This window comes from Pollachius pollachius (assembly GCF_949987615.1).
Source record: "Pollachius pollachius genome assembly, chromosome: 6".
Classification (NCBI taxonomy): Eukaryota; Metazoa; Chordata; class Actinopteri; order Gadiformes; family Gadidae; genus Pollachius; species Pollachius pollachius.
The window spans coordinates 1150123-1215122 of NC_136939.1; the positions used below are offsets into that span (position 1 = coordinate 1150123).

A 65000-nucleotide genomic window follows, 5' to 3' on the forward strand; every position below is an offset into this window, starting at 1 on the left:
GGTCCTAGGTCCTAGGTCCCTAGGAGAGCTGCACTGGAGAAGGTCTCATAGTTAAGAGGACCTAAGGAACAGGGAGCAGAATGTGGTGAAGCAGGTCTCATGGTGAGGAGGAGCAGACTGTGGGGTATCAGGTCTCATGGACCCGTGGGACCGGACCCAGAATGTGAGACAGGAGGAGTAGGTTTTGAAGTGAATGTACAAAGCAGACGTAGCGAGCAGGCTCAGAGTCATGTCGACTGCCCAGAGGTCATCTGTGTTCTGGATGATAAACCAAACCGGTCGGGAGAGAGAGACCCAGAAAGGGGCGACGTCCTGGGAGGCAAGCGCTGGAGCGTTCAGCCAGACCCTCCTCCGCTGGCCCGAGGGTCTGCGCTTCACGTTCTGCCCATCACAGTGAGCTGAGGCCATAATGAAATCCGGATTTCCGGCGCAATCCATCCTTCTGTGTCCTACAGCATCCTCTCTCTCCCTCCCTCCCTCCCTCCCTCGCTCGCCCTCCCTCTCCCTCTCAGTGCCCTACATGTGAGTGTGTGTGTGTGTGTGTGTTGCACCCATTCGTGCATGTGTGAAGGTGACCAGTACAATGTTCAGCACAGAATAATGGGTTTATTTTACTTATTTTGGGAGTGTGTGTGGGGGGGGTATATATGAGTGTATGTGTCTGTGTGTGTGTGTGTGTGTGTGTGTGGGGGGGGGGGGGGGGGGGGGTGTCAGTCTTACTGTATAAAAACCTGTACGGTTCAAAAAACAAAACAAAAGCGGATACAGCAGAATTATTAAAAAGAGAGATGGATGGATTCAATAAAAGCCAAAAGAGGGAATAAAAGCGTATCGCCACGAGAGCAATAATTTCCTTGCGCTGTGCAATAACAGAAGCCATGTTGTTTGAGCGGGAACTCAGAGGGCTATGTGCGTGTGCGTGTGTGTGTGTGTGTGTGTGTGTGTGTGTGTGTGTGTGTGTGTGTGTGTGTGTGCGTGCGTGCGTGCGTGCGTGCGTGCGTGCGTGCGTGCGTGCGTGCGTGTGTGTGTGTGTGTGTTATCGTCGAGCGGGTAGGGGGATGGACGCGGAGGTCTGGCGTGCGTTTTAGAACCTCAGGAGCCGACGTGTGTTATCAAACCCGGGTCCCGGCCACCGCCGCCGCTGAATAAAACGCACATCAGCGCCGTGCAGGAGGAGGGACGCGGGTTGGAATCCGATCGGGTCCGGGCGGCGCAGGGGTGATAATGGCAGGGCCGTTGGACGTTTTAAAAGGCAACGCTCGAGAGACCAACTGCTTTCCGGCGGCGTTATTCCACGCGGCGCTAGAGGAGAACGCTGTTCTGACGCCGTGATTTAGGAACTCTGTCTCGGGCTACCTTGGGACAATCTGACTTGAAGTGTGACGTGTAGTTCTTCAGTGCATTTGTCACGACGCCATTCAGTGCAACAACAAGATAAACATCCCACTATGATTCAGTGAAACAGCAACAGTATAAATACATCCTATTCATTCTGTGTTTGTGTTTTCATTTTTTTTTGCTTAGCTCCCACCTGCCTCATCATCAATTATGTATTCAAAATGTTTAGCCACACACACACACACACACGCGCACACACACACACACACACACACACACACACACACACACGCACGCACACACGCACGTACTTTTCATCTTAAGGCTTTTATTTATTTCATGAGTGCATCTCTAGCTCCGCCTGCTGGCCGTCCGGATAATACTTTCTTGGCGGCTGCTTGTGCGATGACGTCTGGTTTCGTTTGTTACGTACTTCGACCGATTCATAGATAACAGACACCTTGAGATCACGACCCCAGCTGACACAATGCTACTGAATGCTTTTACTAGAAAACTTCAAGTCAAATTGGTTTGTTTTACGTGTGTGTTCGGTGCTCTTGTCTCATTATTAAATATATATAATATATAATATATCATACATATATACATAAACGTTATTCTCATAGGTTGTACTTGATGGCACATCGTCTGTGTGGATCCCCTTCCTCTGGAAACCCTCCTGAGTACTATTGAATGTTTGGTTCATGTATTTTTATTTGGCTGTAGAAGTTACCAGCGAATTCAAAACCGTTTTATTTTTTTGTTTTCTGTGATCAAACAAAGTGGCCATGAATCCAAAGTCATATTATCGATCGATCTGGTCTTCTGAATTGTGTTCGGCAATACTCTTCTAATGGCAATAACAACCGCATCCATAATGAATATTTTGGAGCGTCATATACATAGCAAAAAAATGATACTATTGTTTTGTATTCATTTTTTTTAAGTACATATCAGGAAAACTGTGAAGCCGCCTCCGTCCCAACATGTGGAACATCAGGGAGGAGAGACTGAAGCCATATCCTCATCATGTTAGAACGACCAGCATGAAGCTCATGCTCTGAGTCAGTCCCTGGTCAGGAACGGCCTCCCCCCCCCCCAAACTCGAGTTCCACCTGTCAGTGTCGCTGTGTGTCCGTCAGTACAATCAACTTATCTGAACTGTTTCCCATTTCAGCCAAACGTGTCGACGATAACCAACTGTACTGTTTGAACCGTGTTTCTCTTCCGTTCTACTTTGTTGTTTTTCTATCTTTTTTTACGGCTGTTTCTTTGTGCGGAGGCAGAGTAGGCGACAGTATAAAACACCTCTACCTCGGATCCTTCGCTAGACGCTCTCGCATTCACAAGTCGACCGCAACACGGCAGATGCCGCTCTTCCAAATTCACCCGCACTCAGATTCAAGTTCTGTACGGCATCACTGATGAGCGGTAGCTTGTCGCTAGCTACTTCCTGGCTTCTTCCTAGCTACTTCCTGGCTACTTCCTAGCTACTTCCTGGCTACTTCCTAGCTACTTCCTGGCTACTTCCTAGCTACTTCCTGGCTACTTCCTGGCTACTTCCTTCTGATAAAAAAAAAGTCTTCCAACCCATTCAGAAGCCCTATGTCCCCTCCTCCTCCTCTCTCTGGGGAATTCTGGTTAATCTCAGACCTTTCTTCTCGTCTTCCAAAACCAGACTATACGAAAAAACAAAAAGCCATGCCCCACAAAATGGCCCCGATCGCATTCACTCGTTCATCAATTTGTTCACCCTGCGCCCCGTCCGTCCGTCCGTCCGTCCCCCCCCCCCTCCCCCCAAACGGCCCGCCCCACCCTCCAGCGGGGCCTTGACCTCCTGGGTAACAGGGCCAGACTCCTGACCCCAAACAGAGCCACCGGCATAACAGGTCAAAGGTCAAACATGACCTTCACTGACCACCAGCAACAACGGGAGGATCAAACAACGGGAACGTTCCTCTGGAGGAAACTTTCCACCGAAGGGAAACTTTCCGATGAAGGGAACTATCCAACAAAGGACGGACTCACTAGACCAGCACACAGACTCAGCGGTCTAAAGTTAATAAAAAATACGAAACAAAAGAGAAACATCCCATGTTGACATGGGACACCTTTTTGCGAAGCATGCATACTTCACTGTTGGTGACACCGGTGAGTGTCTGTGTATTAGAGGCACACCCTCACTGACTCATCCCAGCCGTGTGCATTTTTACAGTGACTCTCTTCATCTACTCAAGGAATATAACTTATAACGGAGTATTACTCAATAAAAATGACATATATTTGTATGATTGTAAACATGGTCTCTGTGTGTTTTTCCTTTTTAGAATTGAAGATCTGTGTGTGTGTGTGTGCGTGTGTGTGTGTGTGTGTGTGTGTGTGCGTGCGTGTGTGTGCGTGTGTTTGTATGCCTGCGTGTGTGTGTGTGTGATTTCTCACACCATAAACACAGTGAATGGATGAGGGAAGGGTAATCATGAGAGAGGCTCTATCTGATAGCGACAGTCTGCAGAGAGATAATCTGGAGAGATTAACACAGGACACATCATTATAATATCAATATTATATATAGAAATATCAACAGATATCTTAAGCTCTGTGTCATCGCAGGACGTTTAAGCAGTTTCTAGGAACACGTGAACATTTTGAATCATTCATTCACATATTAAAGTTGATTGTATTTGTCATACAAGATTTTTGTCTTTAGGAACACTACGTAATAATTCAGTCGATGCATCAATCAAACACTTAAAACCCAATAAGTCCGAACTGAACTTACCAACTTAGTTCAGTTCGGACGACATCCGTGTACTGAATACAACATGTTGAATAAACACGTAATCAAACGTACAGATGTCACATGATAAGATACCTCCTAACTGAAAATGAAACCACCATGTTTGCCTCTTTACGGTCTGTCGGTCAGTGCGCCCTGCGGTCCACACGGTGGCGGCAGTGAGTTCTGCTTTCCGCTGTTCAATAAAAAGGTTTATTTGCCCTTGAGCTTATTATGCCTGAATTACAAACGGACCAGATAAACACCTGCATTAGAGTGAGTCACGGCTACAGTATCGACCCGGGGGAGATCTACTCCAATTCGTAGATCTATATAGAACTTGCAGTATTTTGCAGAGCATGCAGTGCAAAATAGGGCCAGTTCTGTATCGATCGGTCTTACACACTGAACGTGTATAAATATGACAGTTAAATTATCATAATTTAATCCACTTTGAATTAAGCAGCAAGGATCACAGATAATACATAATAAGTAAATCACATACAAAGTAGGCCTACATATATTAGGCCTATTGCTGGATTAAGTTGAATGTAGGCATATTCAAATCGTGAGCAGCGGGGAAACGTGTTTTTAATTTATGAACCTACATGTTTCACGAGCTTAACCGTATGAGGGTGAGGCCCGTTTAGATCAAAAGTCAACAATAAACAGCATCGTTTCAAATGAATCGGACCCACAGCCAGGAGAGCAGATGAAGGAGAGTCTGGTTGGTCTTCCGTAATCTGAGCCAAACAGGTACACATCGCAAAGCGTCTGAGGAGAAACCAAACTCATCCTAGAGTTTCGCGAAATTACAGTTTCTTGGGAGATGAGTCACCGAACAACTGCCCACGTTACCCGGGAGCGTAGTCCGCTCCGGACAGCCGGCGTCACACGTTACCCAGGAATGTCGTCTATTGCGCAATTGTACCCAAAACCCGTGAAAGCCATAGAAAAGTTTATCTACAATCCTAACGTTTTTTCCCCCATTGATCGCGGTTTGTAAGGATTGAAAATGTGCCTTGCAGGCTTCTGTAGGCCAGCAGTGTGTGTGGCGGTTGGTTGTAAACCTGTCGGACCGGTGGAGACCGCTGCCCTCATTATGTGGGAACCTGCAGAGAGACAGACCAGCACACGCTAACTCAGCTGCACCAACGTTTCAAACAGTATCTGTCATCACAGATGAGGCGTGATCTTTAAATACATGCAGAAGCGGACACCCCGTTACAATGTTGTATTATTGTTTTTGAAGCTAAGATCGCTACTACTGATACAAAATCAACTCCTACTTCCGCCGCTATTTGGCTACTGCTCCTACCAGTAATACCACTACAAATAATACAACTACTACTACTGCTGCCTTTTCTAGGACTACAGGTGGAAATTAGCCTCTGGGCTACAATGTGGCACATTCATGTGTAGGCTACAGCTGTACAAGTTTATTAGTGTGCATTGTTCTGAAATAAATAAATAAAATACCACTAATAATGATACTATTATAATACAACTACTACTACTGTTGCTCCTACTAGTAATACCTCTACTAATAATACTATTATAATACAACTACTAGTGCTGCTCCTAATAGTAATACCACTAGTAATACTACTATTATTAAATCAAAAAATAGTCCTACTACTACTACTACAACAACAAAAATAAAAACAGCTATGATGACTTAATCTACTAGTACTTCTGAAACAACCAGTACTACCTGTACTACTACCTATTGTTGACGTTTTGATGGGGATGAGTGATGGGATAGATAGTATTACATCATGTCATCTCCACCCCCTTCCCCCCGACAAAACCCCTCCCACCTCCTCTCGCCGCACCCCCGAGTGCCCACAGGTGTGCCGGCAGGTAAACACACGTGACTCTCATTCAAATAAAGCCTGAGTCACAGGTCCATTCCACTGACAGGAAGGGCGCAGGAAGAGACTTACTGGACAATGTTAGAGTGGGGATTTACATAGGGAACTGTGTGTGCGTGTGTGTGTGTGTGTGTGTGTGTGTGTGTGTGTTTTGCTCGTCTTAACAAACAACACAATACAAATAAAAATCAATCAACAAAAGTTTGAATCGTACTCAGTGGAACACAAGGTTTCATTCTGTGCACAGGCAGACATATTTGCCTGTGCAAAGAAGAATATGAATATGTACTACATATATTTTGTTCATGTATCACATTCATCTCCTCGCCCTCATTTCAAACGGATTACCAGTAACGAAATAATAGATAGATATCCTTAGACACATCTGATGAACATGATGAACATCAAGATAAAGTGAAGTTATCAGGCCAATCAGGTGGAGTTTAAACAATAATTATATTCATTATTAAGGCCACACACACCACCTTACAACGACCAAAACTGATATTGCTGACGCTTGGATGAGTTGTGTGATCAGTTCAGATCAGAAATCACACCTTACAAATTAACTTAGCAAACAATGGAGGGTTTTCAAAGGTTGTTCATTGACTTCTCATTTACAGTAGGTTCAGAATTAACTGTTTTCCTGTTAGTCACCAATCAGTTCATCAAGTAAATTATTGAGGTGGTTCACGTGTTTTAATGTTGTTATTTACACAGAATCTTCCTCGATGTTCAAATGAGCCTAAGGAGTGGGAACTTTTTTTCTGATGCCCAAAATAGTCTAACTGTCCTGTCCTAACCTGCACGCACACACACACACACACACACACACACACACACACACACACACACACACACACACACACACAATGAGCAGATGAGGCGTGATCTTTGAGCCTAAGGAGTGGGAACTTTTTTTCTGATGCCCAAAATAGTCTAACTGTCCTGTCCTAACCTGCACGCACACACACACACACACACACACACACACACACACACACACACACACACACACACACACACACGAAGTGTGTTATGGGCGTGTACCTGTGGGTGACTGAGGGTAACGTCGTGAAACCGTCGATCACGAGGAGACGACGCAGATGAGTCGATACTACGTGCGCGTCCCCGCCCCTTCTGCAACAGAAACTGCCTAAAAAAGCTCGTTCACGCTAATCCCTCCTCATTCAAGGTGCGGTCGGACAACAGGTGCGCCTCATATAGAGATCTCTCAATTTAGGAGCGAATAGTCCACATCTCTCCAACAACTTCACAAGTTACCAGATCAGCGAATTTGACCAAAAGGACAGAGAAACACACACCGATCGCTTTAGGAACGCCGCGTAATCCACTCACCTTCAGATTTCTTGCGCAGACTCTTCGGCAGGTGGATTCTCTCCGTCGCATCTCTTTCCGACTCCTTCCTGAAGGCTCGCCATGGCCAACTCGGGCCTGCAGATCCTGGGCTTCGCCCTTTCGCTCCTCGGTCTGATCGGACTAATCATCGGCACCATCCTGCCCCAGTGGAAGATGTCCGCGTACGTCGGGGACAACATCATCACGGCCATCTCCATGTACTCCGGACTCTGGATGTCGTGCGCCTTCCAGAGCACAGGCCAGATCCAGTGCAAGGTGTACGACTCCATCCTGCAGCTCGACAGTAAGTGTCCAACATGACTTTTACGCGTTTCTTTTACGTTCATTTCGCCATTGGTGCCCAAACCCCGGAGAGGCCCGTGGGTCTGTGGCCTACTGGTGGCCCTCCCCCTCCTAGTTGTCCGACTCCCAACAAGTGTTTAAACCAGCCTTATCTCTCCAAGTTGCTCCGTTTATGGGCTACTTTCGGCGAACTTTGACCTACACATTGCGCAAGACGACCACTCCTTTCTGAAAATGTATTCAATAATTACAGTCGTCATGTAGAGCAGGCTGTGTTTAGCTACCCTCGATGGGCCTCCAGCTCCAATTCCCAGTGAAGCGTTTATTTAATGATCCTTTTGTTTGATTTATCCAAACATTTGATAAGATATCTGGGCCAAAATAGGCCTTATCAACACTGCAAACATGAAAACAAGCCAGCTTTGATAGCTGTGTGATTACAGAAGTGATCCAATGAGTTGGTAAGCAAAGCCCGGTAAGCATTCCTCCACCCCTACCTGCTGCTGCAGGGAAGCTCAGGTGGATTTGCATCAAAGCCTCCTACAAAAACAGTGGAGTTGTTGTGCACGTGAGTGGTTCTTCATGTTGTGGTGGCCTGGTTACATGGATTACCAAACTGCTTACATGAACTTTTAATTGAGTCAGAACTTAGTGTTTAGAAGCAGCAGTGTTTCCGCTCAGACTTCCACCTGCAGAGAGATGGACTCTTAAGGAGTGCCTTCCTCTCAGGTGAAATGCGACACCTGGTTAGACCGGTTCAGGCTGACATCACACAGCCTCCCTCCCCCGAGTTTCATTCTCCTCCCGCCCTCCCTATGAAACTGGTTTCTGTGGCTGGTGTGTAGAGGGTGTTGCCTGGAGACTCTAGGAACCACTGTTCTCCCTGGCAGTCACTCGCCCCTGCTGGGAGTGTTCCTCTCTCTCTCTCTCTGTAGAAGGTGCCAGCGGTACTCAATCAATAACTGAGCTACTGTATTGTACAGCCTCACATTCCTGCCTCATTCTCTCTCAAGGCCGGCACTATTCGCCCCTCTTGAAGGGTATGTGGTGTTTTTTACATTTGAAAACGCCAACAGTATTTGTTTTTACCAAAATACAGGAGGCTGGCCAGTGTTGTCTCGGTGACCGCCCTAAAGGCACTGGGTTCAATTCCCAGTGTATAAACCCTAACCTTAACCTGTTCCTTAATGATCTGTATCTAAAATTAGTCACTGTGAGATCTGATAAATGATCTTAAAGACTGGAGCCGGACTAAAAGCCCTGAAAAGTGTCTGGGTTGGCCCGCAGTCGGACTCTGTGCCGGCCGTGTTTACTGTGTCGACGGCGATATATTGTTTCATTTTCTTATGGCAAATGTAAGGTCTGCCTGCTAAAGGCCGTAACTGACTGTGCCGTGTCTTCAGGCTCTCTGCAGGCCGTATGCTAAAGGCCCTAGCTAACTGACTGTGCTGTGTCTTCAGGCTCTCTGCAGGCCACCCGGGCGCTCATGATCGTTGGCATAATTGTGACGGTGGCCGGTCTGGGCGTGGCCACCATGGGCATGAAGTGCACCAACTGCGGAGGAGACGACAAGACCAAGAAGTCTCGCATCGCCATGGCCGGCGGCGTCATCCTGCTCATAGGGGGTGAGTGGGAGGGGTCTGGGGGCTCGTTTTAACCTCGGGTTGTAGTTGGTTCTAGTTTTATTGAAGTCTAGTTTTGATGGAGGTCATAGCACCATTGGTTCTAGTTTTTTTTTTATTATTTTTTTTATGGGGTTTGTCCTTTATATTGTCATACTCTTTTGTTTTATTTATTTTTTGATTGTAGTTTGTGTTTTGTTATGGCCAGGTTTGAGGGGAGTGTAGTTGTTCATGGGGTTTGTAGTTACAGTGATTTGTATTTTTAGACCATAGTTGCCGATGATAGTGCTAATCCACTGTTTAGTCGTCTCATCGTGATTGTAACGTTCTTGCGTGTTGTTCCTCAGCTCTGGCGGCCATCGTCGCCTGCTCCTGGTACGCCCACAACATCATCCGCGAGTTCTACAACCCCTTCACCCCCGTCAACACCAAGTAGGTCCCACGCCGCCTGACGGAGAGTCGGCACCCAACACGCTTCACTGGGGGAGGGGATGTACTGGATATATGTAGCGGAATCCAACTCCAACCATGGCGCTTTGAATGCCCTTGCTCTCCTGTAAAATGCTTTGTCTCTCTATTGGGGATATAAATACACTCATTGTAAGTCGCTTTAGTTAAAAGCATCTGCTAAATTACCTAAATGTAACTGGCATGACGAGGCTGTTGGCCAGGGTTCCTCCTGGTTCTCTATTGTTGTTTATCTTCAACCAGCCCTGACGTTCCTCTGCGTTCTCCGTCTCCAGGTATGAGTTCGGGTCAGCCATCTTCATCGCCTGGGCGGGATCCTTCCTGGACGTGATCGGTGGCGGTATGCTGGCTGCTTCCTGCCCCCGGGGCAAGTCGAAGCCCAGTTACCCCATCTCCCACCGCCCTCCCAGCAGCAGCAAGGAGTACGTCTGATCGAATCCCTGGCACCGACCAGCTAAAGAAGAGTTTGAACCGACACATGAAGCACACTGTTTTTCTGTGTTCTTATGCTTAGCGTACCGCCCAGCCGCCATTTTTAATGTTTAGTTATTTTATACAATTTTAGCAGGAGCCTTGTATGTTATGTTTTGCCTTTTTAAAAGTGTTTCACTATGTTTTTAAACTGCATCTTGTATTTTATTTTGAAAAGCCAAGACGCCGTTTTGGATCCAGTAGGTTAGGCGTGCCTCTGAGTGGGAGGGAGGGAGCTGGCGTGGGGTCTGATCCCTCTGTAAAGGGCATTGCGCTGCCGCCTGATCAAATCTCTGTAGGGAACACAGGAAGTCCCACCCCCTTTGACAGGAGACACTCAAACTAGGTTACGCAGTCGGGACAACTTGCATGTTATGTGGTATGTTTACATTTCTCACATGTCGCATGCTAGACATTTCTGTTTGGTTCCCTTCCTCAGGAACCCCTCACCCTTCAGTTCTCTGTGCCTCACCCCGGCCGCCTTAAAACCATATTTATACAGATTAATTCTTGTGTATAACTTTGACCCTTCTATATGAGATAATTTGCCAACGGTGTCTGATTAGAAGAAAAGAAAAAAAACAAACTCCCTGTGCCTTCCACGCCCTTTAGAGCTCATTAGCATCACGTACCAAACCTTTGTGTTAGTTTCCAACGTTTTGATCTCCAGATACGCCCAAAACCCTCCCGTCATAGTGAATTGGACTTTGTATGTTTTGTCACGTTTTCTTTTTTGTGTTATACTTTTGGTTCCCTGTACATAAAATCCAATAAACAAACAACCTTTACGACTTGTCATGCTTGGAAGTGCTTTGTTGACCGAGTTCCTCCCTTAAGGGGACTTTGACCTGTCTCTCAGAAACCATTTGTGAGGTAAGCCATTATTTTCCACTTTCTAGCAGACCATTTAGAGTTTGGTTAATACGCTCCTGAGAGGATGAGTCGGCAAATTAGCAAAATATCTGTTAACGTAACAAGATAGTTGGAATCGATAGCTGGAGTGAGAAAGTTAAAATGTTGGAGCAGATTTGAACGGACTTCAAAACCCTTTATAAACCTTGGATTATGTATTATACATGCAACTGAATGGCCTACCGAAAGCATGTTCCATTGTGAGCTCATTTTATTACGTTTAGTAATGCCAGAAAACATTTCCCCAGCAGTCGCTAACGATTCCTCTGCATTGTGTTGCCTCATGAAACTTTTCTTTTCTTAGATAATTTTCTTGTCTGCCATCAGTCTTTGTTTGTTTTATGTGGTGTGTGATTAAATATGCCAATGTGAAAAAAAACCGGAATCCGTTCCGGTTGGTGGGCGTCGATCGCGTTGCTGACAGATCATCGAGCTGTTGGCAGATTAACGAAGGCTTCGTTCATGGGGTTGTGTCGCCATCTGGTGGTCAGTTCAGGGAACAAATGGTCTCGTTCGGCCAGGTATGTTGCTCGACATGTGAGAATTACCAGCAAAAACTTTTCTGTTAAGTTTTGTATTTTGGGGGGCATATTTAGCTATATTAATGTATTATTTATACATGTTCAGAATAAATATTTCAAGAGAAGCATGACATCACATGATCGCCAAGGAAATTCGGTTAACGTAGAAATGAAAGGTAAACCTCCTAAATCGATTGTGACTGACAAACAACAATCTTATTTGAGGCTTCATAACCGGAGTATTGCTGGACTTCCTCGTGAAGGGAAATTAGCTCGTATTTAAATATCTTTCATACATGGCGCAAAAAATACAAATAGTCAAGTAAAGAAAATAAAAAATGCCCCAAAAACCACACGCACACACACGCACACACACACACACACGCACACACACACATACATATTATATATTTATCATTAAAAGCATGTGTTCCTCATCCTCTCTAATTCCCCTCCTCTCTATTCTATATGATAAGACAGATATCTACATTCTATATTATTAAATATGTTTTATCTATATCTTCATTGTCAATCTCATCATTTATCCTCCGTCCCCTAAAGCTCTTCTGGGAACTCACCGAATAAATATTTCATTCATCTGCGGCCCGCACGTGCACGCACACACACAAACACACCCACACACACCAAACGCACTCACTCCCCCCCCCCCCCCGCACACACACACACATAGTTTCCCTCTGATTGGGGATGGATAGATCGCCTATCATTAGAATCGATTTTACAACTTGTATGTTTTACAAATTTACGCCAACGGAAATCCCGACCGCAATATCTCGTCGTCAGCCCTAATCCAATCAGCGGCCCCGGGCTATTTATCACTCTGAACCGGGCCCGTAGTCTACCGGCTGCTTTTATTATTTAAAAACAATTCTGATCTATTCAATAACTAGGATGATGAATTAGATGCGTCCACAACGTGATGGGCTTTAAGTGGTCCTTTCGGACGCAGCGGGACCATGACCGCCGGGGGTCTTCTCCTGTTTTTAATAAACCCTCTAACGGGGCTTTTATGAACGAGACGGACAGAGAGACACGATTCCTGCTCCGGTATGAAGACAGACGCATCATTTGTCAGATTTATTCATTCGGCTGCAAAGCGGAAGGCAGAGTAGTTATTGTTGTCAAATCAGTTTCTTGTTAAAAGCTCCTTTATTCCTACATCTCCTACATCGTATAATAATATTATATTATATATATATTATATATATTATGTATAATAATATTATCATATTATTATAATATCATTCTAATATTATTATATTATTTGTGTTAGATGTGTTAGGTTACGGTCCTCAGATCACGTTTAAGTCATTCGTCTATGTTTTATTTGATTTGATTTATTTCTGGATCAAGACGCTAAAACAGGGTTTTAGGTTGACATACAAAAGTAAAATACTTATTTCCAGAATGGTGGTTTGACATTTGAAGCTTGTAATGAGAAAAAACAACAAATTAACAATCCGTGATTAGGCTCCATTTCTTATTCAAGGTGATTTAGTTTAAACAAACAAGTAAACACATACATTTAATTAAGATGCAATAATAAATTATTCAAATCAACAAAGAAGAAATATGGATTTACAAAAAAGGTAGATGACTGCAATTAAATCAATTGTTTCTTTGCTGAATAACTTGAATCGTATCCTCAAAAATACAACATATTCCTCAACGACAAATAACAGCCATTAATAAACGGCCTCATAGAGCAAACTTAATAACGTACTGTTCACGAGCCACAGATCCTAATGCTATAGTAATGATACACCCCCAAACAGAAGGAAATCCCCTATAAGGGGGGGGGGGGGGGGGGAGAGGAGGAGGAGGCGGAGGAGGAGGAGGAGGAGGAGGAGGGGAAGGAGGAGAATTTGGGGATGTGTGCTGCTCCATGCGATTATTGCAGCGTAGCAAAATGTCTTATTCCAATGAAAATTAGAATAATAAACACATCAGTAGGCCAATAGGGATATTAAGTATAACAGATATTTCTGTCTATTTATTAATCTCTAATCTATATCTATCTCTCTGTTTCTCTATCAACGCATACCTACATATCTATCTATCTATCTATCTATCTGTCTATCTGTCTATCTGTCTATCTGTCTGTCTGTCTGTCTGTCTGTCTGTCTGTCTGTCTGTCTGTCTGTCTGTCTGTCTGTCTGTCCCATATTTTTCTGACAGAGTTTAAATGAACCCAAAACTCATAAGAACCTGGTTGGAAATCCATCTATCATGCTTATGAGAGAGAGAGAGAGGAAGAGAGAAGCAGTGTGTGTGTGTGTGTGTGTGTGTGTGTGTGTTTACTTTTAATTGCTACATTGGATGGGTTTTCCATAATATGACCACCTATAATCACCTCCAAAAACAGAAACACATTATACCTTATTGTTAATCAATGATCCAATGCCTAATATGACTACATGTGTATGGATCCAGATTTAATTTTAGCTGTGTGTGTGTGTTTGTGGGGGGAGGGGGGGGTGTGAATGTGTGTGTTTGTGTGTGTGTGTGTGTGCCTGTGTTTGTGTGTGTGTGTGTGTGTGTAAGTGTGTGCGCCCTTGCATGCGTGTGCATGCGTGCATGTGTGCGTGTGGTTATATTTGTACGCGCGTTTGTGTGTGTGTGTGTGTGAGTGAATGTGTGTGTGTGTGTGTGTGTCTGTGTGTAAATGTGCGTGTGTGTGCGTGTGTGTGTATTGTCCTACATCCATAGTATTGTTGTACTAAACAGATCCAGAGAAGAAGTGTATCTCCTCAAGCTCTTTGCCATGCAGCTACAAGGAGAACATTTCGAGTTTTGGAGACAAATAAAGAAGAAAATAAGCTTTCTGCCACGAGAGAGAAGCACTGGGGAGCCCAGTGAAGCACAGCACGTAGTATATCATAGTAGAGTTAACTATAGTATCAAATAAAGTAGAATAGTATGTTCACTATAGTATAGTACATTAGCATAGCATAGTTAAATAGAGCATTGTATAGCATCTCATAGTATAGCTTAGCTTAGCACAGCACAGCATTTTATACTATAGCATAGCATAGCATAATATAGCAAAGCATAGTATATATAGTGCCCTGGGGCAGGGCAGTTGGAGCACAGGGGGTTGGGTGGTTGTAGCCTAGCGTAGCCACGCGTAGCCTAGCGTAGCCGCGGAGGTCAGGGTCTCTCAGAGGGAGGGATGGTGCACCCTGCTGGGCGGGAGCAGGTCAGCAGTGATTAGCCGGACAAAGATCGCCGAACCCCTAGCCGCCTTCTAACGCTCTTATTTTGGAGGATGAAGAGTAAGTGGATCCAGGTTCCTGTCTTAAGGGAGCGGGAAGGGCTCAGGGTGTGTTTCTCAAGGGTACCTACAGGTGTACTGTGACCTTGGGGTTTGAACCCGGAACCTTTGGCCACAGATTGTTACCCCCTCTCACCCTGTGTGCCAAGTGCCCTGCCCCATGTTTACTTTTCAGTCATTCAGAAAACCTTTCGAAAGAGGTGACCGCGAAACAGGTGAAGCGTCTGAAGTCGCAAGTATTGGGGGGTTGTCTTCTCAGACAACGCCTGCAGGGGCCTTTCACCTGGGGACGTTGGGAATCAAACCCGGTCCCGGGCATGGAGTCCAACATCTTCCCCCCTGCCCTGCCCTGCCGATGCCTTTATCCAAATCGCCTTACGCCGATCCATGCACACATCCACACATCCACGGCGGTGTCAGCCACGCAGGGCGACAGCCCAGCTCGTGTGGAGCAGTCAGGGTGAGGCGTCTCGCTCAGGGACACCTCGACACTCAGCTAGGAGGACCCGGGGATCAAACCAGCGACCTTCCGGTTACAACTCAGCCGCTCTACCTCCTGAGCCAAGCCGACCCTACGTCACCGCTCTACCCTCAACGCTGTGGCTTTGTGATGAGCAGCCCTAAAGTCTGACGGCGCTCTCTGAAGAACCTCATGAACACGTCCTGTGGGGTCGCGCCGGCCGGTCATCGGGGCAGCCACTCGCCGGGCGACGTCCGGACCCCAACACGGGGAGCAGGGCGGCGTGGGTATACGAGGGAGGGGAACATCTGGAGGGGGAGCAGGAAGCACCAGGCGGAGCGCTGCGGACGGACTCCGGGAAGCGGGCCTCCGACGAGAGGGAGACGTCTGCAGACAGACGGCAGCATCGCCGGACAGACGTTCAGACGGGCGTTTGATCTCCGCCTGCTTCCTCTGGCTCCGCCATTAGTGTGCAGAAAGATCAGCCGTGCACTCAACCATCACACGGCTGCTGCCCCTCCTGGGGATAATGCATTTAGTATTACTGCTGTCTATTTTACATAAAGCGATCACTCCTCGCGTCCCGATCCGCTCTGAGAAAACACCCGATCCGCCTCTCCCCGGAGAGCTGCGCGGTGCCAGAGCCCATCAGGGTGGATCTGTTTTAGTGGGAGGGATGGGCTGCTGACTGGGAGGGGGGCGCGATCAGACCCCCTCTGTAACTCAGTCCGTTACCGCCGGGAGCCACGGGGGGGCGGGGAGAGCGTGACTCGATAATTGCTCACATGTTTGATACAGAGGCGGTGCTTGCGATACGGTGGGCGATGCAGTCCTACGCTGGCCGCGGCATCGGCAGGTAGGCTACACGCACAACGGGATGGTGTCGGGAGAGTTTCCATGGCGATGACAGCGTGTAATCATGCGTTCATTGGAAATCTCAGACCCTTGTTTACTAATAAACTGATTTGGGATGCTTCGGAGATTGAATCACACCTGCAGGGTTTTCCACATGCTGGAGAAAGTGAAATGCATTGAGGTTGGACAGTTCCCCGTCGGGACAGACAGAGGGACAGACAGACACATACATCTCTATCACACACACACACACACACACACACACACACACACTGACACAATAGCCTGACATCTTAAAAAGGCAGAATCGTGTAGTCTCGTCTTCCATCGTTTTAAAGATGCTCTTTCCAAAGGCATGCGGAGCTCTGCGCTGACGTCTGAAACGTTGTGAACACATGTCCTCCCCTTTGAACCAGTAATCAGTCAAGTATTTATCCCCTCTCTCTCCACCCCGGCACGACCACAGCTCCACCGCAGCCATTACGGGACATTAACCCCCTGCACTCCGGGGCCTTTCAGAATAAAAGCCCCCCCCCCCCCCAATAAGATGGATTCCTCTTGCAGGAGCTCATGTGTGTGGCTGATTCAAACGAACCAGGAGGTAGCGTGTGGTTGGTGGTGGACGGGTTCTGTGCTGTCACAAGATGACCTTCCTGTCCATCGCCGACCCGCTCACACGCCCTCTCCCTTCAGGTGAGGCTGAAGGGAGAGGGTGATCCTAGATCTGCTGGTCTCTCCTAGACCTCCTGGTCTCTGGTCTGGTCTCTGGTCTGGTCTCTGGTCTCTGGTCTCTGGTCTGGTCTCTGGTCTGGTCTCTGGTCTCTGGTCTCTGGTCTCTGGTCTGGTCTCTGGTCTGGTCTCTGGTCTCTGGTCTGGTCTCTGGTCTCTGGTCTGGTCTCTGGTCTGGTCTCTGGTCTGGTCTCTGGTCTCTGGTCTCTGGTCTGGTCTCTGGTCTCTGGTCTCTGGTCTGGTCTCTGGTCTCTGGTCTGGTCTCTGGTCTGGTCTCTGGTCTATGGTCTCTGGTCTGGTCTCTGGTCTGGTCTCTGGTCTCTGGTCTCTGGTCTGGTCTCTGGTCTCTGGTCTGGTCTCTGGTCTGGTCTCTGGTCTCTGGTCTCTGGTCTCTGGTCTGGTCTCTGGTCTGGTCTCTGGTCTCTGGTCTGGTCTCTGGTCTCTGGTCTGGTCTCTGGTCTGGTCTCTGGTCTGGTCTCTGGTCTCTGGTCTCTGGTCTGGTCTCTGGTCTCTGGTCTCTGGTCTGGTCTCTGGTCTCTGGTCTGGTCTCTGGTCTGGTCTCTGGTCTGGTCTCTGGTCTCTGGTCTCTGGTCTGGTCTCTGGTCTCTGGTCTGGTCTCTGGTCTGGTCTCTGGTCTCTGGTCTCTGGTCTGGTCTCTGGTCTCTGGTCTCTGGTCTCTGGTCTGGTCTCTGGTCTCTGGTCTCTGGTCCCTGGCCATCTCACAACCGTCCAAGCATCTGTATGAGCTACTGCCCATATGATAGAAAGATAGAGAGCGAGAGAGCGAGAGAGAGAGAGAGAGAGAGAGAGAGAGAGAGAGAGAGAAGAGAGAGAGAGAGAGAGAGATAGAAAGACAGTTAGACAGACAGACAGACAGACATAAATACATACATACAGACAGATAGATAGATAGATGGATAGACAGACAGACAGCGGACAGACAGACAGACAGACAGACAGACAGACAGACAGACAGACAGATAGATAAAGATAGATAGATAGATAGATAGATAGATAGATAGATAGATAGATAGATAGATAGGTAGATAGATAGATAGATAGACAGTTAAATGGAGAGATAGAGAGATAGATAGATAGATAGATAGATAGATAGATAGATAGATAGATAGATAGATAGATAGATAGATAGATAGATAGATAGATAGATAGATAGATATGAAACAATTGGTAATAAAATACTTTACTCAAAAGACTCCTTGAAAAACAAGTGTTGGATAGGCCTTGTAAATCGCAGATTCTAATAAAGGAAAGTCTGGGATTGCAGCGATGAAGAAGCTGGAAAGTTTTCCCAAACCAAACAATAGCTGAGGCTCTAAAGATAGCTGTTTCTGGATAAATGGTGGATTCTGCAGCGGTTTTCAGATGGGGGGGGCTGACTCGGTCTGAAGCTTTGAAAGGCCACTAACTGGGAGTTCATGAAGGAGAAAAAGATTTGGGTGGTTGTGTTTTATTGCGGTGCGATCGGGACGCTGAGTCGAGGCTAACGTTGACTGCAGAACGAGGGGAAAGAAGACAGCCCTAACAAGGTAACCCCGCTGTGTTTATAACCTCGCTCTTATTTACTCCACTACGATATTAAAAAGCCTACATGTTGATAAAAACACACTGCGAGCATGTTACCATGTTCCTACATTTGGGTTATTACCGGGCTTCAGTCAAATCTCTAACCTAGTTAACAAACTGTCAGACGGGGAAGTTTGCCCTTAGAAAGGCCTTGAGTGTCTGACGTTTCATCACATCAAAGCGTCCTTTGTAAGGTTTCATGATGTTCTAAAGTATTGCTTGTTGTACAACGTAGGCCTTGTATAAAATGACTTTCCCTTACCCGCAGTACAGATGAAAGTAGAATTACTAAATAAACACTCCAAAAGAAAAAGTAATTCCTCTAAATAGTCTCATATGGGATTGAACACACAGTTTCAGTTCTCTGAAACTAATACAGCACTAAATTGATTAAGGCTGCACTTTCTAATGCATGTATCACATTGAAGAGCAATGCAATAAGAATGCATATTGATATACGATTCTAACTGCAACTAAACATTTGTATGGGTCTTTGCTAAATGGCAGTAAAAAATATGATGATCGTCTCTTGAAGCGAAAAGTTGAAAAACAATAAAAATATTATTTTTTACTCACAAAGTATGAGTCAAAAAAATCAATCATTGCTTCAACCTATCCCCGATTTATTTGAAGTTATTCAGTCAATGTATGTCTGGCATTAGGTGTTTTGAGATTAATAAATAGAAACGTGTGTGTGTGTGTGTGTGTGCGCGCGCGCGCGTGCGCGTGTGTGCATGGCCATGTGCATGTGTCTGTTTGTATGAGAGAGAGAGAGCAAGAAAAAGAAAAAAGAAAAAGAAGCAGAGAGAGAAGCAATAATAGCGAGAGAGAGAGAGAGAGAGAGAGAGAGAGTGAGAGAAAGAGAGAGAGAGAGAGAGAGAGAGAGAGAGAGAGGGAGGGGAGAGAGAGGGGGGGTACGAGAGAGAGAGAGAGAGAGAGAGAGAGAGAGAGAGAGAGAGAGAGTTAGAGAGAGAGAGAGAGATGGGGGGGGTACGAGAGAGAGGGAGGGAGGGGTGTACCCTTAACCCTTCTCATTCAGATATAGACATCAGTCATCCTCCACCAGAGCAGACAGCTGAGCCTCCGCCACAAGCAGAGCATGAGCCGCTCCTCTCCGCAGCCTCACCGAGGGCAGCACCCAGCCCAGCCCGCACCCAGAGCCCTGCAGCCCGCAGAGGAATGAGAGACCCCTCCCTGCGCCTCCCCATCGGATGAACCCCGGACAGCAGAGGTTAATCCCCGGATAGAAGGTGGTGATGTACCCAGGGTCCGGCACCGGGGCCAGCGGCCGCCCAGGGCCCCCTAAACGGAACGGCCCGCCGCAAGAACCAACGACCATCCGCTTCGGGATCGACCAGATCCTGGGTTGCGGTGCAGTCGGCGGAGGATCGGAAGCAGATGTCCTCCTGAGGAGGAGGGGCGCCGGGCCCGCCTCGGACTTGTGTCTCTTCCCCGGCGGCGGGAGCTTTCATCACGCGAGCCCTGCGGCAGTTGCCCGCGTCGAACCGTTCGCCTCCCTGTCCGGGTCGTTCCATGGGCTGACGCTACCGTACGAGGAACCGCATCCGTACCGACTCCAGTTGACCCCGACCCCGGGAGAGGTGATCCGTATTCCGGCGCACCGGCCGCTCGGTGCCCCCGTGGGGTCCCCTTTGGGGTTTCTCCCCTGGATGAACAGCAGCCAGCAGTTCGCCAAAGACCGGTTCGCAGGTAGCCGATGTTTAGACCGATGGACGCCAATAAAACCGTTTCGTCGTTAGATGGAATGTGTTCATCAGTTGAATACGTTTCCTAAGTTTGGTAGCTGTTAGTCTGTGGGCTCAGAGTGTGCGTAATGGGGCTTCAGTGCTCATCCAATGAGGTCTAGAACCGCGTAATGTGCTGTTTAGTCTGAAGTTAAACAGTTTAGGCTTGGTAACTTGTTTTAAGTTAAACCTTTTAGTCTTGAGTTAAGATGTTAAGTCTTGGTTACTTGTTTTAGGTAAAACTGTTAAGACTTAAGACTCATTTTAAGTCAACTGTTAAATCTTGGTTAGGCTAATTGTTTTAAGTTAAACTGCTTAGTCTTTCGCCCAAAATATGAAACATATCCAAAACGCTCTACGACTATTTAATTTACATTTCTTGGCTCGTTCCAAGTCACCAATCATGAGTGACAAAAAATTAAAAAATTAAAAACCCGAAATGACCCATAATCATATCTCAACTCATAATATAGGCTGCATCAAATCCGATTTACGTGCGTAAATCGGATTTTGTTTTACTTTTAATTGCCGCATTGGATGTTTCTTTCCCACAATATGATGTTTGTGGTGATGTTATTTAATAGAATACTATTACATTTTTTTTTTAACAGAAACACATTATTTTCATAGTTCCTGATCCAGTCCCTGATGTGACGACATATATTTGGATCCGGATTTAATTTCCTATCCTAATTCTATCTTGAAAATATTGATTTGATGTTCAAATATGGTGTTCAAATATTATTTAGAAGATAATCAATTTATAATACATATTTTAAGTCTAGTTTACTGATATTGATAGCAAAACGAAACTTTTAAACTTCTTCCAAATTGGCTGTAAAAAGCCCTGTGCGTAAAGTAGCTCGTCTAGCAAGGATCACCTTATAGAGGCCGTCTTTCACACACACACACACACACACACACACACACACACACACACACACACACACACACACACACACACACACACACACACACACACACACACACACGTCCCCTTTCCTAACCTCCCCTCGCTCCTCTCCTCTCTCCTCTCCTTTCCTGTCACCTCTTCTCTCCCTCAGCCAACTTGACGTCCTTCACCGTGGTGCGCCGTGTCGGCCATCCTTACCAGAACCGCACGCCGCCCAAGCGGAAGAAGCCCCGTACGTCCTTCTCCAGACTGCAGATCTCGGAGCTGGAGAAGCGCTTCTACCGGCAGAAGTACCTGGCCAGCGCAGAGAGGTCCTGCCTGGCCAAGAGTCTCACGATGACGGACGCGCAGGTCAAGACGTGGTTCCAGAACCGCAGAACCAAGTGGAGGTACGGAGGGAAAGGCTTCGAAGCGTCGGAGAAATTAACGCAAGAAGCTGAACAGCAACCACTGAGTTTGTTTCATTCCAACTACGTTTAAAGTGAAAACGTTAAAGTTCAAAATTATTCAAACTGAATGCCTGAAGGCCACTAAAGAAAGATGAATAACTGTAAACATCACTGCCTTTTCAAACATTGAGTTACAGAATTTAAAATATTAACTCAGTTATACCCTTATGTAGCCTATTCATTAAATTAGCCTCATTATAGGAAAGCATATGCATTTAATTCTTATATTAGTCTAAAAGCCGAACATAATAAGGTAGACGAAATTGCTATACCATAATGTCGGTTATTCGTGTCAAATAATTTATTAAATATATATGCAGACAGTCTACTCTAGCCTATTTCACTTTAAATCTCTAAATCCTCCCCATCCTCTTCTCTGTGTGTGTGTTTGTGTATGTGCGTGTGTATGCGTGCGTATGCGTGTGTGAGCAGACGGCAGACGGCGGAGGAGCGGGAAGCGGAGCGCCAGCAGGCAAACAGGTTGATTGTTCAATTCCAACACGACGCCTTGCACAAAAAACTACATCTCGACTCGCTCCCCGGAGAACCGCTCCTCCGCGGCCACAACTCAGCTCTCTTCCCCGGGCAGAAGCTCCCCTCCTGGGCCTTGGAGGCCGAGGAGCCACTGCCCAGCGTTTGAAGACCAGGGGCGCATCCAGCGGCGGTGCCCTGGGGTGGCCGAAGCCCCCCAAACGTTTGTCATCCCGAACTGTTCCATCAGTTGATTTACTTTTTCTGACCGTCCATCTAAATCCTAAAGAAAACCTGTGTTTAATTCGTTTGGACACGCCAAAACTCATTGATGAACGCTGGATCCATAACTTTCTGCACTTCAGTGGAATCAAAGGGACCGACGGATTTGGGATTCATTAAAAAAAAGAACAGTTGCCAAACAAAAGGACGGAGTTTGAAGTAGAATGCTGTCAAACTCTTTTGAGACACAGGGACATGCAGATATGTTCTGCGTACATTTCTATATCTCTCAGGGAAATTACAATTGGACTTTGACGGGAACTACAGAAGCAGATTTATTACATTTGTGGAAGGACTTTGACCAAAGCTATAAGATGCATGCAACACAATTACCATTTGATATTCTACCGTTTAATATTACCCTTTGACCTCCGTGAGAGATTATAAATACCTAGAACTACACATTATCTTGAAAATATACAGCTTTATCTAGTCACAATGCTAGATGGATATATTTTATCAGCAATAGCTTCAAATATATATAGCTCGTCTTTCAGATTATAAAATGTAAATTTAATGTTTTGAAAACAAGTTAATTTTATCATGAATATGCCATTCAACATATCTTTAAGTTTGATCAATTGAGGTCAAGGACTTCTAAACTGAACCCTGTCCATTATTAACCTGAAATAAACTGGATTTCATTATGACGATCTTTTAACATGCAAATTAACCAAGACGCAGCTGAATTTACTCGTGCGTCACTGAAGCATTTCTGAAACCAAAAAATCAATGATGCAAAAATGTGAGAAAACAGACAGCCATGGATCTTGAAGTCTTTATGTATTAAGTGGACAGCTGCAAATATCAGGTAACAAACAAGGTTCCAAAAATCTTTGCTTTACAAGATCCATTGCAAAATAGTCTAATTACATACATGTGAATAACTAATCTCATTGCTGATTTCAAATAAACGTCACAGCAAAATAACAAATCAAAGCGTGGAATGGTTTGGGTTCAAACGGCGTCATGCAGATGTCACGGCAGACATTAAAATTTAAGCAACTTAATTCTTAATGTACATTTTAAGCGCTTCATGAATATTCACCATTGATCAATTTAGGACGGAAAATAGAACCTGCCTCGTTAAGCTCTCAGGGGACGAATCACAATCGATCAAAACAGTCTTCAGAGAACAAACGGTACCAAAGCCTGAGCACTAGATGTTTTTGCCCAAGGGTTTGACCAGGAAGTAACGTTATCATTTGAGCGACGAACAAAATGTGTTACAACTACGTTTGGTACCCAAACTGACTGTGCCGTACAACAGATCAGTCCATCTTTGAGCGCAAAAGAAGTTGATGTAACGGGTTGAAACCGGTGGGAGTCTCGATACTGAAGACAAGGGCGACTGTGCATGTGGACCTCGTCAATTTATTCAACAGTTCATTTAAAACAAACGGAACAAGGCACTGGAGTCCGCCTTCATAGTTCAGGAGCCATTTAACGATAGAATAGGATTTTATTTACAGAAATGCTAATCACGCCTAGCGCCTTCGGTGGTGAGGCGGCGTCGCGGCTGGACGTCTGAGGGGTCAGCGGTGTGGCGACACCGGTCACCTCAGGTTTGAAACAACGTGGGGGGGGGTGCTTTACTCTTTCAAAGTCTGTTTCCACTTCCAGAGATCTTCGATGACCTGGGGCAGAGAGGAGACGGCGTTATACACGGAGACAGCTGTGCGTGTGGCGGCTCCACACAGCTTCTGAAGTACTTTAACATGTTAACATGACTGAGCATATAAATGTTTTGTACCTTGGCGTCCGACACTTTGTACGCGTTCTTCACCAGGTTCTCAAATTTGGGCTGGAGCTTAGGGAGGATCCGTCCCTGCGATGACACAAAGAACCGGTTAGTCTGATCGTTTGATAGTGGATTACAGATAGATCCGTTGGTAGTGGATCATCACGACTCTGGCCCGCTTCACCACACGGCGTCATCAGAGACGTTGAGACCCGAGAACAGATTCACAAACCTTCTTGATGAACTCCAGCATCTGCAGCTTGGCCTCTTCAAAGGTGGGGGACTTCTTGGGGGTCTTAGGGGTCTTGGGGGTCTTGGTGGGCGTCTTGGGCTGCGGAGAAACACTCAGTTAGGGGACGTTCAGCATTCAATGCATTCAGTTCATTAGGAGACACTTTTCATCTTAAATGGAAAGCAGAGTGGATTCAGCCATCAAGTCTCCGTAGGGGAGGGGTCTGTCTCAATGGTCCCTTTAAAGCCCTCAGCACTGCCCAGCTGAGTACATACACAAACCAATGAGTCGCTGTATGCAGCCTTTGCACACCGGTAAAGCACTGGCAGCAGAACCGGTCGGCTTAATAGACTGCAAGGGGGTCAGGGCGATTGTCCCAAAGATAGAGGACAGGGCGTCCATGTGGACCATTTGCCCCGGGACAGCCATTTATATAATATAGAAACAATGCAGTGGATGAGGAAACGTTGCCGCCTCAATGAATATACAAAACCCTGAGCGTGGACCTACCGAGTTCTTGGCGGGGGTTTGAGGTTTGGCACTCTTGCCGTTCTGTGCGGGGCTCTTAGCTTTGGGCGCAGGCTTGGCCTTCACCTGCAGGGAGAACAGATGAAGTACACAGTGAGGACAGGAAAGGACCAGACCAACAAAGAGTTGGTGGTCGATGCTCGATTAACCAGACATCGAGCGTGATAAACATTTGAACTGGGTAAGAAACGTGAAGCGGAAAGTGAGAAGAGCGTTTAGAAACTCACCGGAACAGGAGAGTCTTCCATGTCGTCTCTGATGAAGACGGAGAGAGAAGAGAGATTATTATTTCATTTAAAAAGATTATGAATTTAACTTTCGGTCCGCGCTGGCTTCTTTACTCACTCATCATCTTCATCATCGTCGTCGTCCTCATCATCTTCCTCCTCCTCCTCAACTTGCTTCTTTTGTTTCTTCTGCAGGTGAGAGAGAGGTCATTAGGAGTCTTAAGGCAACACGTAATCAGGCGGTGGGTCATTCATCAGCAGCCGCTGGTGTCTATGGCAACAGGCCACCCACCTGATTCTTGGCCACAGGTGAGGTGGCTGGTCTTTTCTTTGATGCTGGGACATCTTCCTCCTCTTCCTCGTCTTCCTCCTCCTCCCCTTCGTCAAATGACTGCTCACCTTCCATTACTAGAGGGGGGGGCAGAATATGGGATTAAACCCTGATCTCTAAAGTCACATCATGCAGAAGAACCTTTAGTCAGCGAGGAACCGCAGGCAGCCAGGCTTTAAACCCACAACCTTACACCCTGGATGTATGACTAATAGAAGAGCAACGTTTGCTACAGGTGGACACGCCCACTCGTGATGTCAGACAGCTCGACAGCAGCTTGTACCGGCTAATTACACTCACACCTGGTGGTATATTACGGCTGCTTTAAGAACCTAAGGGAGGCAACTTTCAGAACCAGCTGTGGTGGCATCTCAAGTCAGCTTCTCACGAGCTGTGATTACCATTTAGTCAGAGTAGAGTTTAGCTTTGAACACTGACGTGTAATTTATCCAGATAATCCTAAGTAGCCCGCAGGTCAGGGCACCTGGCTCCAGGAGGCCCGGACCCCAGAACCACGTGGTTCAGAAGACCAACGTCAGTGTTTGAGGTGAACAGGGGGGTACGTACTGACGAGGTGCTGGCCGCTGATGTGGATGGGACCGGAGCCCACCTTGAGACGGAACACGGCTGGAGGTGTGATGGTGAAGCCGCCGAGACACACCTGGAACAGAGCATCAACACAGCGTCAACAGAGAGGAACAGCGCCACAGGGCACCTCCGTGCCTCACACCCGGCCTCAGGAACCTCCTAAACTGTACTTCACCTCACCGCAGGGTGGGGTGAGGTAGAGTTTAGGAGTACTGAGACCTCTAACTGGAGCTGGAGAAAATCGAAATGTTGACCAACCTAAGAAATCGAACTTGACCATCAACACATCGGCTAAACCCCACTAAACTAACTTAGTGAGTCTTGGATGATTTAATTGAAATAGTTTGCTAAAAAAACTTTACATGATGACACCCCAACCACGAGACTAGAATGGTTGGAGGTTACTTTAGACTAAACGTTTGTCTCAATGGTCCCTTTAAAGCCCTCAGCACTGCCCAGCTGAGTACATACACAAACCAATGAGTCGCTGTATGCAGCCTTTGCACACCGGTAAAGCACTGGCAGCAGAACCGGTCGGCTTAATAGACTGCAAGGGGGTCAGGGCGTCTGTCCCAAAGACAGAGGTCAGCGCGTCTGTCCCGAGGACAGAGGGATTTAAAAACACTAAACAGACGGACAGGAGAGTCCCGGTGTGGGGGGGAAACGTAGTTCCCTGGGTGGGGTTGACTCACGCTGGGAAGGGTGGAGGGTTTGAGTGATGCCAGCACCGCTGTGACCTTCTGACCCTCCTCGTCCTGACCTTCGACCTCCACCACATGCAGCTCGTCTCTGGTGGCGGCGTCGACACAGGCCTGCGGGGGCAGAGAGTCGTGGGTTAGAAGAGGCTGATGGCCTTGCTTACGGGCTCCATGGAATTGAATTTATGATAAAATACCATTTCCTTTATTTACCGTTGTCATTTAGCAGACGTATGTAAATCTGGGAGCGATGCACAGTAAATTGGGTCAAATGTCACCCCAGGGGTACACCAGATTAGAATGGTTGGAGGATGTACTAAACGTTTGTCTCAATGGTCCCTTTAAAGCTCTCAGCACTGCCCAGCTGAGTACATACACAAACCAATGAGTCGCTGTATGCAGCCTTTGCACACCGGTAAAGCACTGGCAGCAGAACCGGTCGGCTTAATAGACTGCAAGGGGGTCAGGGCGTCTGTCCCAAAGATAGAGGTCAGCGCGTCTGTCCCGAGGGGTGAGACTGCGGACCGAACCGCAGTACCTCTGGGGTCGACGGCCAGCAGAGCTGTTTGCTAGCATGCAGGAGAATGCATGAAATTGAAGCATCTCTCGTTCGTTTAAGACTAATAACCGGAGACTGTGACTCACCATTCTCAAATCTAGCTGGTGCTCGAAGTCGTCGTCTTCGGGGTTGAACGTGATGTCCTTCCCAGCCTCCAGTTTACACCCTGGAGGAGAAAGACAAGATGGATGAACGTTAGTACCACAGTAGAGACGTGTGTTAAAGCGATGGTTGTGAAAGCCTGCTCTAGACCAACTGCAACACCTTATTTTCCTGAGATGTTTTTTTTCGAATTAGACACAATTGTTTGGTTTAAGACAATGCTATACTCATGCACAAGAGGTTTAATAACGACTCCTAGTTAAAGTTTCATGTTGAGCATTTTCTTCAAAGTTGAGCCCGTTGTCTCCACTCAATAGTCAACCAATCTTTGCATTCTGCTGCCCCCTAGTGGCGTTAAAAAGCTATATCGGTACCTGGACTTCCTTGAACCCACCATATAGGTGGCTGATTACAGCAGCATGGTGAAGTAGATCGATACTGGGGACTTTATTCAAGATATATATTCATAGATAACAAAATTTACATCCATGCATCTTTTCAAGTGGTTAATTTAGTTAATTTAAAATATATTTTATATCTTACGCATTTGTCAAATAGTATGAGCTTACGGTCAGAAAAACGTGTTGAGGATTACATCGATTGAAAGACCAATTTTATTAACCATCTTTATTAACCCACGCCGCGCAGCAGCCGGTACAAATGGGTTAACTCAATGTAGGTAAATTCAGGTTGTAGGTAAAAACTAACAGTATTCAGTGACATCAAATTGGCCTGGATCCTAACATTTAATACATTTTAGGTTTAATATATACTAATTAAGTTACCGTATGTATCTTACGCCGATAGTAACAGATACATTTAAAGCCCACCTACATCCTCCTGTAAGAGTCTGCTGCCATGTTTCCACGTGGTCGCACACGCGTGCGTGTAGCACGGAACACGTCGCGTCTTCATAGTGAATCACAAGTTAATTAGACTCATAATCGAATTAAGTGCGCTCCTATACATTACGCACGACAACACTGCATTACGAGCTGTGCGTAATTACGCACGTTTTGAACAAAAACGCACGTTTCAATCCAGAACTCCGTTTCGTTCCCGGGGGACCGAGGGGGACTCACGTTACTTCGTTTAAAACGGATTCAAACTTAAAACCCCTGCCCCCTTTGAGGTTTTAGCGTGAGGAACACAGTACACGTGGAGCCTCTGGGGAGGTGGGAGAGGGTCTCCGGGTTGGTTAAGGATCCCGGGGATACTCACGGGCATGTGGGTTGACCTGAGATGATCCTACACGTGGAGACCCGAGGCCGGGGGTCTCCAACCCCCCCGCCCTGACCCGGGATGATCCTACACGTGGAGACCTGAGGCCGAGGCTCTGACACCATGAGCGGACCGAAGGTCCACGCAACGAACGGTCCATCTCTAAGACTAGAATTTACGTGTAGGTTTCTTAAGACCCCGAACGAGAAGACGTCCAGGCCGGACTGAGCCGGTCTCAGGAGGTCCTGAGCAGGTCTCAGTAGTCCTGGTCCCGGACTAAGCCGGCCTCAGTATTCCTGAGAGCGGCTCAGTAGTCCCGGTCCCGGTTCTCCTCCAGCGTGTCGCCGCCATCTTAAAGAACACGTGTTTCGCGCGGAGCTCCAAACCACTTCTGGAACGAACCCGTTAAGAGGAGCGACGAACCCGCCGTTAACCGGGGTTACCCCGTTACCGCCAGGCGGCGGACACTCTTAACGTTGCAGGATTTATTATCTATGAACTATGATCAATGACATATGATTTTCGGTAGAAGATACACAAAGTTAAACACGGACACGTGCGGGAATGACGCAGAAAAGAGCTTCTTACCGTAGAGAAAGTTCTGTGGCGCCATCGTCTCTTCGTCCATGCCGTTCATGGTGATGAGTTACAGCAGATAAGTTAGAATATAAGTTATAGTAGATGAGCGGTGAAGGGTCCTCTGCTGTGTGCTGAGCCTCACTACTGACCGTCAGTTCACTACGGACTGGAGCGAAGACTGAGGAGAGTGCATGTGGTGAACAGCGGTGGCGCGCACCTTCCTCTGCGCACCGCGTGTGAATAACACAACCTCCTCTGTAGCTGGGCACTGCCCCCAGCGGTCAGGCGGGGTATAACCTCCTGTTACTGCCCCTTGCGGTCAGGTGGGGTATAACCTCCTGTTACTGCCCCCTGCGGTCAGGGGGGGTATAACCTCCTGTTACTGCCCCCTGCGGTCAGGGGGGGTATAACCTCCTGTTACTGCCCCCTGCGGTCAGGGGGGGTATAACCTCCTGTTACGGCCCCCAGCGTTCATAACCTTCTGGAGAGCTGCTCATCCCTCATTTTCATAGATACATAGGGTGGCGCAATTTGATATAATCTAACCACTGTATAATTTAGAAACAAAACCACACAAGAGGAAAAATAAATGACATATTTGAATACAGTTGGAATCCCGATTTTATCATTTTATTTATAATTTTGTTCGGTCTTATGTACATAAAAGTGACATCACATATTTTGCTGTGCCTTGGAGAAGTCACGCAATAGCTATTCTAACTTGATTTAAGGAAACTAACACTGTAGCAAGAAACATCTGAAAATCTGACAAGGCTTTGGCACATATCCCTCCATGAAATATATATTTATATATAAACATGTACTTTATATATTTCTTTCCTATGTTGTGAGATTACTCATGACATAGGTTACCCATGACATTACTCTGCCACTGTGACATATATGTTATGATTGTGGCAACTCTGAATCACACACAAAAATCTATTTATGTATACATATATTATTTAAATATATATATATGTATATATATATATTCTACTTATTATTTATAAAACGTTGCAATTTATTTATAGGGCGTATTGTCCTGACAGCCTGCTTCAAACAGGGTATTTAGAGAAAAAACAGAATACAACAACTCAAGCAAAGCAACGAGCATGATTTGGCAACTCAACTTATACTTGTATTAACTTCTGCCACTCTGGCACACAAAAACACACACACACACACACACACACACACACACACACATGAACATACACTCATAATAACCCATATTGTGATTATTATTGGTAAGGAACGAAATTCACATGTTTCTTTTATTTTTACGTAAAATTTCTTAGGTGTTGACATCAAAACGGACGAGACAAGCAAGACACGGACACATAAGTATTCTGTACAGGACTCATAGCAGCAGTGCTGGCAAAACATGAGCACGAAGCATATGTCAGATCAGACTCTCACCCACCGAAATAAAACGGTGCGGGGTCTCTCTCTCTCTCTCTCTCTCTCTCTCTCTCTCTCTCTCTCTCTCTCTCTCTCTCCCTCGCTCTCGTTTTTACCAAGGCAACGCTCCAAGGGAGTCATTTCAATTCTCATTCATGCGCTAATTCAGGCCAAACCGATCCAAATGAAGGATTCCTGAGGCTGACTCGTGGAGGTGGCGCCCTTTCCCTTCTGCTCTGGACAACCACCTCGCTCCCATCGTGACCCCCCGGTGGGGGGGGGGGGGGGGGGGGAACGTGCTTCGGTTTGAGACCATCCAACCGGTGGGGTATCCTACGTCAAACGGTCAGAGGCAGGACACCGGGTAGGAGAGGGATGAGAGGAGCAGGCCTCTTGAGTTCATTAAGGTTGTGGCCGGCCAGTCTGAGAGAATCCTGGCTGTGAGAGAAACAGGATCTGAATGGTTTTGGGGATTGAAGGAGAGGAGAGGAGAGGAGAGGAGAGGAGAGGAGAGGAGAGGAGAGGGGAGGGGAGGAGAGGAGAGGAGAGGAGAGGAGAGAAGGAGGAGGAGGAGGAGAGATGGTGTGTGTGTGTAGTGCTGCACATACCCTGCCTGCGCAGGCAATGTTGTGGGGCATATGTGCAGTACACACACACACACACACACACACACACACACACACACACACACACACACACACACACACACACACACACACACACAGTGAGTGCTCTCATTTCCTCCATGGATGGCTGCCTTAGTTTCGGTTGTCTTCTCTCTCTCTCTCTTTCCTCTCTCTCTCTCTCTCTCTCTCTCTCTCTCTTTCCTCTCTCTCTCTCACTCCCTCTCTCTCTCTTCCCCGTCTCTCTCTCTCTTTCCTCTCTCTCACTCCCTCTCTCTCTCTTCCCCGTCTCACTCTCCCTCCCTCCCTCTCTCTCTCTCTCTCTCTCTCTCTCTCTCTCTCTCTCTCTCTCTCTCTCTCTCTCTCTCTCTCTCTCTCTCTCCTCTACATCACGTTTTCAAACAGTTGCATGGAGCTCATCATCATTTCATCCTGAATGGAGGGAGAAAAAGAGAGAAATGAAAGGATGAAGGATGAAGACATTAACATGCAACCAAAATATTAGTTCTAACACCATACTATTTATAGAATACCTATATACATACTATATACTATACTGTGCTTTATGATAACTGATACACACGATAGATAATAATGTAAGAAATACCATATATTGGTGGAAGTCTAACGATACCATTGGTGTAAAGATTATTAGCCTGGCTTAAAACAATGTAAATAACAGCCCAGCGTTTGATTGGTTACTGTTGGCCAGAGTGGCAGCTTGTGTGTGTGTGTTTGTATATGTGTGTGTGTGTGTGCGTGTGTGTCTGTGCGTGTCTGTGTGTGTGCGTGTATGTCTGTGTGTGTATGTGTGTGAGACAATGCATCCTGGTCTCAGTGGTACTCACCTCCTGGCAGGCTACAATGAACTCCTCCAGAGTGACCACGCCGTCTTTGTTCTTGTCCATTTTCTGCAGAAACCACAAACAAAAGGAAGTGCAAATGCCAAACATGAGCCGCTATGAAATATTCAGCAGCGGCTTGGCAGGAATATTCCATATTGAGCAGCGAATCGTATCTAGATTTGATGAGATCAAGTTTGCAAGTTGAAGGATTCTTCTGGTCAGTCTTTATCAAACTGAGCGGTGATCAAATCAATGCAGTTTGCATTAAATATCACAAAGCCCTTTGTTTTGTTTGTGTTAAGGTTTGTACATTGTTTGTTGTTCCTATACAATGACCAATTTAACAATAATGTTTTATCTATATTAATATTGTGATTTGTGCTTATGTGTGTATGTGTATATGTATGTGTGTTTTTGTGTATATGCGTGTGTGTGTGTGTGTCTATAATGTGTATATGTGTGGGTGTGTGTACATGTGTCTATAATGTGTATATTTGTGTGTGTATAATGTGTCTATAATGTGTGTGTGTGTGTGTGTGTGTGTGTGTGTGTGTGTGTGTGTGTGTGTGTCAGCCCACCTGGAAGAAGGCGTCTACGTGCTGCTGTGGGACATCGCCCTTCAGGGCGGGGTAGGTGTACTTCCCCATCATGTCATAGATGGCTCTTACGATCTCCGTCATCTCCTGGGAGGAAACGCAAAAGACATGTGATGAGGGGGTGGACCTCTAGCTCCTCGCTGTGACCCAGCCTAACTTCAGCCGTGGACGTATCCAATCATATCGCCTGCAGTACAATAAGAAATACTTTCTTATTTCTGCATGTTGAAAGTTGTGAGAAAACCAACATTTCCATACTGATTATGCTAATCATCCATATGGATACATTGTTGATGTAAAGTATTGGATATAGTATTGATGATAATCAATACTGTATCCAATTTTCAGTTTCCAAACATGTGAATGATCAAATGAAAAAGACAACGCACATCGGTATGCATGGCAATTTTCTATTCTCATTTTCAAGCGACCCTAAAGGGGCCGCGACCCAGAGGTTGAGAACCTCTGTCCCAACAGGACGGTGTGGTCCTGACCCCACCTCTCGGTTGATGTAGCCGTCTCTGTTGATGTCGTACAGGTGGAAGGTCCACTCCAGCTTATCCCTCAGCGTTCCCCGTAGTAACGTGGACAGACCCATCACAAAGTCCTGTGAGAGAACGACATGTTACCAAAGCTCAGCAGACAAACCGAACCCTAACCCTACAGCAGAATCCCACAGAGATCAATAACTGGGTCCAGTCTGCTCGTGAATCAGGTAATGGGAGGAGGCGGTACCTCGAACTTGATGGATCCGTTGTTGGTGGTGTCAAAGGCGTTGAAGAGATAATGTGCGTACGTGCTGGCGTCTGCATGGACAGGACGAGACCAGAGAGCGTTATCAAAGCCAGGACGGTCTTCAGGACCCAAGGCTGAAGGTTCATGTAACAGGTTTCAACCCCTACCTCCGTGGGGGAAGAACTGTGCGTAGATGTGTTTAAATGTGTCCTCGTTCACCACCCCACTCGGACACTCCTGGGAGACGACAGACGAGACGAGAGCCATTAGACAACAGACCCTTCAAGGTCAGGGCAGCGATCAAACGCCTTTTGCCAGGGATGTGACACAGTGTTCAGATTTCCGCATCAAATTGAAAATCCAGACTGAATAATAAATGAGAGGAGAGCCACCGGATGTTGTAAAGCCATTTCTTAGTTTGTCTAAACTCTACTTCACTGTCCATAAAGGCACAAGCACACATCGAAACATTTGAAGAAATAGCAGTTGGTCGGGGGGGGGAGCAGCAGTTTGCCGTGAGTAGAAGCAGCTTCATGCGGTCCAACTCATAGCGTGTGACACCGAGGGGGGGCGGGGGGAGGGGGCTGGGTGCTGATTGGCTCACGTTCTTGAAGCCGCGGTACAGGATCTGGAGCTCCTGCCGGCTGAAGTTGGTCTGCGCCTCCAGCTGCTGCAGCCCCTCTGGCCGGTGGCTCACCATCGTCATCTCCAGCTCGTCCTCGCCCTTATCTGCACACACGACAGCACGGCCTCAAGAGGCTTCAGAGAGAGAGAGACACCCTCCCATGGCTTCGCTCCCCTCACAGAGCTCAGCTCAGGAGGTAGAGCGGGTTGACTTGTAACCGGAAGGTTGCTGGTTCGAACCCCGGCTCCTCCTAGCTGAGTGTCGAGGTGTACCTGAGCGAGACGCCTCACCCTGACCGCTCCTGATGAGCGGGCTGTCGCCCTGGCTCCACCGTCGGTGTGTGAATGTGTGTGTTAATGGTTGTAAGGTGCTTTGGACAAAGGCGTCTGCTAAATGCCCTCAATTTAGAGAGTTAGAAGTTTGTGAAAACAGGTGGGCGGAGAGGAGGTGATGAAGTGGTGAGGGGGTGAGGCAGCAGGCCTGGGGGATAACTTCACGCTATGGGGAGGAAGCAGAAGGAGTGGGCAGGACGGGAGAGAGTGTGACGGAGGAAATAGAGGAGGAAGGAAACCCATTTACGACCATATACGTCTTAGATTGTTGCATGGTCATACACTTTTAACCTGGACCAGTGATCGTGCCGTCCTTAGAGTGCGTAAAGGATCTATTTGTAGATGCATTTCAAAAGACCGGCGCGGTGACAACAAGTAAGCTGCATGCTAAAGTTAGCTTAGTGTTAACGTGCTGACTGCATATAGAAATTAGAATGCAAACCAACATTAGCCTCGCACTAACATTCCCTGTTAGCATCAAACACGTGTAAGCTACTAATAGCTAGTAAGCGTGTGATTCATTCTTCTGTCAGCGCACCAACATCCTAATGACCTCATGACACTAATTTGTTGCGTAAGATCTGCTTCTGCAAAAGCATTAGCATGAGCAACAAACCAAAGGGACGTTTTGAAGATGAAAACATTGTCTTCATTGAAGTAGAAACGGTTGATCTGAATACAACTGTTACTTCTTACAATACAAATTAACTCTCTGTTACTGCTTACATTACACATGAACTCTCTGTTGATTTGAATAACTGTTAATGCTTAAGTCCCTATTTTAATAACCATGAATATTGCAGTGGGCAATGAAAACATGCTAAATATCGTCCTCGTCTTGAAAGATAGATGTCTCTGCTGTGGGTGTGTGTGTGTATCTGGTGTGTGTGTGTGTGTGTGTGTGTGTGTGTGTGTGTGTGTGTGTGTGTTTGTGTGTGTATGGGTGTGTGTGTGTATAAGTACGGGTGTGTGTGTGTGCACATGCACAGCTGAGCGCTGATCACATCCCCCTGAAATGGCCTCACAACCCAGTCTCCATGACAACGGGCTTCTCCGCCGTATGGAGAGAGAGAGAGAGAGAGGTATGATATGTGACCGGATTCTTAATGTACACACTCCCGTATACCAGACCACACACACACACACACACACACACACACACACACACACACACACACACACACAGCCACAAGCCCCCACCACCCTTGCAACACACATCCCAGATCTACTCTTCTGTTATTCACTTGGTATAACAGTAACTGTTAACACACCACTCACACATACACTGTCAGACACACAAGTGCGCACACACACACACACACACACACACACACACACTCACACACACACACGCTGGTTTATTTTCATATTTTTCAAGGGCAAATGACTCAGAACAGGCATACTGCCTAACACACACACAGCCACTAACACACACACACACACACACACACACACACACACACACACACACACACACACACACACACACACACACACACACACACACACACACACGCAGACTCTGCAGTATCAATTCAGGTACCAAACTCCTCCCCCACTGTCTATTCAAGACATGGTGATGGTGAACAGTCCTGATTCCATTCAGGACAGTTCACCATCTTAATACTTTGTTGATAAACAGACCAATGCATTCATATTCCACAGATCAGCAGTGTTGGTTGCTTCCTGTTCTGTGTTGATGTGTCAGTGTCCAGGTCAGTGTTGCCGTGTGTGCAGTGGAGACTATAGAAGCGTGGGGTTGTTCAACAGATACACATATCTGCCTGGGAACCTCTTCAACCAATCGCAAAAATCCTCTTTTCAATTGGTTGCAGTGTTTACCTCTCTCTATCCTGAACTACTACTCTCTTTCTCTCTCGCTCTCTCTCTTTCAATCTGTTGCTCCATCAATATCTATCTTTCTTTAAATCCATCACTCTGTCACACTCTCTCCTCTCTCTTTCTCCCCCCCCTCTCACTTTCCATATATATATATCTCTCCATCTGTCTTTCCATCCATCCCACTGTAACTCTCTCTCCCCCCTCTCTCTCTCTCCCTCTCTCTTTCTCCCCCCCTCTCTCTCTCTCCCCATCTCACTCTCTCTCTCCCCCGTCTCCCCCTGTCTCTCTCTCTCCCTCTCCCTCTCTTCCCCCCCCCTCTCTCTCTCTTTCTCCCCCCCCTCTCACTCTCTCTCTCTCTCTCCCCCGTCTCCCCCTCTCCCTCTCTCTCTCCCCTGTGTTGACGTACCTCTCGATGTTCTTCTCTGTTTGGTCTGCATGGTCAAAGTGCCCACCACTGCGCCCATCTTGTCACCGTGGAAACCAGCCCGTATAAACAACGTCCGGGGAGCGGGCGAGCGTGCGGGAGTGAGGGAGTGTCGCTCCGTGAGTCTCTCAACGTGTGTCGTCCTCTCTCTCGTCCTCTCTCGCTCGCTCTCTGCCTGAGTGATTCCTCTCTCTGACAACGTGACGCCAAGACCCCAGATTCCCAGATCTCCGACTCCCATCTAAACACAGGCTGCTCCTAACACCCCCCCCACCCCACACTGTCCTTTCCCCCTCCCCTCTACTCCTTCCTCCTTCACCCTCTGTTTCTTCCATCTCTCCATTTCACCTCCCTTACCTCCTCCCCTCTCTTCAGTCCCCCTCCCTTACCTCCCCTCATTTTACCTCTCTCACCCCCTCTCCCCCCTCCCTCCCTCTCCCTCCCTCCCTCTCTCCCCTCCCTCCTCTCTCCTCCCCTCCCTTTCCCCTCCCTCTCTCCCTCCCTCCCTCTCTCCCCTCCCTCCTCTCTCCTCCCTCCCTCTCCCCTCTCCCTCCCTCTCCCCTCCCTCTCCCCCCCTCCCTCCCCTCTCCCCTCCCTCTCCCCCCCTCCCTCCACTCTCCTCCCCTCTCTCCCTCCCTCCCCTCCCTCTCTCCCCTTCCTCCACTCTCCTCCCTCTCCCCCCCTCCCTCCACTCTCCTCCCTCTCCCCCCCTCTCCCCTCCCTCCCTCCCTCTCCCCCCCTCCCTCCCTCCCTCCCTCCCTCTCCCATCTCCCTCCCTCTCATTATGGAGTCAGTTACCATTAATCACAGCAGTTATTCCAAGGCAGACCGAAACGGCAACAGCTCTAAATAAAGAGATTGCGTTTCTTTTTTCTTTTACAAAAATCGTTGTTTCTCACCGTTTTTTTTTCCATTCTGTGTCTATTTAGTGCTTTATCAATCGCCAGAGACAAAAACTGTAAAATGCCTATTCCTAACGGACTGTAAGGAAATGATCTCAGGGGCTTATGTTTAAATGGAGATTATTTCTTTTGGGTAAGAGGTTTACCGGTTCCGCTTGGCTAGTTGTGAGTTAAGAAGACTGAATATATTTTCCACTCAAATGGTTTCTTCTCATGGTGGTGATGAAGAGGGGGATGAAGATAAGACAGGAGAGCAGGAACATAGAGCAAGGGGGAAGAGTGAGAGATTAAATGTAAAGAAAAATACAATTTTGTCTGTCAACAGTGGGAAAGAAAATCCTCAGATGTGTGGAAAGTTAAAAGTGAAATAAAATGTAAAACATAAATTAATTATCAATCTATTTATCTCTCTATCCGTCTCTATCTCTTGTTTCTATATTGTAGCACTTAAAAGCAGTTGCCTTGCTTATTTCGTGAACTTGGATGCACTTTCTGCAGTTTACCCTCATTGTTTGATGCACTTACTGTAAGTTGCTTCGGACAAAAGCGTCCACCAAATATAACCTTATATTTAACAGCATGCCTCCAGGTTGCATATTCATGGGGCTCCAGTGGGAATCAAACCCCTGACCCTGTCTGAGGTAATGCCATGCTCTACCAGTTAAGACCACGATAATGCATTCTATTATCAACTGATGGAACATAATTTCCCCATTAGAAAGCACAAACACAATCATTAGCATACTCAGTGAGGTCAGAATATGTTATTGATTCCGCTCAGATGTGTGGAAAGTATCCAATAAGCCAAGCAGAAAGGTACACACAGAGAGAAGGATCGGGACCCGATGCACGGAAACTATTTGTTCTGTTGATTAGGGGAAAGCCACAGGGTATTCCCATCTCCGAGGAAGGTCTTACTCTAGGAGGAGGGAACGTTGATCGATTAACCCAAGGAAGACAACAGCTACAATCATCGGTGGAACAAAATCATGCTGCTCAAATCAATTGATCAGGGCCTTTTCAAAGTTGATTATTAAATATAGATCAAAAACAGTAGAGCGCATCGAAGGCTTAGTTCTGTATTGTCAATATGATATGAAAGGCGTATTCTTTCTACGTATTTAATATTGACCAGCTGGAGGCCTTCATCAGAGAGATGACGTTTTTGGTCACACGGGATATTGATCGTGACACTGATCATTACTATTCACTCCTCTAATATGTCTAACTGCTTCCCTCTCAGCGAAACGGTCTCGTGCATTTGAAATACTGAACGGGCGTTTGTAATTATTGTGCGGTTAGGGTTAGGGTTAGGGTTATGGGAGGTCCCCTTCAGGACATGCTAGCTGCTTATAGGGTGTGCGTGTGCATGAGTGTGGGTTTGTGTGTGTGTGTGTGTGTGTGTGGAGGTGGGTCTTTGTGTGCGTTCGTTTGTGTTATTATGCTGCACCAAGACCCCCTCACTTGAAATATAAAGAACAGAAAACTAACTTTAAATCACAAAAGTACAATTTCACAGAACAAGAGTATTGTTGTTCAAACAATACAAATTGAAAGTAAAAGCTACAGCCTGGAAAAATGTATTTGAGGATCCTCATAGTAATATTATATCATAATATTATACAAATCTAAAGGTGTTGTGTGTAGTTACTAAGGAAGTGAGTTGTCCTTATATAAAATCATTAATTATAATAGTAAAAAAGTGCATCGCACAACTGAGATTCAAACACACAGACACATACACATACCTTACACCCACGCACTCAAAAACACACAAACACAAACATACACTCTCACTCTCTCTTGTTTGTCTATGTATCGCTATTTGTATAACACACAACAAATACACGCACACACACATGCACACACACATATAGAAATTCACACGCATGGACACAGATGGGGCTGAATAATTAAAGTTATTGTGGAGCTCCTCGCCTGCAGATGGTTAGATGTCTTGCCTCCCTGCATCAAGTTAACCAGGCCACACACACAGACGCACACACGCACACACACACACACACACACACACACACACACACACACACACACACACACACACACACACACACACACACACACAACGCACATAACCTAAATGCACTCATCATTGCCCCCAGCTGCTGCTTCACTTTGGGACATCTGTGTGGATCTTCAGTGTTAATATGCCGAGAGGTGGATGGGGTAAATATAGCGCTGTGATTGACTTGAGTGGATCAGCGTGTTGTCACGGTGATGACACTACTAAAGCTTTAAAGACAAGTGCCCCCCTCTCGATGATTATCATATGTTAATGATGATTACAATTCAATGAGTTGAAATATGATTAACCTATCGAATTTGTCTGAAACAAATATTACATCATGAGGGCTAGAAAAGAATAGAATCGAGTGTAAAATAAGAATATAATAGAACCTAATACGGGAGTGTATTTCTGATTCGAACCTCCAGATGGCGCCATTGTATGACTTTAATATAGCAGTCAGCGCCCCGACCCGAGTCGTCTACGGATATAGGATATATAGTTAGTCTTTCGATTAAAAGGACGGGAGCAATCACACCGGAGAACACCTTTCATTAAGTGTCCAATGCAGGACACTTAATGAAATGTCTCGAAGTCAGTGAGTGACTGGAGGCAGGAGATACAAATAAACCGGAAGTGAGGTGGTTATATAAAACAGAAAATGGGAGGGGGGTGATTAAAAAATTTAAAGAAGAGTTGTTCCCCTGCTTTTTAGAGAGAGCGAGTGATATATATGTATATATATATATATATATATATATATATATAGAGAGAGAGAGATAGGAGAGAGAGAGAGAGAGAGAGAGAGAGAGATGAGGGAGTAATAGGGGGGAGAGAGATATGAGAGAGACAGAGATAGAGAGGTAAGAGAGAGAGAGAGAGATTGTTGGAAAGTGAGACCGTGTTCAAGGCAGTGCGTGTATGAGAGGAAGAATGAAATAATTCATATCAGACGTTGTGATATATTCTGCAGTATAGCAGCAGAGGTCATAGACCCAAAGAGGAGGTGGGGTTAGCAGCGTGCTAACACAGGCAGCTAACCATCTCTGTACCATGACCAGAGCATCTGAGAGAGCAGACCCTCCTCCTGAGGCTCTCCTCTGAGGACACCTCCTCCTGAAGGCTCTCCTCTGAGGACACCTCCTCCTGAGGCTCTCCTCTTACACCTCCTCCTCAAGGCTCTCCTCTGACACCTCCCCCTCAAGGCTCTCCTCTGACACCTCCTCCTCAAGGCTCTCCTCTGACACCTCCCCCTCAAGGCTCTCCTCTGACACCTCCTCCTCAAGGCTCTCCTCTGACGCCTCCTCCTGAGGCTCTCCTCTGAGGCACCTCCTCCTCAAGGCTCTCCTCTGAGGACACCTCCTCCTGAGGCTCTCCTCTGAGGACACCTCCTCCTGATTGCTCTCCTCCTCCTCCACCTCCTCCACCTCCTCCTCCGCCTGCCCGTGTGCTCATGGCCGGGTGCGATTGAGCGTGTTCGCACGTCCTCATCCATGCATACCTCAGAAGGCCTCTGCTGACCTCAGCGTCTCTGGAGGCGGCCTCGGGCCCTCCGCCTCCGTGCGAGGCGGATTACTTTCCCCCCAGCGACTCTGAGGTCCAACCCTTCACCGCGGGTTCACTCTCCGCCACACGCACCATGCTGCCGCTTGTTCAGAGTCACAGTGACAAAACACTGGTGGTCCCAGTGTGTCTAACCAGTAGGGCTGTGTGGAATTTTCTTTTGAGTTCTCAATAAGAATTCTGACTTTAAACTCTGAGTACGGAGATTAAAGTCCGAAGTCTGACTTTAATAAAGCCAGAAGTCTGAAGTCAGAAGTCTTAAAGTCAGAAGTCTGACTTTAATCTCCAAAGAAATGAACTCCAAAGAAAGAAATGATCCCAGGTGGCCCTAATCCTCTTCCATGGTGTAACCGCCTTTGAGTTGTATTGATTGCTTTTAATTTATTTAGTATGACTGATTGATATTCAATGTTTTCTCCGTACTAAGTCGCTAGTGGCAGCAGGTCCTTACGTTGTTTAAGCCTTTCCGTTGTGTATTGTGAAAGCGTTGATGTTGTAATTTGTTTTGCTTACCATAGAAACGGTCCTAGCGCCACTTTCTTGTGTCTGCACTGATTGGTTGCATGTAACCTGGTCAGGCCGATTCTAATTGGCTAATAAAGAGGTCACATTTGGCTGAATAGGTAATCTCAAGAAGAATTCGTTCAACTTTCTCCTTTCTTTTTAGTGCACCGAAAAACGTTCATGTACCTGAAATACAAATGACTCAATTCATAGTCTACGACATCAAGCATAAAATCCATGAGCATGTTTAATGACCTTCTTCTGCAGGCAAAAGCAGCTTTTTATGGCAGCGATACACGTTAACAAACAAATTGTTTTCCAGCTCATAAGAGCTGAAGGTTCAGTTAGCGTTTGAACGCTACATTAACAATGTTATTGGCTATTTCACGATCTGAACTGCAGTAAAGTTATTCCAAACACATTGAAGGTACAGACTTAATGGCTCTGCATCCATCAAGACCAACAGCGTGGCCCAGATCTGTGTGTCTGTCAGGCTTAGAGAGAGAGAACAGGTGTTTCCCGTAAAGCCCAGGTATAACGCTAAGAGCTGCCGCGGTCGGAGGCAGTGATCCGTGAGAGTGTTGCAGCGGGCGGGCAGGTATCTGTCTCACCCCCCTCCTGTCTTGGCTCTCCTACTCTGAAGGAGAGGCTTGGACCTGACTGTTTTGACAGAGTAATCCTGTAATGTCTCTGTTCTCATAGCAACAGCACGCCGTCCGCAGCCAGACTCGCTGATTACCGGAGCGTGTTGGTCGGTTGCTGTGCATGCAATGTTGGACTTACTTTGACCTGAATATTTTATGAGCTTACCCTTCAAACTTCTGCTGTAGCCGGCGCGGAGGCCGGAATATCAGCATCTGCATCGCTTCAGGAGGCTTTACTGTTCTATTTCTAGTTTGGGTTAAGATCTGTCTTTCACTCAGCTCGACCTCCGGCCCCCCTGCTGGTCAGAGGAGGGACTTCTAACACTAAAGAGACGCATAGAGCAACACCCAGAACACATTGGAGGATGGCACGGGTTGGACATTAATGATCATTAATTAGTACATTAATAAATCAATGAATCCAAACACATTAATTAATATGTGGTTAGACACCAAGTGTGCTGTAGAAACTTTCCCTCGGGTTATTCATTATGATCTATCTCTGTCTGTCTTTCTGTCTGCCTACCTGTCTATCCATGCACCCATCCCTCACTCTCTCCCTTGCTCCCTCCCTCCTTTCACTCGTCCATCCCTCCCTCCCTCCCTCCCTCCCTCCATCTCGCCCCTCCTATGTATTGATTAGTACACAAGGCTTTCCAATTATGATCCTCCGTTGTGTTCCCGTCTCTCCTATAAATATCAGTAGCTCTGCAGCGGTTCAGTCCCAGGATGAATCTGAGACAAACACACGAAGCTTCAGTGTTTACAGAGAAACACTGAGAGAAACAGACCCTTTTTCGCAGTGCGTACGTCCCCCGCACGCTGGCCAGGAACAGATATCAGGTCTCTGCATGGATTTACACAAAACGTACAGTTTTAATTAAAACTCTCTCTCGTGGGCATAAGGTGTGATTTCCATGCATGATTAGCTAGAGCTAATTTGGTTAAGGCTGCAGGAAAGTATTCAGGGCGGTTATAATAACTGTTTCAGCTCGATAAGTCTCTGCATGAGACTTTGCCTCATGGAAACACACTCACAAACACACACACACACGCGCGCGCACACACACACACACACACACACACACACACACACACACACACACAGTCTCACATACACACACACACACACACACACACAGACACAAACACACACACAGTCTCACACACACACAGACTCACACACACACACACACAGACTCACACAAACAAACACTTAGGTGTAGGATTGAGACCTTCATAACATTTGGTTTTCAAGTCAAGAAATCATATCAAATACCCAATGGCGATCAACATGTCTCTTTGATTTTATGAGCTGTGTCTGTTCGAGCAATGCTTCCATCCATCTATCTGCAGGGCTCTTGGTTATTGTGTCTGTATGGAGCTGAAAAGAGGGGCTGAATAGTCCAGTGGTTCAGGGCTTGAAACCTAATGTCTGCCGTCTATCTGGGGTCATCCTTGGGTAAGATGACCCCGACCCGATCTGCTCCTTAACAGCAAGTATCTAAAGAAATGTCCCCTTTGATGTAACTGTCTGCCGACACTGTCTGCCAACACTTAAACCGAGAAAGTAAGAGTAGTAAGTGGGGAAGGGGGTTTCCCGAAACACGACACTAGCTAAAGCGATATCGATTGAGATCCATGTTTGATGTATAATGTAGGAGCCAGCTTCTAAAGTTTGTATTTTTGTAGTGTAGGGAGAACGTCTCTTACGATGTTCCCATAAAAGGCAGAGTCCTTGGGGGCGCAAAACGCTGAGCCATCATTTCCCCCGAAGGGCCGGTAAACCACCCACCACAAGCCTATCACACTCTTTTACATTTCTTCCCAGCGTCCTAAAAATCCAAACGGAATCATGGGTCTCGCCGTTTTGCTCAAAGTTGTGCGTCAGCGGAGTGGAGCGTCCTTGTTGTTCAATACAACGCGTCCCTCCTCGCTCTCCCCTCTGGGATTGTGTTCCCAGTCTCTAGAGGGCTCGGGGTTAGGGGGGCATGTGAATCCTGTATCAGTAATGAACGTCTGTACGTGTGATTAACGGCTGTGACCGTGATAAATGACCCCTGTTTTACCACAAGGTGTGAGGGCGATTAGCCATACAAGCTGTTTCCAAATCGACCCGTCTGTGAAATCACAAGTGGTGATGGATAGATCAGCCTACCCACTGGACTGTACCAACTTATCCAACCTTCATACATCTGCATGGACTCTCCCACGTGTGATGTCACTAAAGGGTAGATTTGGACTCCATTTTGTCTAACCAACAGTGTACCTTACTTTTGAGGACATGATTGATTCTTCAAAAAAGTTCATTTAGTCTAACTTGATAAATGAACTTGTATTTTCATGTAAACAGACTAGTATTCATTTGTTTATACCTGACAGGAAGTAGTTGAAGCTGTCTGGGATAAACAAATGAATACTAGTCTGTTTATATGAACATACAAGTTAATTATTGATTGTTAATGACATCATTGTCACCCATTACTTAAATATGCTTCACTTACTTACTTAAACGTTCTTATTCAAATGCGATTACTATGACTACTTTGAGGGAAGCCATATTTCTATTTAAATAACGTCTAATCCAGAGATAAAAAAAAGGTAAACGAGGTGAGCTCTTACTACAGTTCCACGACTAAACGAACGGAAAGTTTGCCAGGTCGAAAATTACGAAAACGTAAGAGTTCACGTGTGGGTTCAACCGATAGCGAGAAGCAGCAGGTCTTTAGAGAGGGGAGTAAGCGAGTGACGGAGCCTCTTATTAACCTCTGTCGACCTCTGCGTGAATATAGTGAGCGAGGGGGGCGAGGGGAGGGTGGCCTGACTGCAGGGTGTTCAGTGGTTCTGTCGCACCTGTAGTGCTCAGACACCGTTGGGTTTACCTCCCTCATTAGCACTGATCGAATGCAGCAGGCGGATCGTTCTAAATGAACACACAGGGCTAGCACATCGCTGGATTGCCTGGTATGGAACAGAGGAGAATTTCTTCCTCATCACGTTGTGATGTTTACATTCAGAGTTCCCCTAGACTCTGCATAGCCTCCCCCCTTACCCCCCCCCCACACCCCTTTTAAACACTAATTGTATGTTGTACATCCTTGCACTTAATGTATGCAACTGTTGTATGTGGTGCGTCCTGGCACTTGAAAATAGTACTTAGCATTGTGTAGCGTCTTATCCTAGCTATCTTTGTTGTATACCGGGCATGGGTTAACCTAGCGATCTTTATGAACATCCTTATTGTACCGACCACAATATATTGTTGTTTCTCTTTCATCTGACAAATGGACTTATTGTAAATCGCTTTAGATAAAAGCTAAATGCCCTCAATGTAAATGTCATTTCATTATTTCCCCTCTTTTTTCTCGTTGCGAGCCATAATGCCTTAAACAGACCTTTCACAAACCACAAAGCCTGTGTCTTAAGTACAGTATTTAAACAATAATTGATGATGATATTAAATATGTATGAGACATGATTGTAGATCTGGAACCCAAAGGGTTTCTCACTCAAGGAGGAGGACTTGTTTTGTGGAAATTCCAACAGCACAATGCAGCACTTTCAAGCGTTGAACCCCCCAGCCGTCCTCTAATTCAGCGTTGCATAACCGGCTGATACAAGGTTCAGTCATTATCACCCAAAACCGTCCTGCCACAATCTCCCGAAACCGCCTGAAATCAATCGGAACTGCAAAGCTGCGCCTACAGCCGTGTAATCGTGGACGCACGTCTCTAATATTAATAAGATAAAAAGGCTGGAATAGATAGAGGTGCTCGACATCCTCTGATCCACTCATGGCAGAGTCAAATACGTGCTGAATACATGAACACGTTACTGTTGGGAACGCAATAGAAACGACGATGGAGGCAAACAGGGCCCGGTCCGCTGCCCGCGTGACGTAGCGGGCCGCGCCTGGGTTCCTCCGCTGCATTATTCACCGTCAGCGGCTCACTAGCGTAGCCTAGACCCGGGGACTCCTTGCTACACTCTCCTCGATGTAACCGCTGCGGTAGGAAACGCAGAGGGGGGCGTGTTGCTTCAGTGTTTAAGAGGTATCTCGAGGCACTTACACATCAAGAAGCGACTTCCGAGCCGGTTTGGCTGTGAGGAGTCTGGTGGGTTAAGTGTTCAAGACGTTTCATGCTTTCGGATCCAGACTCTCACACACTGAGCCTCTGGTGACCCCGGCTGATCTCACTCATTATCCGCACACCTCTACCGCCGGCCCGGATTAAAACCAATAAACATTTGGAGGATGAGAGGGAGTCGTTAAAGGGTGTGACCTGTGCTACTGCTGTTTTATTAATCATAAAGGACGAGCTCAAACAAGGACGGTGAACGTGGTATAGAGGTGACGTTTGTTGAAGGCATATTTATTATAAATGATGGCTTTGGGTGTAAGTTCCACATGATAGAACACAAACAAACAGGACCTGGCCGAGAACGAATGCGCCACACGGGCGCTTTGTGTGGTAGTGAACCCAGCAGATTACATCATAACATGCATGTAAAACACGAGCTAGAAGCAGAGGGATTTAACGACTGTTGTTAATTGCCAGTGGAATCTGTGTCTCGTCGAGGATCTCAGCTCTCAGCTGTTGATAACATCGGCTGGGGGGGTGTCGGTGTCGGGATGACATCGTGTCGGTGTGGGGATGACATCGTGTCGCTGTGGGGATGACATCGTGTCGCTGTGTTGATGACATCGTGTCGGTGTGTATGACATCGTGTTTGTGTGTGGAAGACATCGTACCTTTGGCCAGGGTTCCTGTCAGCAGCCTCTGGATGGACTGGATCAGCTTGACCAGCCCGTCCCGGCAGCGGCTCGGACAGCCCGCCATCCTGGTCTGCGTCCCGAGGCTTCCCCGGAAGATCCCCGTCCAGGAGGTGGTCTCCAAAACGTCCCACCAGCCTCCCCCAGGGCGATCGGGTGTCCCCTCACACAGAGATATTGACAGCCTGTACGGACTGGATATTTATTCCGCGATCGATCCCGTCATGACAGAAAACTGCAGCTTCTGTTTCATTTCTCTCTTTAGCTCTGCCGGAAATAAACAGATTGTCTGTAGCATTCCCAAAATATTGAACCATTCCCGATTCATGTAGCGTACCTCTTTACTCCGTCATGGGGCCGGTGTCCGGGCACATCTCCTCTTCTGACCAGGGTGCTCCTCTGGTCTCCCCTCACTGGACGTCCACCGCCGGGTGTCCTGGCGGTTCTCTGACCTCACAGCGCCCCCGAGGTCTCCTGAGGTGCGGTGCTCCGGGAGAGACTTGACGGACAGCCTTGAGGAGCGAGAGGAACAGGCCACCACGTCCAGCCTCTCTAAGAGGCAGCGGGATGTTCCTCAGATGCAGCAGCAGGTAAATAATTCAGGAAAAAAAAACGCTTCGCGCTGCAAGCCCCGAAAGTTCAGCACGTCGAAGATGAGGACATCGGGGTCCCGACTCCGACCCTCCCTCGCCTAACGTCTCTCCTCCTCTCTGCTTCTCTCCTCTCTGCTTCTCTCCTCTCTGCTCCTTCCCTCTTCTCCTCTCTCCTCCTCTGTTCTCCGCTCCTCTCTGCTCCTATCCTCTCTTCTCCGCTCCTCTCCTCTCTTCTGAGCTCTCTCGCTTGTCCTCAACGAGGTCCTCAGGAGAACTTGGGAGAGTGGCGAGGCAGCGGTCTCCCTCCTGGTGGGTCGCTCGGTGTGTGTGTGTGTGTGCATGTGTGTTAGCAGGAGTGTGTGTGTGTGTTTGTAGGTGTGTGTGTGTGTGTGGGCGTGTGTTTGAAGCGGCGGATTAGCAGGTGCTCTCTGATATGCAGAGGAAGCCTTTTGTTTCCTGTGAGGTGGAGGAAGTGGAGGAGGTGGAGGAGGCGCGAGGAGGAGGCGCAAGGAGGTGGAGCGGAGGTGCACTCTCTGGCAGATCTCTCCGTACTGCAGAAAGCCTGAGCTACCACTGCTGTCCCCTCCCCTCCTCTCCCCTCCCCTCTCCTCTCTCCCCTCCCCTCCCCTCCCCTCTCCTCTCTCCCCTCCTCCCCTCCCCTCCCCTCCCCTCTCCTCCCCTCCCCTCCCCTCTGCTCCCCTCCCCTCTCCTCCCCTCTGCTCCCCTCCCCTCTCCTCTCTCCCCTCCCCTCCTCCCCTCCCCTCTCTCCCCTCCTCCCCTCCTCTCCCCTCTCCTCTCTCCCCTCCCCTCCTCCCCTCCCCTCCCCTCCCCTCTCTCCCCTCCTCGCCTCCCCTCCCCTCTCCTCTCTCCCCTCCTCCCCTCCCCTCCCCTCTCCTCTCTCCCCTCCCCTCCTCCCCTCCCCTCCCCTCTCTCCCCTCCTCCCCTCCCCTCCCCTCTCCTCTCTGCCCCTCCCCCCTCCCTCAGTCCCCTCCGCCCTGCCCTCATGCCCATGTGCTCTCTCTCTCTCTCTCTCTCTCTCTCTCTCTCTCTCTCTCGCTCTCTCTCTCTCTCTCTCTCTCTCTCTCTCTCCAGTAGTATCACCACCACAATGATGAGGATGATGATCGTCCTCATCATTAGCATCATCATCATCATCATCATCATCATCATCATCATCATCATCATCATCATCCTCATCATACTAATTACAATATTAGTCTGGAACAAAATATTAGTGTGTTCCCTCCCTGGCTCATTTGTATTCAAACTGTGTTTTGGTAAAACAATAATTTTATTTTACTCTGCACTGTACTCTGCAGCAGGTTGAGCTCCCACTCAGAAACACTTCCACCCCAAACTACAGCCTCAACTCAGAAACCCTCCCCCTCCAAACTACAGCCTCAACTCAGAAACCCTCCCCCTCCAAACTACAGCCTCAACTCAGAAACCCTCCCCCTGCAAACTACAGCCTCAACTCAGAAACCCTCCCCCTCCAAACTACAGCCTCAACTCAGAAACCCTCCCCCTGCAAACTACAGCCTCAACTCAGAAACCCTCCCCCCTCCAAACTACAGCCTCTCACTGAAACCCTCCCCCTCCAAACTACAGCCTCAACTCAGAAACCCTCCCCCCTCCAAACTACAGCCTCAACTCAGAAACCCTCCCCCCTCCAAACTACAGCCTCAACTCAGAAACCCTCCCCCCTCCAAACTACAGCCTCAACTCAGAAACCCTCCCCCCTCCAAACTACAGCCTCCCACTGAAACCCTCCCCCTCCAAACTACAGCAAGGAGGCTGTAGTTTGGGGTGGGGGTGTTTCTGAGTGGGAGGGTTCAGCCCTCCTCAGTGACCTGCAGGGAGGTCTTATGTAAGTCTGCAGGGGGGGGGGGGCGTTAGAATAGGAACGCTGTGTGTCAGACTGCTCCACAGTGGGCAGGGGGGTGCCACACATTCCTCCCACCCCGTTCCTGACTCGGGATGGGGTGTCCAGAGCTGTGAGTGTGACCTCCGGAGATCAGCCCAGTGCTGCTCCACCATCCCAGCGTCACTAAGCCGAGGCTTTTACCCGACGCACTGTGTATCTTTCTGCTTGTCATCGACTTCTCAAACGCTCCCACGCTCCGGCCCAGAGTCGGAGCGTCGGAGCGTCGGAGCGTCGGAGCGTCGGAGCGATCTCTTCGATCCACTCCGTGGTAATCAATGAGCACTTCCACACCGCAGGCCAGCAGGAGGAGAGGAGGAGAGGAGGAGAGGAGGAGAGGAGAAGAGAAGAGGAGGACAGGAGGAGAGGAGAAGGAGGAGAGGAGAAGGAGAAGAGGAGGAGAGGAGAAGGAGAGGAGAAGGAGAAGAGGAGGAGAGGAGAAGGAGGAGAGGAGGAGAGAAGCAGAGTTGGAGAGGAGGAGAGGAGGAGAGAAGCAGAGGAGGGGAGGAGGAGAGGAGGAGAGGAGAAGGAGAAGAGGGGAAGGGGAGGACAGCAGCAGGGGAGGAAAGGACAGGAGCAGAGGATCAGGGGAGGAGAGGAGGAGAGGAGAAGAGGAGGAGAGGAGAGGAGGAGAGGGGGAAAGGAGAGGAAAAGTGGAGAAGAGGAGCAGAGGAGAATGAGGAGAGGAGGAGAGGATGAGGAGGAGAGGAGGAGAGGAGCAGGGGAGCAGAGAAGGGAGAGGAGAGGAACCGGGGAGGAGAGGAGTAGTCTGTCAGTCTGTCCGTCTGTCCGTTTGTCCGTCCGTCTGTCTGGGACCCCCAGAAGCCACCCTGTATTATATATAGAAGTGAGTAAGTAAAGGCAAGCATGTAAGTGATTTATACCTTGTCTACAACAAGAGGGGACAGGAAAACTCACACAGACAGACACACACACATGGTGGCACACACACACATGCACACACACACACACACACTCACACACTAACACACACACACATGGACACACACACACACAGACACACAGACACAAACACACACACACACACCCACACACACACAAGCATACATGCATATGTACACACACAAAAACAGACACACACAGACACACACTCACACACTCACACACACACACACACACGCACACACACACAGACACACATACAAACAGACACATGCACACACACACACACACACACACACACACACACACACACACACACGCATTGGCCTACAAGCGACACACAGAGCCATGCACTGCTGTGGTCTTGTTTTAGTGGGAGGTAAGGTGTTGGAGCAGGTTTGTAATCCTGGAGTAATTAATGTCCTGCTAGAAGCGACCCAGTGGGCCGTGCTGTGTTGTCGTGGCTATTTGTGGAGCCCGAGTGTAGGAGGAGAAAGCGGTGGAGCCACATTTCCGAAGAAGCTCCGAGTTGGAAAAGGCAGCGGAACGCGGGGCTGATGGGTATTTATAAGAGGCTCACCGCGAGGAACCGGTCCAAGAGCAGAGCATCGACTGGCACCCGTGGAGGTAAAGTTACAGAAACTCCTCTGAAGCAGAACAGATCTGTCTGATTTAGTGTCTTCACATGAATAATTGATCGCACACAATTCCATAGATGTTAAGGATCTTTAAAAACCTTTGAGGCGTTGGATGGTTTAGTTGTAAAAGAGAAAGAAATCGAGACGGACTCTGTCGATCCGAAGCACGACGCTACAACAAGCTCGTGATCGATCCATGGATGAGATTGCTTACCATTCACTGTTTAGCGGGTGCTTTCTGCAGTGGATTCAGGTGGAGGTCATCAGAGGACAGCACCTGTCTGGACCCTCGCTCCACTCAAACGTCCATTAGACAGAACGGGTCAGAATCACTCTGTTGTGCAGATTCTGCCTGAGAGAATTTAATGAGCCAACCTGCCATAAAGGTCAACCACAGGAATACAGCACTTTGCTCTTTTGTGGCAAGACATTTTGTAAAGTAATTGTATTGCGTTATTTTGAATGTACTCACTGACGCACCGATTCCAGAAGAGAAAGGGTTGTTTACGTTCTGGAAGAGGAAAACATGGAAGTCATTTTGAAGATTTCATACTGTACAGACGTTAGTGAACGTTGCGGTGGTTTAATGACACAGACCGCTAATGAACCTGAAGGAGCCAGTTGGTTTTATCTGATAGGGGGAAACTTTGCTCAGGGGTGCCTACAGGTAGACTGCAGACATTGGGATTCGAACCCAGAACCTTTCGGCTGGGAGTCGATGATCCTCTCCAAGCACTAGACGATCCTACAGCGCACAGATAGACTTCATAAAACGCCAGTTCTACTGAAGAGAAAGTGTGAAGATTCATCTCCTGGCTGCTCAGTCCGTCTCTGTTCAAGGAGGCTACTGCCGGGTATTAAGGGATATTATGGGATATCTATCTGCCGGATCTATCGAAAGGAACTCCAATTAGATTCAATCACATAACTTTTGCAGACGCGCTGCTGCGAAAGAAACGCCACACGCAGCCAAGTGGCCGAGCTCCAAGACTTCAGGGAGCCACCGTCGATCAGAGGGAGAGGGGCAGCTGGGGGTTAGGAACCACGATGAGCTGAGGACTGAGTGCTCTGTGGACCCCCCAGGGAGACCTGGTCTACTGGGACCAGGACCCCCCAGGGAGACCTGGTCTACCCCAGACCGGGACCCCCCAGGGAGACCTGGTCTACTGGGACCAGGACCCCAGGGAGACCTGGTCTACTGGGACCGGGACCCCCCAGGGAGACCTGGTCTACCCCAGACCGGGACCCCAGGGAGACCTGGTCTACGGTGGACCAGGACCCCAGGGAGACCTGGTCTACTGGGACCGGGACCCCCCAGGGAGACCTGGTCTACCCCAGACTGGGACCCCCCAGGGAGACGGTTCACACTAAACGCTGCACACCTCCAGTACTTCAGGAGCTCAGAAGCCCGGCTGTGTGACTGTCCAAGGAGAGGAGAGGAGGAGGAGGAGGAGAGGAGGAGGAGAGGAGAGGAGAGGAGGAGGAGGAGGAGGAGAGGAGGAGGAGAGGAGAGGAGAGGAGGAGGAGGAGAAGTGGAGGAGAAGGGGAGGAGAGGAGGAGGGGACGAGGGAAGGAGGAGGAGAAGGAGGGGAGGAGAGGAGGAGGAGGGGACGAGGGAAGGAGGAGGAGACGAGGAGGAGGAGGAGGAGAGGGGGAGGAGAGGAGGAGGAGGAGGAGGGGAGGAGAGGAGGAGGAGGAGGAGGAGGAGGGGGAGGGGGAGGAGAGAAGGAGGAGGGGACGAGGGAAGGAGGAGGAGACGAGGAGGAGGAGGAGGAGAGGGGGAGGAGAGGAGGAGGAGGAGGAGGGGAGAAGAAGAGGAGCAGACGAGGGGGAGAAGACGGAGGAGGAGACACAAATGCATGCATACACACACACACACACACACATAAACACACATGCACACACACACCAGAGGAACACAAACACACACACACGTGTCAGGACATTGTCTCCCTCGTCACCAGCTGCTCTTTAGCAGAACATGCTGTTCTGTGTTCATCAATGCTGGTGGGCTTCTTCAATATGCTAACAGGCTTTTAGGGAGCAGGAGGGAATTGACCTTTTTGTGAATAATAGAGTTTATTAAAAAACATATTAACCAGCTCTTTACTCATGAGCCACATTTTATTGGTAATGTGCACACTTTTGTTTGCAAGCTTTACACTGAAATTGTACTAACTAGCAAGAAAGAGTGAAACACACACACACACACGCACGCACATGCACACACACACACACACACACACACACCACACACACACACACACACACAACATATTTCTTAATACCACATGAATGTGTGTGAGACACCTTTTCATCATTGCTTGGTGGTAGCCGTCCACTCGTTGCGTGTATTTGTTGTGAGGAGGGTCGAACTCTGGGGAAATTAGCCGAAAGAAGACCACGAGGCGTAAAGGAGAGTCACGGAAGGCTTTTCTTTATTCGATGACAGGTAGACCGAAAACGGCCTGCTACTGCCGCCTGCTGGCAGTGAACGAGTACTTCACACGCATGAAATAACATATATTTTGGTTTCTAATACTTTTTTTCTTTGTAATCTGTGAATACTTCATCCATCTCATATAATAATAATAATAATAATAGTAATAATAATAATAATAATAATAATAATAATAATAATAATAATAATAATAATAATAATAATAATAATATACTTGATTTATAAAGCGCTTTTCTAGGTTCTCAAATAAACGTATTATCTAAAGACTGTAGCAATGTACACGCTACCCTCAACCTAGCGGGCTTTTACTGACTCCTCCAAACCAGGCCGCAGGGTGGTGCTGTTGGAGCAGTTTATTGCCGAGGTTGAGGATAACGATACCCAGCAGGAGGCGTAACGTGCTGCCATGCAGGCGGTCTCCCTGAGTGTGCGCGCGGTGATGGCGGGTTTGCCCATGATTGCTCAATGGGCAACAGGTGTTTAGCCTCACCCAGCTGAGTCTAATCAGTCTGCCTCGGGCCAGGTGAGGCTGCTTACACAAGCCGTCATCCACACACACATTATCTATTGGTGGGCTATTTATAACAATTCAGTGCAAAAGGAAAATGCAAAAAGCAAATATTTAAGAAAGGAGAGAAAGGCACAGGAAGAAATGCCTGTGTTGAGGCTGCTGTTTATTATGTGTCTGAGTTCAGGTGTGGTTTATTTTTTTAATACAAAACAGGATTTCCAACAGCTGCTTATCACAACATCTCTTTGTCCGTGCAGCAGCCGCGGCCGTCTGGCGACTCATTCACCAGGAAGGCGGTGTTCTGAGGGAGGCTTCTGCAAACGTTTAACGGCTGGCGTCTCTGGGGATTAGACCCGGGCAATGATCAGCCCCGACTCGCCGCCCGCCCGCCCGGTCTGAGTCTCTCCACTGCAGAACCCCGATAAACCCTCATTAGTTCACCGCTCCTCTAGGCTGAGGCATCCCACAGACGCCCCTCTGAGGAGAAGGCGGAACGTTAATGTGGGAGGTCTGAGGTCAGATGAAAACCGTTTGGGTAAGAGTGTTGGGAGTCGGAAGGGACTCCCGTAATACCTTGTGTTGTAACAAACGTACTTTGAAATAACATGATTGTTGTGTAATCCGCTGACAACCGCTCACGCAACAATTGTTGCTCTCTCGTCACAGCTTAGCTCATCAACCGCCCACTTTATTGACAGCGTCCCCGAAGGGAACCGAAAGACGTTTGACGTTCTTGTCAGAACAACGAAGGGGAGCGTGTGACGTAGAGGACAAGCAATAAAGCCAGAGTCAACACGGCCTGTGTCTCGTGGAAAGTGGCCACAACAACGACCTCCATGAGCCGGTCTGCGTGGGCTTGTCATGTGTTTATCATGTGATTGCTATGTAAACAACACGGTGCCATGGGGATTTAGATAAACATATGGCAATGGGATAAGTGACAGATGTGAGGTTGAATTATGACTTCACAGTTAAAGTTGTAAAAGGAATGACGTTATCCCAAGGAGTTTTCTGGTCAGGAGTTACAGCAGGGACCACAGGGGTCTCGTTGGACACACGTTGGCAACAACCATAGCTGAGGAGAAACACTTGGTCCAGGTAGATGAACACTGCTCGTAGGAGGTACAAATGGGCATTTAAAAAAAAAAGGTGTGATGGCGTGCCGACGTTGGCAGGCCATGGACACGCGGTTGGGATGTGAGCTGTCACGGATTATAGTCAGAGCTGAGCACAGTTGTCTGTAAAAGTTTATCCGGTTTGACAGTTTCCCTCCCACCGAAACGTGTCTTTTGTGATTCTGAAAGACGACGTCAGAGATTACATGTTCAAAACGACAGCAAATGACTCAGAACTCGAACCATAACGAGAGCACGAGCAAAACCTGTTCCTCTGGGTATATGGAACCGTCTCTGTGACCCCACTGAGACGGTTCCCGGTCTACGGACCCCCCCAGTGGAACGTCAGTTCCCTCACCCTGACCCCCCCCAGGGGGCAGACCCCCGGTCCTAACCCTCGGGGGCGGGGGCCTCCTGTGGCGCCAGTCCTCCGTTCCCCGCCGGCGCCGTTTCCTTGCCGGCCGCGACGCCCGTCTCCGCGCCCGTCCGGTCGGCGGCGGCGGCGGCGGCGGCGGCGGCGTGCCCGTTCCCCAGCGACACCCGACGGTGGTGGGCGGCGGGCGGGCGGGGCTTGAACGGGCGTCGCCGCCACGCCCACCCAGAGCAGCAGGCCCCCCGGCAGCGGCGCCCGTCCGGCCGGCAGCGCAGCAGCTGGCCGTAGGCGCGGCGGAAGTCGCGGTTGAGCGCGGGGTAGAGGATGGGGTTGAGCACGGAGTTGAAGTAGCCGAGCCACAGCACCACGGAGTGCGGCGCCGTGGGCGCGGTCATGTGCGCCCGCAGCCCCATGCAGGTGAAGAAGGTGAAGTAGGGGAACCAGCACACGACGAAGGCCCCCAGCACCGCCGCCAGCGTCACCGTGGCCTTGTGCTCGCGCAGCGACGCCGCCACCGAGGCCGCGCTGCAGGAGGAGGGCGTGGCCGCGCGGATACGGCGCACCTGGGGGAGGGAGAGGGAGTGAGGTCAGAGGAACAGGATGTGAGGTCATAGGGGAAGAGGATGTGATGCAATAAGGAAGAGGATGTGATGTCAGAAGGGAAGAGGATGTGAGGTCAAAGGGGAGGATGTGATGTCAGAAGGGAAGAGGATGTGAGGTCGAAGAGGATGTGATGTCAGAAGGGAGAGGATGTGATGTCATAGGGAGAGGATGTGATGTCAGAGGTATCGACTGTTGTGTCGGATGTGTCTCCCGTCATCTCCTCCCACTCCCCCCCCCCCCGAGGGCTCACCTGCTCGCGGGCCACCCTGAAGATGAGCAGGTACATGCCACACATGAGCACCAGCGGCAGGTAGAAGGTGCCGAAGGCGTTGAGCAGCACGTAGCTGTTGTTCCACTCGTAGTGGCAGTACCGCGCCCCCTGCTGGGCGGCGCCCATGCCCCAGTCGGCGTGCTGCACGCGGTAGTCGGCCGTGTTCCAGCCCAGGTGGATCGGCACGAAGGACACGGTCAGCGACGTGGTCCAGATGGCGGCGAGGGCCACCGCCACGCGGCGGGGCGTCACCCGGCGGTGGTAGCCCAGCGGCAGCGAGATGGCCAGGTAGCGGTCCACGCTGATGGCCAGCAGCGTGAGGATGGACGCCGTGCACAGCGTGACGTCCACGGAGATGTAGAGGTTGCACAGAGCCCCGCCCAGCGGCCAGCCGCCCGCCCGCAGCTCCAGGGAGGCGGACAGCGGCAGCACCAGCAGCCCCAACAGGAGGTCGGTGACGGCCAGGGAGATCACGAAGCAGTTGGCCCGGCGCCGCAGCCGGCGGCTCAGCAGCACCGCCAGACACACCAGCAGGTTCCCGCCCACCGTCAGCCCGATGAAGGAGACCAGCACCAGCCAACGGACGACGCTGGAGATCATGGTGTCTCCCACCCCCGCCGGAGCTTCTTCATCAGGGGCCGAGGAGCCCGCGATGTTGCCGCTGACGGGACCCGATTGACTGCTCTCCACCGTCTCCACGGTATCCACGGTCACCACGGGTTGACGCCAATCCACTGCCAAGCTTCAGAGCCAGCAGTGCAGTGCGTCTCTCTGCTTATTATACTGGAAGTACATGCGGCCGTTTGCAGGTTCTCAGAAGGTCACAGAGTCTGCAGCTTCATGTTTGACCCAGCTCATCTACATACCAGTCTTTGCTCGGTCACAGCAAGCCGTACTCTCGGGGTGTCCACTTGTAGCCCAAGGTCCAGATGTTCTGAGGAAAGAACAACCTCCACCACTTCCTTCAAAGTACTGTCGCTATAGGAGAGCTCCAAACACCTGCGGTCCATGTTCTTCATCAGAGCAGCTGGTCATCTCTGGATTTCCTCTTCTAATACCTACTCAGTATCTCCTCTTAAAACTCCTCTTTCACAGGTCAGTACTGAGCTTTCAAAGTAAGAGACATCAAGGTCTTCTCTACAGGCTCCCAAACCCTCACATGAGGTCCTGAATCATTTCCAGAGGGCGTATAGTCCAGTGTTCCTGGTGGAGTTCAGACAGACGTCCTCTTGGGCCCGTCTCATTGTTCTCTGTCGCTGCCGGAGTGAACATTCACACATTAACGTGGTGGGACATGATGCTTAATGTACATGTGTATCAATGAATGACTCCATCAGTTTGACTTTAGTTGTTTCTGTAAGCATTACCCTTGTAGATTATTCGTATCTTTCCAGATTCTGAGTCTGTTGATAAGACACATGCATACTCAAAACTCACCTGTTCAGAGTTCACCTAGACTCTGCATAGCCATCCGGTACCCCCCTCCCAATATTGTATGTTGTAAGTCCTGGCACTTAATGTACACACTTAATGTACGCACTTACTGTATGTTGTATGTTGTTACAATACCAACAGTGATATATTGTTTCACTTCTTATGACAAATGTACTTATTGTAAGTCACTTTGGTTGAAAGCGTCTGCTAAATGCCCTAAATGTAAATGCATAAAAATGATAAAGATTAAAAAGGATGATAACAAAGTAGTTATTACGAACAGCAGCAACATATCAAGTATTGATATATAAATAGATATAGATATAGATCTTGCTATGTATGGTCATTCATTTGTCACACAATGAGCTATGAGTGTTTAAGGACCCCTATTTCACCACCAGCTCTGACGTTGTTTAGCCATTACAACACACACACACACACACACACACACACACACACACACACACACACACACACACACTCACAAACATGCAGGGTGACTCACGTCTGGGTCCATATGTCGATGTGTTTGAACGGAGTGTGCTCAGTGTGTTTCTTGACCTTTTGGCTTCCTCTGATGTGAATGGATCGCATCTAGATTGAGTTTTACCACGGCTGCCAGATAAGTTTCCCCATCCCCCCCTGGTCAGGACGGATGGGGCTCTGAGAGGTAATGATAGTGATAGAGAGTGATAATCGCATTAGACGAGATCCGGATCCCCAATCGTATTAGCAGGCCGTCTAAGCGGAGCAGAATATATTCCTCTGAGGCCGAAGGAAACGTTAGAGCGGCCGCGTGACGTAGGCGGGCTGGAGGGAGAGGCGGAGCCGGGCCGTCCAGGGTGGAGCCAACGGCCCAGCGGTGTTTCTCCCAGCCTAAGGGTTCTGGGTTCGAAACCCCGGTCTCCGTAGTCAACCAGTACCCCCACCCTAACCCACCAGTACCCCAGTGGTAAGGGGTCTAGCGACACACTCGTCTCTTTCAGGGATAGCGGGTAAATCATTTGTATTTTCAAAATGAAATGAAATTCTACACACGGGTTTGTCTTTGTGACACAGAGAATGGGATAAAGTCACAACGCTGAGGTGACTTCCACGTCAAATTCAACCAGATCTATTCACCATATCACCATACTTTAAGGGTAGATGATGAAGTGGAAGGCTATAGGCTGGTCAAAATATGATCTATATATATATATAAATATATATGTATATATACGTCAAGGAGGGATCCCCCCACTCTGCGTTCCTTCTCAAGACTTCTTCCTTGCTAATTAAGGTAGTTTCTCTTTCTCTCTTTCTCGCTAGGGGCGTGGGAGTGGGGGGGGTCATAAATACACGGCCCACTAAGCCTTTAGAGACTAGACCTGTGATTAAGGGCGATACAAATAAAATGTAATTAATTGAATTGAAGTATGACAAAGCATGATTCTTTCCATATTTAATAGATTGGGTGGGATGATTGAATATCTTCTCTAAAAACGTTCAATGATAATTACATCAACTCCACTTCGGCTCTCAACTGTTTCCACGTATACATTTTGTCCGGCGCTGCCAAAGAGAGTTCTGGACTCTTATCCTTCCTCCCTGTATCAAAGAAAACCTTTGGAGATAAGCCTCTGCTAAAGAAGATAATGATAATCTTGAGTTTTGACCAACAAGGTTATGAGTAATTCCCTCTAAGAGCACTAACAAGGCAGTTGTGTTGGAGGCGCGCGTTGTGTAACGACTAGGGAGGGGATTACTCGGATTCCAGAGGGAGAGAAAACCCTAATGAACGACCAAGAGAGGTCAGAGGGTTGTACAGTACTCCTGCTGTACGGGTCTACTGGTCTAGAGGTCTACTGGTCTAGAGGTCTAGAGGTCTAGAGGACTACTGGTCTAGAGGTCTAGAGGACTACTGGTCTAGAGGTCTAGAGGACTACTGGTCTACTGGTCTACTGGTGTACAGGTCTACTGGTCTAGAGGTCTACTGGTCTAGAGGTCTAGAGGTCTACTAGTGTACAGGTCTACTGGTCTAGAGGTCAAGAGGTCTACTGGTCTAGAGATCTAGAGGTCTACTGGTCTAGAGGTCTAGAGGACTACTGGTGTACAGGTCTACTGGTCTAGAGGTCTAGAGGTCTAGAGGTCTACTGGTCTAGAGTTCTAGAGGTCTACTGGTCTAGAGGTCTAGAGCACTACTGGTGTACAGGTCTACTGGTCTAGAGGTCTAGAGGTCTACTGGTCTAGAGGTCTAGAGGTCTACTGGTCTAGAGGTCTAGAGGTCTACTGGTCTAGAGGTCTAGAGGAGTACTAGTCTAGAGGTCTAGAGGACTACTGGTCTACTGGTCTAGAGGTCTACTTGTGTACAGGTCTACTGGTCTACAGTCCTCCTGGTCTACAGGTCTAGAGGTCTAGAGGTCTACTGGTCTAGAGGTCTAGAGGTCTACTGGTCTAGAGGTCTAGAGGACTACTGGTCTAGAGGTCTAGAGGTCAACTGGTCTAGAGGTCTAGAGGACTACTGGTCTACTGGTCTAGAGGTCTACTTGTGTACAGGTCTACTGGTCTACAGTCCTCCTGGTCTACAGGTCTAGAGGTCTAGAGGTCTACTGGTCTAGAGGTCTACTGGTCTACTGGTCTAGAGGTCTACTGGTCTAAAGGTCTAGAGGTCTACTGGTCAAGAGGTCTAGAGGTCTACTGGTCTAGAGGTCTAGAGGACTACTGGTGTAGAGTTCTAGAGGTCTACTGGTCTAGAGGTTTAGAGGACTACTGGTGTAGAGGTCTAGAGGTCTACTGGTCTAGAGGTCTAGAGGTCTACTGGTCTAGAGGTCTAGAGGTCTACTGGTCTAGAGGTCTAGAGGTCTACTGGTCTAGAGGTCTACTGGTGTATAGGTCTACTGGTCTAGAGGTCTACTGGTCTACAGTCCTCCTGGTCTACTGGTCTACTGGTCTACAGTCCTCCTGCTCTACTGGTCTAGAGGTCTACTGGTCTACTGGTCTACAGACCTCCTGGTCTACTGGTCTACAGGTCTAGAGGTGTACATGTCTATAGTCCTGCAGTCCAGTACTCCAGTACTACAGATCTATAGTACTCCAGTAATACAGATCTATAGTACTCCAGTAATACAGATCTATAGTACTCCAGTAATACAGATCTATAGTACTCCAGTAATACAGATCTATAGTACTCCAGTAATACAGATCAATAGTACTACAGTACTACAGATCTATAGTACTTCAGTAATACAGATCTATAGTACTTCAGTAATACAGATCTATAGTACTACAGTACTACAGATCTATAGTACTCCAGTAATACAGATCTACAGTACTCCAGTACTACAGATCTATAGTACTCCAGTAATACAGATCTATAGTACTAAAGTAATACAGATCTATAGTACTCCAGTAATACAGATCTATAGTACTCCAGTAATACAGATCTATAGTGCTACAGTACTACAGATCTATACTACTCCAGTAATACAGATCAATAGTACTACAGTACTACAGATCTATAGTACTCCAGTAATACAGATCTATAGTACTACAGTACTACAGATCTATAGTACTCCAGTAATACAGATCTATAGTACTCCACTAATACAGATCTATAGTACTCAAGTACTACAGATCTATAGTACTACAGATCTATAGTACTCCAGTACTACAGATCTATAGTACTCCAGTAATACAGATCTATAGTACTACAGTACTACAGATCTATAGTACTACAGTACTACAGATCTATTGTACTCCAGTAATACAGATCTATAGTACTAAAGTAATACAGATCTATAGTACTCCGGTAATACAGATCTATAGTACTACAGTACTACAGATATATAGTACTCCAGTAATACAGATCAATAGTACTACAGTACCACAGATCAATAGTACTACAGTACCACAGATCTATAGTACTCCAGTACTACAGATCTATAGTACTACAGTACTACAGATCTAAATTACTACAGTACTACAGATCTATAGTACTCCACTACTATAGATCAATAGTACTCCAGAACCCCAGTACTATTGTACTCCAATACTGCAGTACTACTGAGGTAGAGCAGACATTGGGAAGTCCTCAAACGGAGCCTGGATCGACCCCTGTGACCCCAAGTACCCGGTCTAGGTGCCCCCCCTGTTCATCTGGAGAGGCTCAAAGTGAAAGCAGCAACTCAGACACTTCTGGTCCAGGAGAAGCTAGGGGTCAAGGGTCAGGGGTCAGGGGGGCATCAAGGAGGCCTACAGTTTAGGCTGCGGACACCGGGGATTAAACCCGGAACCTTTCTGCTCAAAGTCAAACCGCCTCGCCTCAACACTATCCTGGGCATTTAGATACACAATACACACGGACGGATAGACAGACACACACACACACACGCGCACACACACACACACACACACACACACACACACACACACACACACACACCACAACACTGCCGGCATTAATAACTAACATGACACAGTGTTATCGCTCAACGCATCCAGGTGCCTGAGAGAGGCCATTAAAGATGCATATGGGGACACCATTCCAGCCTAGGATTTAATCAAGGATGTGTGCACCTCGTCCGAAGCTGCGCTACAAACCTGACGATAAACATGACACTTAACCCCCCCCCTCCCCGCTTAGCTGCCAGTGGAGTGCAATGGAACCGCTTCTGCCAGCAGATAAAGACCCAGAGCTGGCCGTCTCTCTAAGAGCTCACCCTGATCATCCAATCCTGAGCACACGTACACACCGAGACGCTGGAGTCAAGACCGCAGCGTTTCTATGGAAACACTTTTTTATGGACTTACTCTACTTTGTCGTATTTCTGTGTCCTTGGTGTCTCTGGCTGGCCGTGTGTGTGTGTGTGTCTGTGTGTGGGAGTGTGTGTGGGATTGTGTGTGTGTCTGTGTGTGGGAGTGTGTGTGTCTGTGTGTGTGTGTGTATCTGTGTGTCTGTGTGTGTGTGCGTGTATGTGTGGGAGTGAGTGGGTCTGTGTCTGTGTGTGTGTATCTGTGTGTGTGTGTCTGTGTGTGTGTGTTTGTCTGTGTGTGTGTCTGTGTGTGTGTGTGTGTGTGTGTGTGTGCGTGTGTGTGTGGGAATGAGTGTGTCTGTGTGTGTCTGTGTGTGTGGGAGTTTGTGTGTGTGTGTCTGTGTGTGTGTGTGTGTGTGTGTGTTTGTCTGTGTGTGTGTCTGTGTGTCTGTGTCTGTGTGTGTGTGTGTGTGTGGGTGTATCTGTGTGTGTGTGTCTGTGTGTGTGTGCGTGTGTGTGTGGGAATGAGTGTGTCTATGTGTGGGAGTGTGTGTGTGTGTGTGTGTGTCTGTGTGTCTGTGTGTGTGTGTGTGTGTGTGGGAGTGAGTGTCTGTGTCTGTGTGTGTGTATCTGTGTGTGTGTGTGTGTGTCTACAGAGCAGCGATATTACACAAGAGATCAATAAAGATATGAAGCGTTCTCCGGTGTCGCGGGACGGGGCGAATGCAGTGAAACCAGACCCTGGAAGCGTGGAGGTCTCGCTACCAGACGTTACAATACATGACATCATTAATTCACCGGCCGCTGAACCAACCCCTCAGACCGCACTGTCCACTCGCTCGTTGAGCAGAAGACAGAGCTAGGTCTGAGGTTGAATCCCCGGCTTGGCTGGATCTAGAGGGGTCGTAGCGGGCATGGGTTGGCGGGTGTTGGGGTTCGATGATCCAGGGAGATGGCCGACAGCTTGAGAGAGACCGGTAACAGTACACCAGACCCATGAGGTGGCGCCATCGACCCGCCCCATGCAGCAGAATGGGGGAATTGAGGATGTTCTCTAAATAGCTTCAAGGTGAAGAATAAGATATGGAGCGCAGAGCGAGGAGACACCTTCTGAAACCTGCACCCGATGGGGAATATGTTGGTTTCAAACGCCTGGTTGTTCCAGTGTTTCGCTAAAGATAGGGGTAAGAACGATGACTCCTACTGCTGATTTAGTTAAATGTTCTTTTTAAATGTCAGGGACCCAAAGTCTGTCTGAGTCCTAAAAACAGCTCTCAGTATCTCAGTTCTTGTTCATTAATATACAATACACCATTCAGCAGCAATCAGTTAAAGTGCTTCATATTTAAACACAGAACATTTGGTGTCTTTGAAGTCAGTCTCTGAAAACTTACTCATAGTGTTTAACAGACATTCAACTAAGATAAGGTATATCTAAAGAGTCTATGATAGGTGTCCATCAGAGTCAAACTGAGTATGCCCGACTCTCAGACTAGCAATCCCATACCTGCCGCTCAACCGAGACTCTCGTCAGAAGGTAACGGAAAAGAAAACACAGAGAAGGTCCACGTTTTGATTAACGCCGCGACCGACTGACCGCAGGGCTGTCAATGTTTGACTCTGGAAAACATAACCTACACAGACACACACACACACAGGCATGTACGCACGCACGCACGCACGTACATACACACACACACCTTGGAGGGATAATTTGCGTGGTGCATTGACACACACCACTATAAGGTCCTTAGAGAAAGTTGAATAGTGGTTTCCCGCATCTCAGACCGATTAAACTATCTCAGATATTGCAAAAATCCAGGTTTTGTTCCCCACGTGGGGTCGGAGGGTCCTGGACCCTCTATGTGTTCAAATTAAGTCAGAGGTCAACCTACAGGTCAGTCGATCAATAAGCAATCCATCTGAACCGAATCAAATCAATGCAAAAGATACATGTTTTACACACACAGGAATGGTTTTAAGATGTGACCATGAAAAGCACATTGATCACACTGACAAAACACTTTGTTTTGCTGACAGATTTTAACTTGATATTTAATATTGACACGACTCACCTGAAGTGGGCCCCTTGTTTAAACTGTATCTTTACTGAACTTCAGGATCAGGTGTCTCTTCTCCCCTGCTTCGGATCTGTCTGTGGACTAGCTGTTCTCTCTGCCTACTGGCTCCTCCCCCTCCCTCCCCTGCTCTCTCCCTCCCTCTCTCTCCCTCTCTCTCCCTCCCTCTCTCTCTCTCCCTCCCTCCCTCTCTCTCTCCCTCTCTCTCCCTCTCTCTCTATCCTTCCTCTCTCCCTCTCCCTCTTCTCTCTCTTGTTCTCTCCTTTCTCCCTCCTCTCCTTCTCCTTTCTCTCCCTCTCT

General features: G+C 48.0%; 5 protein-coding genes across 6 annotated transcripts; 2 read left to right on the forward strand and 3 right to left on the reverse strand.

The window, feature by feature from the left end:
- Positions 1-7182: 7182 nt before the first annotated feature.
- Positions 7183-10999, forward strand: LOC307077136 (claudin-7-B-like). The gene is made up of 4 exons (XM_079738439.1): positions 7183-7651; positions 9111-9275; positions 9620-9704; positions 10016-10999. The coding sequence occupies exons 1-4, from the start codon at positions 7429-7431 to the stop codon at positions 10170-10172; spliced, it is 630 nt and encodes a 209-aa protein (XP_079594565.1). The 5' UTR covers positions 7183-7428; the 3' UTR covers positions 10173-10999.
- Positions 11000-19823: 8824 nt separating this feature from the next.
- LOC307077542 (T-cell leukemia homeobox protein 3-like) lies at positions 19824-22314 on the forward strand (the record flags this gene model as incomplete). Its single annotated transcript, XM_079738970.1, has 3 exons — positions 19824-20277; positions 21377-21614; positions 22107-22314. The coding sequence occupies 3 exons, from the start codon at positions 19824-19826 to the stop codon at positions 22312-22314; spliced, it is 900 nt and encodes a 299-aa protein (XP_079595096.1).
- A 1567-nt stretch (positions 22315-23881) lies between these two features.
- On the reverse strand, positions 23882-29418 carry npm1a (nucleophosmin 1a). The gene is made up of 11 exons (XM_079738437.1): positions 29243-29418; positions 27418-27497; positions 26767-26886; positions 26054-26147; positions 25448-25563; positions 25274-25344; positions 25156-25183; positions 24911-24994; positions 24401-24499; positions 24181-24255; positions 23882-24064 (listed from the first exon to the last, which is right to left on the reverse strand). The coding sequence occupies exons 1-11, from the start codon at positions 29289-29291 to the stop codon at positions 24020-24022; spliced, it is 861 nt and encodes a 286-aa protein (XP_079594563.1). The 5' UTR covers positions 29292-29418; the 3' UTR covers positions 23882-24019.
- A 2226-nt stretch (positions 29419-31644) lies between these two features.
- On the reverse strand, positions 31645-47136 carry LOC307077087 (A-type potassium channel modulatory protein KCNIP1-like; the record flags this gene model as incomplete). 2 transcript variants are annotated; one of them, XM_079738369.1, is made up of 8 exons in its annotated part: positions 31645-31692; positions 32109-32171; positions 32684-32788; positions 33201-33308; positions 33437-33507; positions 33604-33673; positions 34041-34165; positions 47049-47136. In XM_079738369.1, 8 exons carry the CDS (start codon positions 47134-47136, stop codon positions 31645-31647), a joined length of 678 nt encoding a protein of 225 aa, XP_079594495.1. The 2 variants fall into 2 exon arrangements, with proteins under 2 accessions (XP_079594495.1, XP_079594494.1); XM_079738368.1 differs by lacking the exon at positions 47049-47136 and adding an exon at positions 36642-36900.
- Positions 47137-55601: 8465 nt separating this feature from the next.
- On the reverse strand, positions 55602-57058 carry LOC307077543 (histamine H2 receptor-like; the record flags this gene model as incomplete). Its single annotated transcript, XM_079738971.1, has 2 exons — positions 55602-56147; positions 56438-57058. The coding sequence occupies 2 exons, from the start codon at positions 57056-57058 to the stop codon at positions 55602-55604; spliced, it is 1167 nt and encodes a 388-aa protein (XP_079595097.1).
- Between the last annotated feature and the right edge of the window lie 7942 nt (positions 57059-65000).

Bases quoted from the DNA above. Each gene is read 5' to 3' on its own strand.
- npm1a (XM_079738437.1), bottom strand. From the start codon at position 29,291: ATGAACGGCATGGACGAAGAGACGATGGCGCCACAGAACTTTCTCTAC. The intron at 24,995-25,155 runs GTGAGTTTCTAA...TTCTCCCTGCAG, and splicing joins TGGAAGACTCTCCTGTTCCG to GTGAAGGCCAAGCCTGCGCC. The intron at 24,065-24,180 runs GTACAAAACATT...TCTCTGCCCCAG, and splicing joins ACAAAGTGTCGGACGCCAAG to GTCATCGAAGATCTCTGGAA.
- LOC307077136 (XM_079738439.1), top strand. From the start codon at position 7,429: ATGGCCAACTCGGGCCTGCAGATCCTGGGCTTCGCCCTTTCGCTCCTC. The intron at 9,276-9,619 runs GTGAGTGGGAGG...GTTGTTCCTCAG, and splicing joins CGTCATCCTGCTCATAGGGG to CTCTGGCGGCCATCGTCGCC. The intron at 9,705-10,015 runs GTAGGTCCCACG...CTCCGTCTCCAG, and splicing joins TTCACCCCCGTCAACACCAA to GTATGAGTTCGGGTCAGCCA.